The 72,089-nt window shown below is 40.0% G+C and overlaps 1 protein-coding gene across 2 annotated transcripts; it reads left to right on the forward strand.

The window, feature by feature from the left end:
* Positions 1-20,839: 20,839 nt before the first annotated feature.
* On the forward strand, positions 20,840-55,423 carry LYPLAL1 (lysophospholipase like 1; the record flags this gene model as incomplete). Of its 2 annotated transcripts, none has more annotated exons than XM_080917769.1 (5): positions 20,840-20,933; positions 24,384-24,483; positions 40,584-40,753; positions 53,993-54,108; positions 54,625-55,423. In XM_080917769.1, 5 exons carry the CDS (start codon positions 20,840-20,842, stop codon positions 54,862-54,864), a joined length of 720 nt encoding a protein of 239 aa, XP_080773895.1. In that variant the 3' UTR covers positions 54,865-55,423. The 2 variants fall into 2 exon arrangements, with proteins under 2 accessions (XP_080773895.1, XP_080773896.1); XM_080917770.1 differs by lacking the exons at positions 20,840-20,933; positions 24,384-24,483 and adding exons at positions 31,950-32,039; positions 32,642-32,667.
* Positions 55,424-72,089: the final 16,666 nt, after the last annotated feature.

Below are 72,089 nucleotides of genomic sequence, written 5' to 3' on the forward strand. Positions count from 1 at the left end.
AAAAGACCTGTGAGACTTAAAGTTTCTTTTTGCTTCTGCATTTTGTTTACTATTTGTATTCTCAACTCCACACATGCATGGAAATTTGACAGTAAAAAGCTTTACCATACTAGTGAATAATTAGGGACGCTCTGAAAATGGCAACTAATGTTAACCATAATATATTAAAAACTTTGGACACTTGAAATTTTATAGATTTATGTTATGGTTTATTTGATATTCATACCAAACCCTGTTCATTAACTACTATTATGTGATCCATTTTACAAGTAAGGAAAGCTTAGGAAGGGTAAATTGCTCGCTCCTATCTATACAATTTGTAAGTGGAAAAGTCCAAAGTTGAAATCAGAGCAACGGTAAGTCTAGGTGCCTGGCAATAAAGCTGACCTGCAGGCAGGAAAAAAAATGATGAGGAACGAAGTTCTAGTTTGGAGAGAAGATCTGTGGCTAAGAAGCTTGCTGCACATGCAGTAAGTGAGAACACAGGAGTTAGAGCTACAGGAAAGTGTGGGGTCCACACACCAGAAAAATCTATGAAGACCAGGAAAGTAGAGAGTAGGGAACCCTGATGCAAGATTTCCATCTGGACAAGCCACAACGATCATCTCTGGGTTCACTCAAGGGACCTCAATGAATAAGGTAAAAAGAAATCAAGGAAGACTTCTGGCATCAGCCTTGGGTTTACACATACACACTCACATCTGCAAACATGCATGTACATAATACCCCCATACAGATACAAAACACATACATAGTATTTACACACAGAAACAGATACAGGCATGCACATGCATATGTTCACCCATACATACACCAAACACATAAACACACACACACACACACACACACATACACACACACCATGAATAAAGACATGAGAAAAATAAAATAAGGGTCTCTAGACCGTTCAGTGGAGAAAAAGATCATTATTCTGTCATTAAGAAGATTTCTGAGAAATTCATGATGCTCTAAGAGACTCTGAACAACCGTTGCCCATCTCTAGTTTCCAGTCATAATGGCATCTCTTAACACTAGCAACCCTAGTAAATCTTAGCACAAACTAGCACTCACGTTTTAGTGTGTAAGTGAACAGAAATTGGAGTGTGCTGGAATTTGAACTTAAAGAATCATGAGAAATATTGAAAATTTTATGGAGACCTAAGAGAAAGGTTACAGTTGGTAAGAAATATCAACTGTTCTTCACTGTGGACGACTGGAGTGTCACGAGGAATTTCTTTTATATCTGGCTGCTGAATCGGGTTATGAAAGAGTTACTGAAACAGAAGGAAAATGAAAATAGTAACTCTATACTGTGTCATCTTGATGGGCCGAGAGTCAGGTCTTTGAGATTTCTGGGACAATAGGGCAACTCACTCTCTTAGGCTTGGGCTAGAAGGACAGCTGGGCTCATGGTCGACAGGTGCTTTTCTTCCTCTCCCTGGAACATGGACCATGTTCTATTCACTTGTTTTTCTCACATACACCAGGGTCTTATCTGTCTCCCAGAGTTCCATCTACCAGAGACGTAGTCCTTGTGGTGATGCTACTGAGACATATAACCTCAGTAGAAGTCTAAGCTGAGAGGCCTTGGGAGAGGAAACGAGGAACACAGCCCCTTTCATTTGCTGCTACTTTATCTTTTCTTGTGTTTGCTTGTTTTGATTTCTGGCAATGAGATGAGGCACTATGCTTCATCATGTTTCCCATAGGAAAGAGTCAAGCAACCATGGGCCAACCTTCCGAAACCGTGAGCCAAATAAACCTCTTTTTCTTCAAGATAATGACCTGAGATGTTTGTAAGCATGACAGAAAGTCTTACAATAACTATACTGGTGACAAATAGTTATCACTACATGGGACATGCCACATGTGTTTTTCAATCGGCTTGGTCTCAGCAATGCTTGAGGAATGCCTATCTATACAACCAAGAAAATGGAGCCCTGGAGAAAGAAGTTTTATTCATGTTACTGACATGGACCACACATTTCACATCTTCTGCAAGCACTTCCTGAAGTCCCATTTTATGCCACATATCAGGCTAATCCCTGATATGTAGTGTAGGTCTGTAAGACATGTGAAAAGAGTATAGAACTGGGCAAAAAGAATAGAAACAAGGCAGATCCTAGCCACGAGATATGGTGAACAAACTCTGGTTATAAAAATCCATCACTATTCTGAGGGACCTACTGAGGCCTGACTAAATCCCTGAGGCAAGCTTAAACCAAGCCTCTTTCCCTCAACTAAATAGGATGAGTTGTTTTCCAAAATAATTTCTGAAAATACAATTGATGGAAGTGAAAAACATGTAAACCAAATTCTGGTTCTACAGATGAATACTTCAGTACAACTCAGCATGTATTTCAAATGAAATGTGAAGTATTCCTATCAAGAAGGTTCAAAGCTCTACAAGTGAAATTGTTTGACCTGCTTGGCAGCAAAATAAATACAATGGGTGGTCTGTTTCAGGCCCCTGTCCAAGTCCAATCACGTTACATTTTCATAGTCTCAACATTGAAAAGCTGCATCACTGTTGTGTCAACAATCGCATATGGGGGAACATCTCCTAAACACATGGCACCCAGCACGTTATGCAAACACATTTGCTCCATGAGCCAGAGTCGGCTGATTTCCAGAAAATAAAATCTTACCAAGTGACAGGAGGAGCTGTGTGCTACAGCTCAGCACTCCTTTGTTTGAAACATGTTACTGAAGTGTGAAGAGTGAGGATCCATGCCATGAACAGTCAATCCACTTTCCAGAATCACCAGCATCCTTTTCCAGCTCCGCCTAGGGAGTAGGCGCTAAACTTCCAGGTCTCTGACTTTGAAATCAGTCTGCTTCCCATTGTACACGATGCTTAGCTCAATATTTTATACCACTCAAGTCTGAGACACAATTGGAATGTACCCACCAATGCTTTCCCCTTTATTTATAAAGCAAGTAGTGTAGGGCCAAAAGCTTACATTTGAGTCCACAAGCTGGCTTGCCACGGGATTAAATTAATCGCTTAATTTTCCTAAACCAATTTTATAGCCTAGAACTATCTGTGGTCTATTGAAAAGGTTTAAAAAGACATCCAAAAAGATTACAAATTATAAACAGTGTGCAAATATATTAGTATTATTAATAAGAACCACCCTTTCCCATTGGGATTAAGACTTAGTGGGGAGTGGTAGTTGCTGCTAAGCCAGATAACCTGAATTCTCTCTGTGGACTCAGGTGGTAAAAGGAAAAAACCAAATCCTGTGGGTTGTCCTCTCCTCTCCATGGTGTACTGGGATAAGATTGCATATGTGTAGGAACACACAGATAAACAAATAAAAGAATTTAAAGAATTATTTAGAACCAATTTTTCTTGGGAAGAATAGGACTAATAGAATAATGGACAGTGTGGCTTGGTTATGATTTTTGCACCAGTGATCAGCAAAGTTTTCTGTTTTCTGGTTCAGTGACTTCCTAGGCAGAGCCTGGAACCAAACAGATGTTGGCAAAATACTTCACTATACTCAGGTAGCCACGGATAACTGAGCTATGTATTTTCTATCAGTGTCCAGGTTCTCATGTACCTGCTGGCTCTGCTGGCACATGTGAGGCTTGGTGAGCAAAAGTGAACACTCGTGTTATGTGTTGCTCCCATGTTGGCTAGTGAATCACAACTTCTGAGTAGAAAGTTGAACACTCATTGTATCCTTTGTTTGGCCCAGTGTAGAGTATGAAAAGTTGTGCTTTAGCCTTCAGGGTGGGGCTTGCTTATTCTTTCCCATTTATCAAAAAGTCAGGGGACCATGAAGACTCACAAGGCCAAGGAGCTCGCTGCAAATTCATCTGGTAAATCCTCTCTGGGACACAAAGATCCTAAGGGAGGACTCCCCTGCCAGACCACTTCCTGTGTTATATCCTGAGGCCTCCACAGTTTTTTGGCCTCTTTCTCCAGCAAGCCCTTCCCTTTACAGATGGTCTGGCTGACAATTTGCAAACGAAACTAATACATGTCCAAGACATTTAATTACCACTTGTTTTGAGTTGAACACTGCCCATTTCCTCCAAATCAGTCATTGTTTGGAGAGATACAGTGTCTTTGCTGATTGAATCAAATTGGAAATCTCAAGTAGAAATGATCTAGGATTTAGAGTAGGGGTTACATCAGATGAATAGAGTCCTTATAAAAGGCTAGCAAGAGTTTGGTCATAGAGACATGGAGGAAGCAGAAATACAGAGAAGAACATAATATGAATACAGACACAGCCACTGCCACAACGTATAATCTCTGTAGCCTCATGGCCTGTGCAAAGAGCAAGCACAGATCTGTACATTTGGTTTTAGGGGACAAGAGGGCCCAGATGACACTCCGCTTTCAGAGTCCTAGTCCCGAGGTCTATGAACAAATGCATTTGCCTTTCTAAGCCACTGTGGCATCTTTCAGGGGTCATATCTTAAGGCAATTCAAAGAAAATAAGGCCTAACAAGATGGCTTATTCCATAAAAAATAAAGAGGAGCACTCACAGACTTTGGAATGCTCTGTGGAGATAAAAAGGGTCAGAGATAAAAATCTGGAGCCAAAATCAAATGTGCAAGTCACACTCTACATGGAGAAGACCTAGTGTGAATCACACTGTACACAAGGAAAACACCAGCTAGAGCTGCCCAACGTACATTCTTGCTTTTGATGGAAGATTGTCTACTAATTGGAGCAAAGTTATCTTAAAGCATAGCACGAATCCCCATAACATAGTTTCATATAATTATGAAGCAACTGTCACATTCTAGTTCTATAAAAAATAAAGGAAATATTTTAGGAAAAATATCACAAAAGTCTGTCCTATTTCCTCCATAAAGTAACCATTTCAGAAGTTGTCTTCCCTGCTCTTAGTGACCACTCATCTAGTTTGTCTGGTCCAGTTATAAATTGATTGCCTGGTAAATTTCATTTAAAATATTCATGAATCCACATTTTTTTCCACAACAAACTAAGCAGAAATCATTAACTAATTAAAAGTTTTCATCTAGCCCATTCGTTCCCTTTTGAGTATATTCTCCTGGATAAATGCAGAAAAAGACCCTTGTTTTTAACTTACTAGGAAGAATAAAAATGCCTCCAAACAGGTTATACTTGGCAATCAAGGGTAGTGTCCTCAGAGGAATGTCTGCTACTCATGCACAGCTGGGGCTGAAAACAACTCAAGGTGTGACTAAATTATCTCTTCCTATTATAGTCTCTTGAATGTGTTCAGTTGGAGCACGGCCATCATTCCAGAATTCTCTCACCAGAGGCCACTACTACAAAGAACCAACCCCTGTCTTCTACATGCCTTATGAAAATCAGCTACTGACACTCACTCCAAAGGCTAAGGGATTTCTACATATCATCTAGTAAAGGAAAACATGACAGAAACTCTGTTCTTGTGCATTTTCACATCCTGTGGCTTCCTATGAGATAGTTTTCCCCCACAACACAAACAAGCAGCATCAGAAGGAAGACCGTCCCTCCCTGGATCTTTCTTGCCTCTTCAGTCTTCAGTTGAAAGATCTGCTATCTTGTTGTGACCTCTGTAACTCTATTCTACTTTTCCCTTCTCTCTCTCTCTCTCTCTCTCTCTCTCTCTCTCTCTCTCTCTCTCTCTCTCTTTCTCCCTCCCTCCTTTCCTCCCCCCTCTGTGTATGTGTATGTGTAGTGTATATGTGTGTATAATATGTGTATGTATGCGTATGTGCTTGTGTGTTGTGTGTATGTCGGGGATGAAAGAGACAGATAGAGGCAAAGAATTCAGCTTCAGATGTTGCCTGCTTCCCTTATTTCTCCACTTCATGCCTTGGAGACAAGATCCCTTACTGAACCAGAAATTTGTTGTAGGCTGAAACAGCTGGCCAATTAGCTGTCGGCATTGTGTTGGGATGCAATGAGTTTGGGTTTACAAGCATTTTCCATTGCTGCAGAGAGTCAAAACCCAAATCCTTATGCTTGTTCAGAAAGCAGTGTAAAGACTGAGCCCTATAACCTCATGCTGCCTTATCTCACCTGAAGCTGTCTCCATTTCCTTGCTGCCTGGATCTTTTGATGAGTCTCACAGCAATGACTGCCAGGGTCTCTCTCCAAGTAGCTGTCAAAAGGACCAAGCACCTTGTGACATTCCCAGCTCAGTGTTCCCTCATGGTTCCTGGACTGGGTCATAGGGGAAGGCAGTCACTCCATGAGACCATTTCAAACTGTCTATTCTTAGTAAGATGCCTGCAGCACACAGCTTTCTAATTGGGTCAGTTCACTTGCTTTAGATCCAAGTGTCCTTTCTCCTGTTTCACGAAGACTCTATCAGTGTCTACTTCCTCTTTGGTCTGAAGCACAGATCTTTCTATCCCACTCTTATTAACCCAACCAGTTCTTGAGACCTAGCACATATAAATTCCCCGAGGAAGCCTTCAAATACTGCTCTGATGTTCCCATCTTTTATTCATACCTCACTTCTTGTCCTTGTGCCTCTCTCAATGTCTCCTCCACACCAAACTGTTTCAGAGACTGTTTTATCGAACGGTTGTAAAACTGTTTAGAAAGCCCTGCATATTTACCAGTTTTTGATTGAAACCTTTCCTTGTGTACAGTATGCAGCACAGTAACAGTACTCTTGCCCATCCAAACCAAGCACCTTGCCTCTTTCAGCATTCTTGTCTACAATCTCCAATACAAGAAAAACAAATCCTGTAATCTTTCTGGTTCTAGTTTCTCCTTTCATGATAAATTTGAAGACAATGTAGATTACCCTCACTGCAGTTTTCTATATACACTAATGATTAAGCAATAGCGGTTCCTTCTCTTGGCTCTTTTTCTTCAAGTTTTTGTTTTTCTTGGGTCATCAACCTCCTTTCTTCACAGACAACCTTTTCTTTCTAGACAAGACAATGGATAGATAGATGATAGATAGATAGATAGATAGATAGATAGATAGATAGATAGATGATAAGTAGGTAGGTATGTAGATAGATAAATAGATGGTAGTTAGACAGGTAGATTGATAGATGATGATAATAGATCAATAAATGATAGATAGATACATAGATATATAGAGCCATCTGACATCTATTTCTAATAGGGTCATACTATATATCCTAATTAGGCCTCAAACTCCCCAGATAGCCCAAGCTCAACTTGAACTCATTGCTCTTCAGATTCTGCTTCTTGAATGCTGGTCTCACATGAATGAGAGCTAGAACCTCCTTGTAACCTGTGCATCTTTAGATGATTCTGGTTGCTTTCTTGGCTCCTATGCTTCCTGCTCCATTTGTGAGCCCTTCCTTGTCACTGTTGTGTTTCTCTCTACCCCATGAACTCTCCTGAGAGTTTATTTGATGAAATAATATTTTTAAATAGCCATTTACCCCAGCCACAATTAGTGCTAATTGTCACCCTGACAAGATCTGGAGTTACCTAGGTGACAAGCCTCAAGTTGGCATCCTATGAGGCTTTAACCTTGATGAACATATGACCTAGACTTTTAAGTCTGACAACCCACTCTAAGGGAACTGTGGCATCAGTTCCTGGACTTGGCCCTACATGAAATCAAAAAGAGGAAGCTATTCAGCCACAAGCATTCATCTGTACTTCTCCTGACTGTAGATGCAAATTGTACTTCTCCTGACTGTAGATGCAATGTTGCCTCAAGCTCCCACCACCATGATCCTTCCTTGGTGGAATGTACCCTCAAATTGTGAGTCAGAATAAACCCTTTCTTACTTATCTGTGCTTCCTGTAGAGCATTTTGTCACAACAGCAAGACAAATAACAAATATATCAACCTCGTCACTTTTTTGGGTTTACATGTATTGAAGCCCCAAATTGTATCTGCTACATAAACTTGTTCTCTTGCAGATTTTAGCCAGGGCTGCAATCTGACTGTTGTGCTGAATCAGTTTTTCAAAGTCTCTAGGTCATCTTGCTTCCAGCTCCCAAATTCAATGGCCCCAGTTTTCCCCTTAAACTACCTGTTAGCTGTTCCCTACTTGTCAAGACAGCTGCCTACTTTTAAGGCAGCCCAACACCCCTGTCTTCATACACCTGTTACTGTTACTCTTTGGCAGCTTTTCTTCCTAGAAATGCCCTTTAGATGAGATTAATGACTGCTACATTTTATTTCCACCATTAATCTAAGGCCCATCTTTCATTTCTTACTTTTAGTTGCTTTTGGGAGTCTAGAGCAACCCACCAAAAATTGAATGCATTATACCCATACTGTTCTTTCCTTCTCTTTGTGCACCATGCCCTGTTGATTCCTTTCCAAAAACTTTTTGGATAGGCTTTTAGAGCTATTTTCTAAATTTCACCAAGTACACTGGGTCCTACCTCCTTAGCTTTTGCCATCTGCACCCTCTTTTCCCCTCTGGTCTACTGAAACAATTCTCACGAGTCTCCTAACAGCTTCTTTCAATACACCCACATATTGTCCTTAATATAATTTTATTTTCTACAAACTAGTTCATTGGATACATGAACATGTCACTCCCATATTAAAAACAAAAACAACCTGATTTGGTAGAAAATTTCAATGTTTAGCTGGCTTTTCTGTCTTCCAATGTAAGGAATATACCTAAAAACTAGTTAAGGAGACCATGAATGACTTTGGCCCATATGACTTTTGGTTGAGAAGTAGCTGTGATGGTTCCTTTATGCCAGGGAGTGGCACTATTAGGAAGTGTGGCTCTGTTGAATTAGGTGTGTCACCGTGGGCATACCCTAGTTCTAACTTTCTAGAAGTCAGTATTCTGCTAGCAGCTGTCAGATAAAGAAGTAGAACTCTCAGGTCCTGCACCATGCCAATCTGGATGCTGCTATGTTCCTTCCTTGATGTTAATGGACTGAAGCCCTGAACCTGTAAGCCAGCCCCAATTAAATGTTGTCATTATAGGAGTTGCCTTGGTCATGGTGTCTGTTCGCAGCAGTAAAACCCCAACTAAGACAGTAGCCTTTATTTGTTTCTATTGGCTAAGTGCTACATGTTACCTGGGAGCCTCTTTCTGATCTATCAACATTTAGTCTTTTGCTCAAACACAAATCTATGTCTCTCAGAGCTATAGACCATCTACTTTTGCCTCTGGTTACCCTTTCATATAACTACCAACCAAGCGAAGAGCTAGAACCCATAATTCTGTACATTTTATTAAACATTCTACATTTATTTATAGAAAATATTCTTTGCATTTGGCATTAAAATTAATTATGCTTTGGGAAATGTCTACTGAACCACCTTGTGCCTTGTCTTTCTGTCTAGACCAGCAGTTCTCAACCTGTGGGTCATTATCCTTCTTCAGGGGTTGCAAATCAGATATTTACATTATGATTCATAACAGTAGCAAAATTACAGTTATGAAGTATCAACAAAATAATTTTATGTTTGGGGGTCACCATAGCGTGAAGAACTGCTTTAAAAGGTCTTAAGCATTTGGGAGGTTGAGAGCCATTGCTCTAAACAAAGATTATGATTACCACAATTAAAACAATTACCTAACTAAATAGGACCTGGACTTTCAAGAGAACCTTGGAAGATTTCTAACTGTTAGTATGCATTACACATGTGCAAACCAGCACTCAAGGTAATTCAATTAATTCTGGCCAGACTGGAAGGTGCTTCCTGTCTTTCAGGGCCAGCCTGGGCTTTCTGCATGTCTGGACAAAGAGCTCTACCTTCCCACTCTATAAACATTTCACACAACACATAGCCACAGTGTTATCCAAACGTATCTGTCCTACCTCCCTCGAGATGAAAACCTGTTTTAGGATCCTCTTCCTTGTTTCCCACATTTTAGGGTGTGCTTAAAAACAGAAAAGAAGCCAAGGGATTCAATTTTCATCTTAAAATTGTGACCTTGTCATCAGTTATTGAAAGGTCTCACACCATGGTAACTGTTTAAACACCTTCTTTCTAGACAGGTCAGACTTTAGTGACATCAAACCTGTTTTGTCCTTTTGAACTTGTTCTTCCTGTTTGAAAACTGCCTTGGGATTCTGAAGCTATCATAGGGATGCATGAGTCAAAAAAAGTTCAGCGGAGTTTGACTCTTGCATTTTTATCTATTGGCTTACATCTTTAGTATTTCTTTTTATCAGGCAAGGTCCTCACTGACATATTCATGAATTGGAGTCTGTGAACTCACTTGATAGATAATTACTTAATTCTGTTCCTGCTCCAGTTCACCTCTCCTCGCTGTTAACGTTTCTCTAAAGGAGTCAGACATGATTATTATGCCAATGATTATTCCCTTGAGTTACTGTTCTGTGTTATACAGGCTAAAATGGCAAAGTCACAACATCACAATGTAATTAAAAAAGAAAAAAGAAAAAAAAAAAAACCCTTCCAAATAAAAGCTACGAATTTAAGCCAATATAAATGTGTCCCTCTCAATAGCTCCCCAGGGCGTGGTGCTGCACAGCTGTGGAGCTGAGCTAATCAGTGCTGAAAAGTGAAAGTTCTGCCTCACAGCATCTCAGAAACTGGCAAATGGGTCTTTTAACCCACCCCATGCTTACAGGCAGTGAAATGTAGCTGCTGTGAGAAGGAGGCGCCGCAGTAACAGACTTAAAAGGCACAGAGAGCTATGGTGTGGGATCTTCCGTTTAGTGGACTATATACTAGTTAAACTAGTAGTACAAGTAGTCAGAAGTGGTAAGGCCTTTATAAAATGAAATCACTCTTTCATTACTGTTTCATAGTCGAAGGGGTCATTCCTAGGGACGTGTTTGGAAACGCTCCACGACTTTCTATTCATCCATAAAGAACTAGGACTGTCCCTTCCACACTGTGACTGATCTCTCTCTAATTATCTAAATATTGGCACCCAAGTACGGGGCTTGAGACTTCCAAGGAACATTGAGTTCAGCTTCTCAACACTCAAATAACTGTGCTAAGAACACTCCTTAGCTGACCTGAAGTTGTACATTCAGAACCCTCTGTTTGACTTGGCTGATGTTTCCTAGCTGATGGCCACTCAACACATTCGGTCCCTCACGAGTCAACCCTTCAGCATCCAGTCATCTCATATGTAGGACAAGTGGACAATCTCTAAGCCACACATGCTTAATAAATCCAAAAGAACAATCCCATTATCACAGCGGGATGAAAATAGGATGGAACCAGAAGAAGGAAAAGAGGCCACAGAGTGCATTACGAGGCATATTGATTTGCCACAGAGAAAACACTACACTTTGGTGGAAAGAGGGGCTGTAGACAGCCCTGCTCTCTGAGACCTCACGGTCTGAGAACTTCTAGTCCAGCACTGAGTCTGAGAACTCTGGTGTTGCTGCATCAGACCCTTCTCTGATATTACATGGCTAGAAATTAAATGTTTCTACTAGAACCTCTAAAATCTGTCCTTTCTCCTCCTTAGGATTCATTATTCCCACCACATTGCTTTTCTTACAACTTATCTCCCTGTTAGGTATAAACTTCATAACTACCTGCCTCTCACCAATAGTCCTTAACACCAAGCACTGCGAGAGTGGAGATTTTCATTGAGTAAAGTTTTCAATGGATTCAAGCAGTGCATTATCAAATATCCATTGAACCATAACAATACTTATTACAGAGATGTGTAGTAAAAAAATTTAAAGACATGGCCAGCATTTGAGTAGAGGGCCATTTGGTAGAAGGGAATTTGGGTAGTCCAAATTCTGTGAGGATTCCTGTTCCATTCTAGGGATACTTCCCAAATGCACTCTAATAGCCATAGGTTTGAGTATAGCAAATTATGTCTAGAAGCTTCTGCACTGTGGCCATTGTTAAGTTCCCAGTGGTATCTGTGTGTGCAACTGCAGGTGACAGTGACAGGAACCGTGTGACACCGTCTCTCCTCTTATCTCTCTCCAATTCAATAACAGGCATTGCTGGACCACTTTCTCCACAAATTCAGATGCAAGTCCTGCAAGTGGTGGAAGCCTCTCCAGAACAAATCTATTCTCACTATCCATATTTTTAATGTTGCATACAGTATCCTAGACATGCTAACAATAACTATTTTGACTATTAGCTCCACTTTCCACATCTCATTCTGAACTTAACTCTACTATCATGGGAACTAGCCTGAGCTTTCCCTGGGCCCACAGCAAGGGCTCCTACACAGGTAACAGAGGACAGCTGCCCCAAGCTCTCTGCGTCCCTTGCCTGCCAGCCTGAGCCCAACCCCGGGGTTCCCTACAGGCCGAAAAGCTAGATCCTTCCTAGTGCTCTTGCACTGGTCAAAGGGCTGCTGCCCCTGGGGCTAGAAACACAGACAGAGCACAACTATGGGTACTGCCTCTCACTCCCTCTGACCCTGGTATCTAGCCTCTGTGCTTTTTCCTTTGAGCTTTTCTTCAAAGTTGGCCTTTCATCTCCTTCTCTACCCTACATTTAGGATATACCAGCCAAGAAAAAATTGAATGGGAAAACAAGGAGACCTGTCTGTTAGAGTTCACAGCCTCAACTTTGGGTGCCATTTATAGAGTTTTGAGGTCCCGTATCAGCTCTATTACAGGGCTCTGCCATCCGGGGAGGCAGGACTGAAACCCCACTTCATCCCTGGATGGGTGTTGGGCTGTTGGGAAGCCCCGGGATACTGCTTTGGTGGTGGGGAAGCACAGTCTGGGGGTATAGAACAGCCAGAGCCTGCTCCGGGGTCCCCGGGCCTGCAAGGAGATCAGGGTCGTCTGGTTCTCGGGCTCTCAGGCATCCGGGCACCAATGGATGCTGTGAAAGAGCTGAGAATAGAGTGGGGAATTTTCCTCTCCTGTTAGCGTGTTTGCTCTGAACACCACAGATTGCTGGTAGTTATGACCTCCTGTGACCTCCGGATGTTAGCCATGCAACTGGCAGACCACTCTCCAAGTAGAGCAACAAGGCGATTCTTCACATATATGATCATGTCAATAGCTATGGAAGTTGTTCTGCTGCTCAACTTCACCTGTGTGACATGGAACCCCCCATGTGAGCTGTGTGAGTAAGTTACCTCCCAACAGGAAAAGCTGGCTTCAAGCCTATAAAATGCTCAGTAACACTTTATTTTGCATAAAGAAGAGACAAAAAAGTGAATGAAAACTAATTATAATTTATCCTTTAATGTTTTAGGCATTTTGTTTTTCAAATTCTGTGTCTATGATCTAGACATGTGGATTTCAACGTGTGGATCATGACCCCTTTGGGAAGCCTATCAACCCTTTTATAGGGGCACATAAAACCATAGAAAAATACATTATGACTCATAGAGAAGAAAAATTATGGATATAAACTAGCAATGAAAATAATTTTATGTTGGGGGGTCATCACAATATGAGAAACTGTATTAAAGGGTCCCAGCATTAGGAAGGTTGAGAACCACTGATCTAGACAGAGGCAAAGGCAGGTGGAGCTCTGCCAGTTTAAGCCCAGCCTTGTCTATATAACAACTTTATATCTTATTGTCTCTACTAATTGATGGCGAGTTCTTTGGGTGTTCTTTTTATAATATAGTCAAAATAAACTGAAATTATATTCATCTACAATTAAATACAGATGCAGTTCATATGTGCTATTAAGAAAACTAAATTCTACATGCTCATGAAAATGAAGCTACTTTTTAAAATGAACTTCTCAACCTATTATTAAGAGCAGAAAATATTAGTCCAGAGATTGCATTTCTTGCAAGGAAGACCTGAGACAGCGTTTTTATTAGCATTAATCCACTGTCTTCTTAGGAAAGCATTGAACATTATGTGCATTTGGACCAGTCTTAATAAGATTATACACATTGTTAGAAGACAGAAATGATCATGGAATATTGTCCCATGCCTGCAATCCCAGCAACAGGGAGGTTTAGAGAAAAGGAGAGTAGGTCAGGCTGTACTATATAGTCACACACACACACACACACACACAGAGAGAGAGAGAGAGAGAGAGAGAGAGAGAGAGAGAGAGAGAGAGAGGGAGGGAGGGAGGGAGGGAGGGAGAGAGAGAGAGAGAGAGAGAGAGAGAGAAAGAGGGAGGGAGGGAGGGAGAGAGAGAGAGAGAGAGAGAGAGAGAGAGAGAGAGAGAGAGAGAGAGATGAGATACATACACAATACACACAGACACAGAGAGATGCAGAGTGAGACACACAGACACACAGACAGACAGAAACACACAGAGATACATACACATACACAGAGATATGCAGAGAGAGAGACACACACACACCAAAACACACACAGACACAAACACGCACACATACACAGAGACAGAGACACACAGAGAGTGAGACACACAAAGAAAAATACACACAGAGAATGAAAGAAAAGAGAAAATGAGGAAAAAGGGGGAAGGAGGGAAGGAAAGAGGAGTAAATAAAAAAGGAGAGAAAAGTGATAGGAAAGAGGAAGGTAGAGGAGAGGATGAGAGAGGTCAGAAAGAGAGAAGAGGTGGAGATGGGAGCTGAGGAGGGAAAGAGTTGGGAGGATCTAAGAGAAGAAGAGGATAGGACAGGGGAGGGGAAGGAAGGGGAGAAATGAGGATTGGGTGGAGATGAGAAGGAGGATCTCATTTTTCAAAGGCATCACTGATACAGACTGAAACAAGCAGTTGAGCTACTTAAGGTTCCAAAAGCTAGTGTTCAGATTTTTTACCAGGGTGTACCATATAAAATTCCCAAATAATTAATAAAAACACTATATTGGCTAAAAAATAATTTGGTAAAAACACACACACACATACAAACCTATTAGGTGGTGCAGTTCTTCTTATTTAATTTTATTTTTTATTTCTCATCTTGAAACAGCTGTAAGGACCAGAGGCTTTAGTAGCTGCTTGTGTCCTGCACATTCCATGATGCTTTCTCATAGCTACATTATGGATAAACAAGCAAAGAGGACCAATGCAGGTACAGAACTTAGACCATAAAGAAAATGAGCAAGGTTGGAAGCAACGCAACACACCCTCAATCCCAGCACCAGGGAGACAGAGGCTGGAGGAGCTCTGTGAGTTCAAGATCAGCCTGGTCTACAGAGCAAGTTTCAGCCAGGGGAAGCATAGTAAGATTCCTGTCTGAAGAAGCAGAGTGGGTGGTGCAGGCAAAGTGAGATGGGGCGGAGCGTGAGAGGCAGGCACCATGTCTGGCCCACTGTTGCTGTACAGTGTAGCAAGAGGAGCAGGAGGCAGGGCTGGAGACACAACAGGGAAGTTCAGCAGAGCCCTGTTCCTAAAGAACATTTGGAAAACTGGCCTCAGTTCCTAGCAGCAGAGGCACTGCCAAGGCTTACTTTAAAAATGTAATTCTGTACAGTTCTTTTCATATAAATTGGACACTAGCAATAAGCAAGGCAAAAAAGTCCCATATGTGTGTAGGAAAGTTACAGAAGTACATGAATAAAATTCATGTTATACCATAACTTGTGTCTTAAAATGTTAGACATTGGAGACAATATTATGTTTTCTTAAAAGAAGGCTTTCCTGCTCCTGTGACTTCAGAGCCTCTCTGTTCTGTGCTTGTACTTGAGAGCCTCTGTGTGTTTGATGAATTTCACTACTTCCAATACCCGAGAGATGGAGTCACACAGCATAAACTGTCCACTAGTGAATGACTTTATAAATCTGTCCCCATTAGAGTGTGTGACAAGACTTACTTCCTTTTTAAAAGCTAAACATCTAGTTCTTATTCTCCTTTATCCATTGGTAGACCTTTGGCTTCCTTTCAGCCTTTGGTTACTATGTATATGAATGCAAACGTATTTCTCATATAGCCTTACATTCATTTTCAATCTATACAAAGACTACTTGCTCTTTTGTTAAAGTATATTTTGTTTGTGTGGGTATGGATACATGCATTCCAGGGGTCACATGTGGGAAGTAAAGGAAAACTTGCAGAAGCCCCCCTTCTTTTTTTCTTTTGTTACCATGTGGGTTCCAGGAATTAAACATAAGTGAGCCACATTATGCACTTTTATGTGCTTAGCCATTTCACTGGCCCAAGAGTATCTACCTGCTTTTAAAGACTGAATTATACCATTTTACAAGAAAGCGAGTTATTTAAAGCATAGTATGAAAGAGAAACAATATTGATTTGCCTTCACAATGAGAACTGATCACAGCTTCCAAAGCTTCTTTATTATCCAAAGATACGGTTATATCTTCGGATCATAATTGAACAACAGGAAATCCACTGTCATATCCTCTCAGACACTGGATCACCAACCAGGCAGCATACACCAGCTGATATGAGGGTCCCAACACATACACAGTTGAGTGCTGCTGGGTCTGGATTCAGTCAGAGAAGATGCACCTAACCCTCAAGAGACTGGAAGCTCCAGGGAGTTTAGAGGTCTGGTAGGGTGGGGTGAGAAGGTAGGGGACATTCTCATGGAGACAGGGGTGCAGCGAGGAGGTATGGGATGTGGAATTGTTAGAGGGTGAACCAGGAGGGAAATATAACCTGGAGTGTAAAAAAAATAAAATAAAATAATTTAAATAACAAAAAATCAAGAAATAAGAGGGAAAAAACACAGCACAGGCAGAGAAGAAAGGAAGGAGAGAGAGAGAGAGAGAGAGAGAGAGAGAGAGAGAGAGAGAGAGAGAGAGAGAGAGAAACCAAAGCTCAGAAAGAACTAGAAGGGGAAAGCTTATTCAGTAGTGAGTCTCAGGCTAAAACCACAGATTAGATTGGGTGGCAGCTAGAAGCTTTCAGGTCTAGGGTCAGGTTAGCAGACTGAGGCAGGACCACTCTGAGACAACAATTAATACAGGAGAATAAAAGTTCCAATTACAATCATCCCCAAGAGTCTGGGCATTGCCTCAGCATTAAGCACCCTAACTGTTAATAATCAGAACAGCCCAGCAACATGCCAAGGCTTTACTTGAGCAACTTGTCTCTCCCCTTTACAAGTGCTTTCTAGCCCAGAGAGTGCCACCATGGTGAGGAAGAGAAGTCCACACACCTGCAGGTGGAAGGCCTAAACTCTAAATCTTAACCCTCCTAGAATGAAGCCGATGGTTACATTAAAGGCTCAGTCTCAGTCCAAAACGTTTTATTATTTGATAAGGAGAGGGACCTTTAGGTTTTTCCTAGTTTCCTTTATAAATATATAAAGGGAATTTGCTTTGCCAATTTTTAAAATGTATTATTTATAAAATGTATTTATTATGTCTATGTGTTTTTGCAAAATGCAGCAGTAGATAAATAACAAAGCAAGTTAGCAGGGTGGGTGAGCTGGTTAAGGCACTTCTGCCTGCCTGGCGACTCACTTGGAACCCACTTACAAGTGGAAAAAGGGAACTTATTTTCAAAAGTTGTCCCCTGACCTCCAGGTCTATACTGTGGCATACACACCAACATGCTATTCACATACATGCACTCAGTAATAAGAATACGTAAAAATTAATAATTAATTAATTAATTTAAAATCCTAACCAACAGAGAAAACAAATTCAGGCTCATAAATGAGAAAAGGGGTATTTGGCTGGATTTCATGTAACTGCCACCATCTAAAACAACAGATGCTGCACCTAAGAGCAGGACCTTCACATGCTCTGTAAAGATAATGCATTCACCTTAAAGAATTCCTAAACACAGCATAGGAAATTAAACCCTGACCTAGTATCTCCCATCAGTCCCAGAGGGTAGCTCTCAGAGATCTGTCTGGCTGTGCCTCCCCAGGGCTGGGATTAAAGGCAAGTCCCACCACACCCAGCTCAACCTTGTAAGTTTTTATGCTGATAGATATGAAATTCTTTTTTCAAAAAAAAATGGAAGACTGTTTTCTTATTCCTTTTCTTTGTTTTATTGTTTGCTCCATGCTGGCTGTTTTGGTCTCTCCTCAATGTTATCATATGGACAGACTGGATAAAAGCATATGAACAGCAACAAAGAAACAAGGAGTTGTAGGGAGAGAGAAAGAATGTAGCAATGAAAATCCTCCATGGATGTCCCCAATGCAACTGAGCAAAAGATCTGTCCTCAAAGAGGCAGCCAGACAGCCTGAAACCTAATTAGCGTTCAAAGTATGACAGGACCTGAAAGAAACACAGCCCCAACAGTGTGCCTACCAGATGGCATCTCTAAATACAGGAATAGAAACCCCACTGTTTGTTCTGTAACCATAGATGAAGGGGACTGGCAACCATAGCTCCCCATTCAAATCATGGGAAGATGAAAGAGCACAGTGATAGGTTTAAAAGAATCTGGCTCAGTCTAACAGTGATTGTGATTCCAGGAAGGGTCAAGTTGCAGTTGTAGGTGAGAAGCCAACCTCTACCCTGCAAGTAGGCATCTAGTCCCAACCTGTTGTGACTGATAGTTATCCATTTGGAGAAAGAGAGCAGGAACTAACACCGACACATCTGAGGAGAACTTAAGAAATGCTGAAAATTAGTGACATAGTTGGCGTTCTCCTTTGCTATCTGTCACTGTGATGAAGCACTCTGACCAAAAGCAAGTCTGAGAAACAAGACTTCAGTTTCACTTCCAGGTCATAGTTCATCCTCATGGAAGTCAGGGCAGGAACACAAGCTGGAATGGAAGCAGAAACCAGGAGGGTATGCTGTGTATGGGTCTGCTTCTGGGCTCATGTGTGGCCAGTTTTCCTACAGAGCTCAGCGTTACCTTCCCAGGGAATGGTGGCACACAGTGACCTGGGCCCCCAGACATCTATTAGCAATCAATACAATCTCCCACGGGCATGCTCACAGGCCAACAATATTTACACAATTTCTCAACTGAATTTCCCTTTTCCAGGTGACTCTCTAGCTTGCGTCAAGTTGACCATAAAAATTAAGGAAGACAATTAGGTCATTTCTTTGCTTACTTTTGTGGGCCAGTGTGAGATTGTGGGTAACGATTAAGAACCGAGACTCCAGTGTGGCACACATGTTAGCCCAGGTTCTACCAATGACTCTGGATTGTCTTGAGACAAGTTCCTTATCCAGTGAGCTAAGGTGTCATACATCGGTAGCCACAGCTCAGTTGTGGGAATCTACTTATGTCAGGGTTCAGCACCTTGTAAGGACTATGTATACAGGCCTTCTTATTAACAGGAATACGGATGATCATTACAACGATGATGATGATGATGATGACGATGACCATAACTACTAAATTGATCTGTTCTTGATTGACTACTTGTCTCAAAGTTACAAGGTAGGTTACAGCAAGGCTCTGCAGGAGTGAATGGAGTTGGGGTGTAGCAGACTGCTCTTCTAGCTTGCCTGCTGAGTGCTCTCTAGAACTCTTGAAAGGAGGGGAGGTCTAGAGATGGCTGTTCTCTTCCACCCAGCTCTCAGAGCAGAGCTGGGCCCGAACTCGAAGACTCCACTCCCAGTACTCCCAGTAGCATATCTATGGGATAAAGAAAACTGACTCGGGTTCTTTTTAATCTAGCTAATTCATAGCAATAATGGCATACAGGGCATTCCCACAACAGCACTGGTACAAAACCGTGAGAGCATCAAGTGTATCCTAGCAACCAGGAATTGCTAGTAAGCAGGCCTGTTACTCAGGAACAGGGCAAATACCTAAAAAAAGTAAGATATAATTTGTAATCGCTTAAATATGGTAGATACTACCATGTAATTTAGTCACATGAACTCCCTCCTGGGGTTGCTTTGTCCAGTTTTGCATGAAAAAAGAACCACTTGCTGGGGATACAGTCCTATTATTAAAATTTGGTTAAATTTATTTTTATTTTTAATATTTATGAAAGAGATAATTTCACCCTTTTGCCTATAATTAGACCTTTAGTGTGACACGGTACAATAAAATTAACCATTGTAGCCATTTTTAAAGGTAAAATCCCGTGGCATTAAGTAATTCAACAATTGAGGTAACAATCACCACTGACCATTTTCTCAAAGATGTCACTATGTCACTACCTTCAACAGAAACTTTGCAGCGCCCTGCCCCCTCCCCTAGCCTTTCCCGCTGCCCTTGTGGTCAACCCTGGTAAAGAAAACCTTCTTTTACTGCTTGTCTTTTATAAATGTGTCCACTCCAATAAGACAAACGGATGGAGTCGGTTAATTTCTCCTTTTCCACCTGGCTCTTCTAACCAACAGTGTTTTCAGTCTATTTGTACACGCACAGGAATTCTGTCGTGGTTAGGAGTGATGGGTACTTACTGGTAGACACATACCAGGTATCCTGTCCATCCTTATGTAGATGGGCACAGGGGCTGTTTATGCTTTGTGGACTGTGAATTCTGCGGATAGTGATGTCGGAGCCTCTTAAGTGTCCGATTTGATATCTTTAGGGAGGGGATGCATCCAGAAATTTAAGTGGTGGGTCATTTAATTCCACACTTATTTTCGTGTTCCTTCCTACTCCCATCAGCCAAGCAACAAACATCTCCAGCTTGCAATCATTCCCAACAATCAGTGCCCACATTTTTGCTAATTCCAATGCCAAGGAATGTCAAATCCTAGCTCATTAAATTATATCTGTCTGTTAACTACTAGGAGAAAAGAAAAAGAAAGTAACAAAAAGATACCCGAAAAAGAAATTATTATATAGCTGGGTCACCCTGTGTGCAGAAAGCTACTAACATCTGGTTGGGAGCCCAAAAGTGGATGGTTATATAAAATATGGTTATATCTGTACAAATTTAAAGGCAGTAATATTCTCCAAACAGGTTGACCCTGAGCTTTAGAATAGCAGTTTAAAACCAGCAAATTCTCGGCACAGTAGTTTATTTTAAGTCATTACCACGGAGGAACCTGACCAATGGAATGCATTCCCCAGCAGAACAAAGAGCAGCTCACCACTAAACCAGATTTGGGGCGGAACTCCTTTTGCTGCGCATGCGCACACCCATGCCCACGCTTCTCGCCGCCTGCGCGTACCCCTGACGCTAGGGGGCGTGGCCACGCACTTTGCTCTCGCTTCTCCGTCATGGCTGCAGCACACAGCACTGTGCCTCTGCGGAGTTGTGTGGTGTCCCCAACCGGGGGACACACTGCCTCGCTGATCTTCCTGCACGGCTCAGGTGCATTACAGTCTCGTGGTCTCCGCCTCGTTCGGTACAGCCAGGGAAGCCCCCTCTTCTCGGTCTCCCAGAGCTCCCCAATGCTCCAGGCCGCCACCTCCCTGAGGTTGTCCTCTTTCTTTATAGCAGTCACTTTTATCCTCTATCTTCCTTTGCTGCTGTCTTTGACCTCTCTCTCCACGCACAGCATGGTCTTCTGGGCAGTCTCTACCCCACCCCCAACTTCAGGCATACCAGCATATAGATGTAAGTCTCCAGGCATATGGATTAACCACTGTATTCAGGAGCGTACATCAGTGATCTGACGTAAATACCCCACCACACACAGTCATAAGCTGTTGCCTGTCTTTCCTGTGCCATAGGAAAATTAGACTTTCACGGTGAACTTGGATCGTATTTACACTGTGTCCTTTATGCTTGGCACCACCAGCGGGTTTCCCATTCGCCTCCTATCTATCTTTGATGGTCCTCCTCCCTGGTTTCCCCTTTTGCTTTCTCATGAAATCTCTGAGGTAAGTCTAAAGTCAGCTTCATTTAGGGAGTACCCTTAGAGAACAAACAAGAATCCCTGATTCTAATCCTTGGCGTTCACAGTGTTTGGTTGGCCCAGGGTTAGTTCCCAGGAAAGAAAAGAAAAAGAAAAAAAAAAAAAAAATGTTTTTAAAGAAATGAGATCCAGCTGGTGTCCTCAAGGGGCCTACCTAAATTTAAAAACAAAAACAATTCTGTTAATTGGAGTCAGCAGTGGATAGGAAATCACAAGATGGTGCATAAGCTACTGCCAAGTGAGTACAGTGGTAAGGAAAGAAAAAAAAATGGGGTTGGACATTAGTAGGGTGATTTTGAATGAAGGGCTTGTCAGAGCTTTTCAGGAACAGTGTATCTGAGCTGATGCATGTGTAGGCTTTAAGGGAATGGCAACTAGAACACGGGGGATTGGAGAGCGTTCCCAGCAACACTGAGCCGTTCTCTTCATTTTGAAAACAAAACAAAAACGGGACTAGAAGAGTTTACTTGCTGTTGCTGTGAGTGGTGGTGAAGCTGGATTTGAATCCCAATGTCTGACCTGGTATTAATATTCTAGGTGGGAGGAGGAGGGAAACCCTCAACTATGATGTATCATTTTAGAAATAGAGTAATAAAAGTTGTGTAAAGGGAAAGGCTTGGCCGGTGACTTACACCTTTATAGCTAGCTGCCTACTAATTCAGGACCCAAGAGCACTCAGTGATGAGCATCTAAAATTCTCACATTGTAATTCCTTCTCGGAATTCATTCAGTGTCTTTAGAAAGAACTAGAGTGTGTTCTCCCCACTCCCCCTCTGGGCCACTTAGTGCTTCCTGTTTTTCAGTTTCAAATGACTGATTTTTTATAACCTATAATGCATGTCTGAAATCAGTGCCATCCATTCTGTATGTATTTTACACGCGTGTGTGTGTGTGTGTGTGTGTGTGTGTGTGTGTGTGTGTGTGTAAAACTTGCCTTTGTACATTGGAAAAAATTCATCCAAATAATTCTTCCAGATGTTCAGGTATTTTATTCTTATATAATTGGATCTCCACTGGTGTATAAAAAGACTTTCTAGGAGTTGGCCTGTTCTGTTAATTTTTATTGTCACCTGGAATCAGCAGTCACCTGAGAAGAAAAAGTCACAGTTGAGAAATTGCACAGTTAAGATTGGCCTGTGGCTATGTCTGTAGTGAATGCTCTTAACTGATTAGGAGGCTCCAGTCCACTGTGGCCATTGCTTCCCGATACATATGGTTCTGGGTTGTATAAAACTGGTTGAGCATGAGCCACAGGGACAAGTCAGTATCGGCCAGCCAGGCTCTGTGTTTCCTGCCTCTGCTCCTGGCTTCCCTTGGTTATGGACTCTAAGCTAGAAGCATAACTTAAACCCTTTCCTTCCAATTTGGTCTAGGTCAGTGCTTTATAACAGCATCAGAAAGCAGACTAGAGTAAGGCTTTGGCTCTCCAGATTGGAGTGTAACAGTTTTGCATTGGACTTGACCATGTGTTTGTGTTACAGGAACAGGAAGTATTTGGCTTCTAGGTAATCCAAATATAAACAAACTAATTACACAGTTTTACCATGGTTTTGGAATAAGGTACTAACTCTTTTTCTTCTCATTTTAAAATTTATTTCTTGAGAATTTCCCACATGTGTATCATGTGTACAAGTTTTTAAGATAGATGAATGTTGTTTTCCAACATTCAGTTAGTTGTCCCTTCTCCTCCAAGCCTGAAAATGGAAAAGCAGGTCCTATTTACTAAAGAAAATTAATTTTAAAAGCTTTAGATTCTGCTGTAGATAAAAAAATATATGTATATATATGGGAATATGCCACCACATGTATTTGAACCTTTTTCTACTTCCAAAATTGGCAGGGGGGGGGGGTACATTCTAGGTAATGGATGTAAACTTTGCTGGCTTCAGCCTCCCATAGGTGATGGATGTAAACATTGCTGGTTCCAGCCTCCCATAAGGTGATGAATGTAAACTTGCTGGCTCCAGCCTCCCATAGGTGATAGATATAGACATTGCTGGCTCCAGCCTCCCATAGGTGATAGATATAAACATTGCTGGCTCCAGCCTCCCATAGGTGATGGATGTAAACGTTGCTGGCTCCAGCCTCCCACATGGGTCCCTTGGTTCCATTATTTCCTTCCCAGACATCCATCATACTTGTGGTCTCCTAAGTGAATGTCTGTGCCCATAATGACCTTAAAGGCTGATAAAGGTCATTCTGTGAGTGTCTTGGTCGTGTCTCCCTTTATAATGTCTTGGCAAGAGGGCTCAGTCAGATTTTGCTGAGGTTACAAGAAGCCCCAGAAGGTGAAAACCTTAGCTGGTAGAGACATCGCCTTCTCTGCCTCCAAGCTTAGATTCTTTCCCTGTCTCCACAAAGATAAGCATGCGTTAATTCTTACATTTTTTTTTAACTTGAATAATATAGAATCGTGAGAGGTTATGTAAATATGTCAGCACAGGTTTTTTTTTTTTTATTTCTTCTCATTTACATTTGAAGTAAAATGAGCGCTTTACCCACTCCTTGAAGATTTGCTTTCACTAAGAATATTGTATTAGGCCATGGCAACTACAACAGTGGAAACCACATTGGGAGCTTTTCAAGGGTAAGATGAGAAACGAACAATGTCAAGCAACCGCTCAAAAGAATTCCACTCTAGAAGAAGTTATTATAACTACTGTAAAGGGCAGAGAACTGAAATCCAGCATAAGGATGGCTTTCTAACCGATAAGCCGTTGCCTCCAGATGTGTAGTAATAAAGATCATGTGCTTAGTCAACTATTCAGCCATCTGAACCGCTCTTTTGAGTATGTGGGGACTTTTCATCTTCTCTGTCCCAGCCCTCAAGTGACAGGAGAGCACCTTCAAATGTGCTGTCTTGTGAAGATGTTTATCTGACGGGGATTTTGTCATTTTGTCAGGTCACTCTGGCCATGGACAGAGGCAGTGGATCAAGCAGGTGCTAAACCAAGACCTAACATTCCAGCACATAAAGATTATTTACCCAACGGCTCCCTCCAGGTATGCAAAGCTCAGTTTCACCTCTAAGTATAACTCCATGGGATGAAATTTATCTGAGTGCCAACTGGATGTTTTTAACTTTAACTCTGTATTTGACATTTTTTAAGTTCGGGTCCTCACCTTCTACCTGTAAAAATGCATGCTTCACTTTGAACTTTGCCCCTTGGCCAAGCTTTCCCCAGGTGGCCAGCTGCTCTGACTAAGCCTCCTTCCTGTGAGTCTGAATATCACTCATCTTTCAGACACCCCTCTCCACCTCACAACACCCCAAAAACAAACTTAGTGAATTCCGCCATCATAGTCTTTCTAACCTGGAACTTTATAACATTCCTTCCAAATACCAAAGGATGTTAAGTACTCAGAGGTTCTTTGAATCAGTAAAAGCAGGATAGACACGAGGCATGGAAACCTGTGGACTTAGTGGAATTCATACTGATAGGGGTGAAGTAGTTTTGAGCCCATAAACTGCTTTTTATTAATATCAAATAAGCATCCACATAGTTGTATTTTCCAATTTATTTTTTGCATTATCAAATATTTTTATTGGATATTTTCTTTATTTACATTTCAAATGTTATCCCCTTTCCCAGTTTCCCTTCTGGACCCCCCCATTCCATCCCCTCTTCTGCTTCTATGAGAGTGCTCCCCCTCCTACCTACCCACTCTCACCCACCTCCCTCCTCCCTGCCCTGGCATTCCCCTATACTGGGGCATCAATCCTTCACAGGACCAAGGGCCTCTCATCGATGTCCCACACAGCCATCCTCTGCTACACATGTGGCTGGAGCAATGGATCTCCCCATGTGTACTCTTTGGATAGTAGTTTAGTCCCTGGGAGCTCTGCGGGGTCTGATTGGTTGATATTGTTCAACAATTGCAAACCCCTCCAGCTCCTTCAGTCCTTTTACTAACTCCTCCATTGGGAAGCCAAGCTCAGTCCAATGGTTGACTGCAAGCATCCACTTCTGTATTTATCAAACTCTGGCAGAGCCTCTCAGTAGACAGCTATATCAGGCTCCTGCCAGCATGCACTTCCTGGCATCTGCCTTAGTGTCTGGGTTTGGTGTCTTTATGGGATGGGTCCCCAAGTGGGACAGTCTCTGGATGGCTTCTCTGCCCCACACTTTGTCTTTGTATTTCTTCCCTTGAGTATTTTGTTCTCACTTCTTAGAAGGACTGAAGCATCCACATTTTAGTCTTTCTTCTTGAGCTTCATGTGGTCTGAGAATTATATCTTGGGTTTTCCAGGCTTTGGGGTGAATATCCACTTATCAGTGAGTGCATACCATGTATGTACTTTTGTGACTAGGTTACCTCGCTGAGATAAGGAACCCAGTTCCATCCATTTGCCTAAGAGTTTCATGAAGTCATTGTTTTTAGTAGCTGAATAGTACTCCATTGTGTAAATGTACCACATTCTCTGAATCCATTCCTCTGTTGAAGGATATCTGGGTTCTTTCCAGCTTCTGACTATTATAAATGAAGCTGCTATGAACATGGTGAAGCATGTGTCCTTGTTATATTTTGGAGCATCTTTTGGGTATATGCCCAGTCCTCAGGTGTACTATGTCAAGTTTTCTGAGGAACTGCCAGACTGATTTCCAGAGTGGTTGTACCAGCTTACAATCTCACCAACAATGGAGGAGTGTTCCTCTTTCTCCACATCCTCACCAGCATCTGCTGTCACCTGAGGTTTGATCTTAGCCATTCTGATTGGTGTGAGGTGGAATCTCAGGTTGTTTTGATTTGCATTTCTCTGATGACTAAGAATGTTGAACATTTCTTTAGGTACTCAGCCATTAGCTATTCCTCAGTTGAGAATTTTTTTGTTTAGCTCAGTACCCCATTTTAAATAGGGTTATTTGGTTTTCTGGTGTCTAACTTCTTGAGTTCTTTATATAGGATATTAGCCCTCTATCAGATATAGGATTGCTGTTTTGTCCTATTGACATTGTTCTTGGCCTTATAGAAGCTTTGAAATTTTATGAGGTCCCATTTGTCAAGTGTTGATCTTAGAGCATAAGCCACTGACTGATGTTCTGTTCAGGAAATTTTTCCCTATGCCCATATGTTTGAGGCACTTTCCCACTTTCTCTTTTATTAGTTTCAGTGTAACTGGTTTTATGTGGAGGTCCTTGATCCACTTGGATTTGAGCTCTGTACAAGGGGATAAGAATGGATCAATTCACATTCTACATTCTGTCTGTCAGTTGAACCAGCACCATTTGTTGAAAATGCTGTCTTTTTTCCACTGGATGGCTTTAGCTTCTTTGTCAAAGATCAAATGACCATAGGTGTGTAAGTTCATTTCTGAGTCTTTAGTTTTACTACACTGATATACTTGCCTTTCTTTGTACCAATACAGTCTCTATTACTATTGCTTTGTGATACAGCTTGAGGTCAGGGATGGTGATTCCCCCAAGAAGTTCATTTATTGTTGATAATAGTTTTCACTATCCTGGGTTTTTTGTTATTCCAATGAATTTGCAAATTGCTCTTTCTAGCATTAATCCTTCCTTGATTTCTTTCTTCGGAGACTTGAAGTTTTTACCATACAGATCTTTCAATTGCTTGGTTAGAGTCACACCAAAGTATTTTATATTATTTGTGACTATTGTGAAGGGTGTCGATTCTCTAATTTCTTTCTCAACCTGCTTTTTCTTTGAGTAGAAGAAGGCTACAGATTTGTTTGAGTTAATTTTATATCCAGCCACATTGCTTAAGTTGTTTATTGGGTTTAGGAGTTTGCTGGTGGAATTTTTGGGGCCACTTAAGTACACTATCATATCATCTGCAAATAGTGATATTTTGACTTCTTCCTTTTCAATTTGTATCCCTTTGACATCCTTTTGTTGTCTAATTGTTCTGGCTAGGACTTCCAGTACTATATTGAATAGGTAGGAGAAAGTGGGGAGCCTTGTCTAGTCACTGATTTTAGTGGGATTGCTTCAAGTTTCTCTCTTTTTAGTTATCTGTTGTCTACTGTTTTGCTGTATGTTTACTCTGTTTAGATATGGGCCCTGAATTCCTGATCTTTCCAAGACTTTAAACATGAAGGGGTGTTGAATTTTGTCAAATGCTTTGTTAGCATTTAATGAGATGATCATGTGTCTTTTTTATTTTCCTTTCAGTTTGTTTAAATAGTGGAGTCTGTTGATGGATTTCAGTATATTGAACCATCCCTGCATCCCTGGGATGAAGCCTACTTGGTCATGGTTGATGACTGTTTTGTTGTGTTTTGGGTGTCTTGTATCATGCAACCAGTCTGATTTCTCATAATCTAGTCTTGTTTATTTTTTCATTGTTTATTCCTTTTTTTCTTTCATTCATTCATTCATTCATTCATTCATTCATTCATTCACATCCCAAATGCTGCCCTGTCCTAGTTGCATCCTCACAGAGTCCCTTTTTTTCCCCTTCTCCTCTGAGAGGGTTGTTTGTGGTGTTTGTGCTGGCTTCTTCAAATGTGTTTGGAAAGTTCATCCCTCCAGATCTTTAGAGGTCTGTATCCCTTCTGGTCTATACCCCATTGTCTTTGAATATTAGATAGAACTCAGCTGTACCTGAAGTTCTCTTGGGTGAGTTGCTGGCAATGAATGTTTTCCTTTGTAGAATCCATGTTTTCAGAGTTTCTGTGTATTTTCAAGCCAGTGTCAGTGATTTGTATCTGCTGGAATTTGTCTCTGACTTCAAGAGATTCATTTCTAATGTTTAAATTTCTGTTCATGGGGTTGGGGTTTTAGCTCAGTGGTGGAGTGCTTGTCTAGCAAGCACAGGGCCCTGGGTTTAGTCCTCATCTCCAGGGGGAAATTATTTCTGTCCATATATTTCATTTCAGTTCTTATAGTAATATTTTATGTTATTATTCTTATTTCATTATTATTATTATTATGTGTGTATGTGTGTGTGTGTGTGTGTGTGTGTGTGTGTGTGTGTGTGTGTGTGTGTGAGTGATTGTGCATCAGGGTTACCAATTCATGAATCTTTTTTTAGAGCCAGTTTAGGCTTAGTTCTTTTTTTTTCTGATTGTTCTTTTTTTCTTGGTTCTTGTTTGGACAGGAGTCTCATGTAGCCCAGGCCTTAGTGCCGGGATTGCCAATGGTCTCCGTATCATCCAGCACCATTTTCTCTTACTTTTCATTTTCTGTTTCATTTCTGCCTGCCCAGTTTCTTTTTCCCTCCTATTTATATTAGAGCAGTAATTTTTATCACGACTCCAGCCAAATCTCACAATGTTTTATTTTTCTGTTTTATTTATGTTGGAAGGTTTTCTATCACCTCCGTGTTCCCTGTGTAATTCTTGTGTAACAAATTACCCCCAGGCAACACTTTTATTATGGTCACAAATTTTGTGGTTTAGGAATTCAGAAAGGGTACAATAGTGGTGACTCAATTCCTTTCTGTTGTTCTTGGGGCTTCTCCTGGGAAAGCTTGAAGGTTGGGTGCGGCTCCTGATTTGTCTGCTGGGGACTGGATCTCTCATTTGACGGCTTAGTCACATGCCAACAGTTGATGCTGGATATTAGTTGGGGCTTTTCTGCAGGCTCTGCACTGTGACACCTACATTGGGCTTTGCCATTTGGAGTTCATTTTACTTTTACTGTTGAGTGTTTGTATGTGTGTGTGCATGTTGATATGTGTGTACATGGAGGCCAGAGGCTAAGGACAGTTACCTTTCTCTTGCTCTCTACCGTTTCTTTTGAGTCTCTCACCAAACCAGGAGCGCATCAGTTTGGCTAAACTGCCATGTCAGCAAGCTCCAGGGGTCTAGCAGCCCCTCTCCAACCTCTTTTCAACCCCCAGCACTGGAATTACAGACAAGTGCCAACACCTTTGGCCTCAGATTCACCTGCTTATATGGTACACATCTCCCCAGCTCACCATTTGTAGTAGCATGGAAGCATGTTCCCAGAGTAGATATTCTCAGGCAATAAGGAGGTTAGCACCTGCAGAGCTAATGCAGAAGGCACCAGGATGTAAAGGAAGAGTGTAGGCCTTTGCTTCTCAACCAGGGTCAGTCACTGTGTGTTAACCTCCCCCTCCTCCCAAAAATTTCCTGGACCCACTTAACCAGGAAGCTGTTTAGAAGTCTGTTGGTAATTTCATGCATCGAGGGTTGTTTCAATTGTCTTACAGTTGCTGATTTCTAATTTTATTTCATTGCTGTCAGACAAAATATCCTATTTAATCCCAGCCTTTGGCTTCTCACCAGGACTTTATGGCTTTTCATGAATTTTACCGTGGTGACTCTTCATGTATATTTTTATTTACAGCATTTAAAATACCAGGATAGTATAAGGTGACTGATAGTATATTTTTCTTTTGTTTATATTGGATATTCTCTGTATTTACATTTTGGATATTATCCCCTTTCTTCCAACTCCCATCCCCCTCCTTCTTTCCCTCTCTTTGCTTCCATGAACAAGATTCCTCTCCCAACCACCCTCTCCCACCTCAGCAGCTTGGCATTCTCCTACACTGGGAAAACTAGCCTTTGCTGGACCAAAGGCCTCTCCTTCCATTGATGCCAGAGAATGCTGTCTTCTGCTACATATGCAACTGGAGCCATGGTCTCTCCATTTGAACTCATTGGTTGGTGTTTGGTTAGTTGATAATTTTATTCTTCCCATGGGGTTGCAGACCTTTTCAGCTCCTTCATTGGGGTCCCCATGTTCAGTCTGATGGTTAGCTGCTAGCATCCTCCTCTGTATCAGTATGACTCTGGCAGAGCCTCTGAGGAGGCATCCATATCAAGTTCATGGCAGTAAGCACTACTTGGCATCAGCAATAGTGCTTGGGTTTAGTGGCTGCATATGGGGTGGATCCCCAGGTGAGGCAGTCTCTGAATGGTCTTTTCTCCAATCCCTGTTCCTCTATTTGTCCCTTTATTTCTTCCCATGAGTGTTTTGTTCTCCCTTCTAAGAAGGACTGATGCATCATCCACTTTCTGGCCTTCCTTCGTTTTGACCTTCATAAGTTCTGTGAATTGTTTCTTGGGTATTCTGAGTTTTTTGGGCTACTATCTGCTTATCAGTGAGTACACACCATGAGTGTTCTTTTGTGACTGGTTACCTCACTCCGGATGATAGCTCCAAGTTTAATCCATTTGCCTTTTTTGAAATTTGAAATTCATAAAGTCATTGTTTTTAATAGCTGAGTAGTACTCCATTGTGTAAATGTACCACAATTTATGTATCAATTTCTCTGTTGAAGGACATCTGGGTTGGTGGCTGGTAGTATTAACTTACACTTTATATAGGTCAGTAATTATTTTTAAGTGGTTCTGGGAGTCATGAGCAAAGGACTTTAATAATTATCTTTTTCTTACAACATGATCACTCATAACTTCTCATAACCCAAAGTATAATTTGTATAATAATTGTATACTGCACAGCATCTGTCCTACAGTTGTTTTATGTTTTTTTGTCACTTTATGTTACTTTGATTAGTGTTCATCGCAAACTTCCAGTCTTTTTATTATTAGCTTGTCTATGAATTGCATTTAGAATGTTTGTTATAGGCTTTGTTTATATCTTTATCCCATTTAACAATTTCTGTCTTTTAAATGATTTGTTTAGTCATTTATATTTAATGTAACATGGAACTTATAGGCTTGACTGCAAATCTGTTTTCTTTTCCCCTATGTTCTATTTTTCTCATTTTTGCACAACTTAAACTTTTAAATTATCTTGTTCCCTGATTGTGGTAAGGCTAATTACAAATCACAGTTTGTAATGGCGTATCATTGTGTTTCACTAACTCGTTAGTTACACTTGTTCATAGTGCTCCTTTTCCTCAACTATAAACTGGCTAGGCAGGAGTATATTAAATAAAAGTCAACAATAGTTTGTTGTATTAATTAAAATGGAAAACTAGAATATTATTTTTCATTACATTAACTTGACCTCTTTAATTGGAAGTACCCAATAAATGCTTTTGTTCTGTGGCATATTCTAACTGTGTTTTTCTTGGTTTGGTTTTAATAACAGAATTTCCATTAAAACTAACAATGTTTTATGCTTCATTTATAATTTTTATGATATAAATTCTGTTGATAATTTGAAAAATCCTAAAACCCATCAGACTTGCATGGGCCTCTCCATGTTGATTGTACATTTTCCCACCTAAAAATGAGTGTGTGTAATTTTCAGTAAATGTATACCCTAAAGCAGATTTAGATACTTTATATATATGTTTACAAGGGAATGCACATATAAGGGCATGCGCATGCATTTGTATTTACGTGCATGTGGAGGCCAGAGGTCCACTGTTCATGTACAGACTGAATTAAAAGAGGCAGCAATTACAATCTCCAGTAATGATGAATGCTGTGAAGAGTGCTGATGTTAGCAATACAGAGTCCTTGCAGAATAGAAGCAGCAATGAGGAGACAAAGGATCCTTTCAGAAGACAACCTTTCAGTTGATACCTAAAGAGTCAGTGGGAGCTCAGCCCACAGAATGATGGGGACCGCATGGCTAGGAGAGGACATCTGATGACATCATCCGACTGGAGCCTAGAGTCAGCACATGGGAAGTTGGGGAGCTCATGGCTGGGTAAGAACACTGATCTAATGCTCCTGAGTCACTGATGAGCTGCTCCAATGGCACTCGAGCCTAGAGCATGCTGGGGGAATTCTAAAATGAGGACAAAGAGACACTAGAACCAGATTGCTATTCTAAAGGCTGCAAGTGATCTTTTGGCTCTTATAACTTTAGGGGAATACACATTAAAACAGAAGTGGGTATTCAATAGAATGCCTTTTTATTAAAAAATAAAAAAAGCTTTGGTCATGTATTCTAGTCTAATACTTCACCAGTGTGTAACGGGTTGATTGATTGATTGGTTTAGGAGCTGCACAGATGTTCTTTGCTGAACATATTTGTTTATTGTGGTAATGTCTGAACTGTTTTTATACCAGCTAATAAAGGGATTTATTTGAGGAAGAAAGTGAATGGATATAACACATGTGCCAAGCCTTTTAGCTGTTTAAAAAACAATCTTTTATGCTTTACTTAAAGGTTATTCTAACATCTTTGGAGATTTATGTGCTCTTGATTGTTTTTTTAGCAAAAAGAGTTCTAAAGTCTTCTTTATCCCATTAAATTATCTTAATGATCTCATTTAAACAGAAAGTTTAATTTTTTTTTTTTCATAGACAAATGAGAGGCCCGAACAGTACGGGTGAGTATATGGGAATTTACACTGTCTACCTCAGTGGAGCATCTACCTAGATTAATCAAATAAGGCATTGTCAGAGGGGAAGACTTAGAGAGTATCATTTTTTCCCATTAATGGCCGAGTTCCCAGAATGATTCACATTTTAGCCTATGATATCATCCTTATTTAAGTGCTTAGACAGACAAATAAACAGTGAGAGAAATAGCAGGGAATGGAGTGGGAAGTCAGCAGAGCTCCAGAGGTTGACAGTCTGACAGGAACTCCAGAGTGAAGGCTGGGTATGGGCTCTAGAGTTGGGCTTCACTGGGACTTCAGTCTCAGTGAACTGGAGGCTTCACACTGTGTGACAATGAGGGAGAATGAAGCACCTGTTTTCCTGTGGGCAGGGGACTTAGAGTTAACCTTCAGGTCTCTGGGAGGAGGGAGGCCTGGATGCTTTCTACATTCTCATTGTACCCGAGCTGTCTCCTGAGTAGCTTCTGCAGTCAGGAGGCTTAGTGGGATGAGAGGAGAGCTGTGGGCTCTGTTGCACTGGAGAGAGAGTGGTCAGGGAGAAGCCTGAGGTCTCAGTCTGCAGAAGCCTGTCCCCGTTCCAAAGTCTTTCTCTTAAAACATTAACCTCTTATAATAATAATGCAGATTAATTAAAAATCTCCAAAGACATTTAAAAAGAATTATTTATGAGTGTTTTTAACTTTCTAAGTGTTTTGAATGACTTCTTGACTAAATAAAGAGCAATGACTGCCTAATGTAGTAAATATGACATCCAGTGTGATGCTGGTAAGAAGAGGAGGCAGGAAGGACCCACAGACAAACACAATCAGCAGAGGTGTCTGCCCTTGTGGAGTCACGGAATGCTGGGATTTATTTGAGAGATAGTTTCCTAGATTTTCCCGAACTCAGTACAGAATTTATACTTTCCTAGCAGATTAAACAAGAAGTCCATTCCCTATATAGAGAGTGAACCTTAAGTCTTAAGGTTCTGCTTCTCTAAGAATGGATCCTGCTTCCTTCCCTCCTTTCCCCTCCCTCTCTCTCCACACAGTTACATGTCCATACTGGATAAAATGAATTTGAATTTGAGTCATATCACATATGAAAAAGTTTCCCTAAGTTTAAGCTTTGAAATGTGAAAATGGAAACACAAGACTGTCAAGATAAGACTATGTTACAGGGCTGGTGAGATGGCTCAGTGGTTAAGAGCTGACACCGACTGCTCTTCCAGAGGTTCTGAGTTCAATTCCCAGCAACCACATGGTGGCTCACAACCATCTGTAATGGAATCTGATGCCCTCTTCTGGTGTGTCTGCAGACACCAACAGTGTACTCATGTATAATAAATAAATAAATCTTTTAAATAAAAGACTGTGTTAAATAAGGTGTAAAAACCTTTATACTTGGTAAAAGCATTTAAATTAGGAAAACAAGAACTTTTAAATGAAGACATTTCAAGTTCTTTCAAGTGTGATTTCTTTTATCTGATAAAAAGAATATGCTATAATGATGTAGTCATATTCTAATTAATTATGGAATAATTTAAAGGTTACTTTAAATGCATATAGGTATGCAAAATATATTTAGGAAAAAAAGACACACTTGAAACAGAAGGCATGTCTTTGCCAATAATAAAGAAGTGCTCTTCTGAATTAATGAGAAAAACTTTAAACCCTGCTAGAAAAAAAGAGCAAATGGTATAAGTCATTGTTTCCATTGATATGATGATTTAGGATAGGCAAGGTTAGCCAGCACTGATGGATGGGAACATTCTATTGTCTGAAAGGGTTTGTGGGCGGGAGGTGAGGGGCTCCTTAGGAAAGGGAGCAAGCACCCTGCCCCACATGATCCCAAGATGGTGGTTGCCATGTCAGAGCATTTGAAATTCTAAGTTAAAACTGAGCACAGTTTTCAGTGTTAAAACAATGAAGATTATTTTATAAATCAGTACATACACTCAAGCGAGAGCATTTTAGTACCTAGTACTTCCTCTGGTACCTGTTTGCACAAATGCTTTGGGGAAAAGTAGTGTTTCTTGTGTTAGAATGGTGGGTTTTTACCACCTCTACATAGGTAAGTTTGAAACATGTCCTAAAGGGAAAACTGTACCTTCCAGTCTAGCAATATGATTCTTAGACTCTGCTCCATAGGAATAATAGTCCCTCGGAATGAAAAACATACATATATATTAACTATACATGTTTAGTGTCACCCTGTCCACAGAGGCTGGAATCTATTTATGGGGAGAATGGGTAATTCAGTTGTAAAATAGCTTTATCTTTAAGCATAAAGAACATTTATTTCCATAAATATTTGATACATAGGGTAGGGGTCTGGTAGAGCTGTCAGGGACCAAAATGCCCAGTGACTGAGACGAAATTGTAGAAGACCAGCATTCACTACTGAGAAGGTGCATAGGGAGCACTGTCCGGATGGATAAAGGCTATAGCGCTCAGGGGAAAAGTGGCGTTGAAAGGTTATGTCTTAGTATATATGGGAAAGTACTGAGTATTTTGCTGCTTAGGTGAGAAAATGAGTTTGTCAGGGAATGGGCAGTTGGTTAAAACTGCTACTACAGGGTAAGAGTCTTGGAAGAGGTGAGGAAATGAGCAAAAATCAAGTTGGATCTGTTATCTCAGAAGCCAAAATCTTATATATAGGAACTGAAACAATATGCATGTCTATACTTAGTAATATACAATAACACACTACCATATCAGTAACATTTTTATATGCGCAGACGGCAGGGGAAATTTGGTGTTCAATGTGTGTATCATAATGCAAGATGGCTCATTCCAAAGAGGCATCTACTGCATGGTTCTATTAATAAACCAAAAGCAGAGAGTGGGTTTTTGTTACATTTAATGTTCATGGGCTTTTGTTACATTTAATCTGCACAGGCTTTTGTTACATTTATGGGATTTTGTTAAATTTTAGTAAGGGCATCTTCCTTTTTTTCTAGATTTCTTTCAGTTTTTCTGGGGAAAGTTCTAAATCCAACCAAGCTTCTAGGTTGAAAGTCCCTTTGTATGCTGTAGTGTTACCAGCAGGGGAAGTGGTGGCTTCTACCTGTCCCTCAGCACTACCCATGAGCTTCTAATGTAACAAAAGTCCTCAGGTAGTACTATGTCCAATTTTCTGAGGAACTGCCAGACTGATTTCCAGAGTGGTTGCACCAGCTTACAACCTCACCAACAATGGAGGAGTGTTCCTCTTTCTCTACATACTTGCCAGCATTTGCTGTCACCTGAGTTTTTGATCTTAGCTATTCTCACTGGTTTGAGGTGGAATTTGAGGGTTGTTTTGATTTGCATTTCCCTGATGACTAAGGATGTTGAATATTTCTTTAGGTGCTTCTCTGCCATTCAAGATTCCACAGTTGAGAATTCTTTGCGTAGCACAGTAACACATTTTTAATAGGGTAATTTGTTTCTCTGGAATCTAACTTCTTGAGTTTTTTTTTTTTTTAATTGGATATTAGCCCTCTATTGGATGGATGTAGGATTGGTAAAGATCTTTTCCAAATCTATAGGTTGCCATTTTGTCCTGAGGACAGTGTCCTTTTCAATTCTATGAGATCTCATTTGTTTAGAGTTGATCTTAGAGTGGTGGTCACTGGTTTTCTGTTCAGGAAATTTCCCCCTATGCTGATGTGTTCAAGGCTCGTTCCCAATTTCTCTTCAATAGATCCAGTATATCTGGTTTTATGTGGAGGTCTTTGATCCACTTAGACTTGAGATAAGAATGGGTTAATTTGCATTTTTCTATATGCTGACCACAACTTAAGCCAACAGCATGTTTTGAATAGGTAGTCTTTTTTTCTACTGGATGGTTTCAACTTCTTTGTCAAAAATCAAGTGACCATAGATGTGTTGGTTCATTTCTGGGTCTTCAGTTCTATTCCATTAATCTACCAATCTGTTTCGGTACCAATACTATGAGTTTTTTGTCTGCTTGTTTTGTTGTTGTTCTTTTTATCACTATTGCTCTGTAGTAGAGCTTGAGGTCAGGGATGTGATTACTCTAGAATTTCTTATTGTTGAGACTAGTTTTTGCTGTCCTGGGTTTTTGGTTATTTTAAATGATTTTGAGAATTGTTTTTTTCTAGCCATGTGAAGAATTGAGTTGGAATTTTGATGAAGATTGTATTGAATTTGTAGTTTGGTTTGGGTAAGATGGTCATTTTTACTATGTTAGTCCTGCCAATCCATGAGCATGGGAGATCTTTCCATCTTCTAAGGTCTTCTTAAGTTTCTTTTTTCAGAGACTTGGAAGTTATTATTATTATTATTTTTTTTTGTACATCTTTCACTTTCTTGCTTAGAGTCACATCAAGGTATTTTATATTATTTGTGAATATTGTGAAGGGTGTCATTTTTCTAATTTTTTTTCTTAGCCTGTTTAGCTTTTGAGGAGAGAAAGGCTACTCATTTGTTTGAGTTAATTTTATATCCAGCCACATTGCTTAAGTTTTTATCAGGTTTAGGAGTTCTCTGGAATTTTTGGGCTCATTATTATATCATCTGCAAATAGTGATATTTTGACTTCTTCCTTTTCAATTTGTATTCCTTTGATATCCTTTTGTTGTCTAATTATTCTGGCTAGGACTTCCAGTACTATATTGAATGGGTAGTAGAGAATGTGCAGCCTTGTCCAGTCACTGATTTTAGTGAGATTGCTTCAAGTTTCTTTCCATTTAGTTATCTGTTGTCTATTGTTTTGGTGTATGTTTACTCTGTTTAGGTATGGGCCCTGAATTCCTGATCTTTCCAAAACTAAACATGAAGGGGTGTTGAATTTTATCAAATGCTTTCTCAGCATCTAATGAGATGATCATGTGTTTTTCTTCGTTGAGTTTGTTTATGTAGTGGATTATGTTGATAGATTTCCATACATTGAATCATTCCTGCATCTCTGGGATAAAGTCTACTTGATCATGGTGAATGATTGTTTTGATGTGTTCTTGAATTCTGTTTGCAAAAATTTCATTGATTATTTTTGCATCAATATTCATAAGGGAAATTGGTCTGACTTCTCTTTCTTTGTTGGGTCTTTGTGTGGTTTGGGTATAGGTGAAATTGTGGCTCCATAGAATGAATTAGGTAGTGTTCCTTCTGTTTCTATTTTTTGGAATAGTTTGAAGATTATTGGTATTAGGTCTTCATTGAAGGCCTGATAGAATTCTACACTGACCTTCTGGACCTGGGCTTTTTTTGGTTGGGAGACTTTTAATGACTGTCCCTGTTTCATTAGGAGTTATGGGACTGTTTAGATGGTTTATCTGATCCTGATTTAGCTTTGGTTCTTGGTATCTGTCTAGAATATTATCCATTTCATCCAGATTTTTCAGTTTTGTTGAGGATAGCCTTTTGTAGTAAGATCTGATAATTTTTAAATTTCTTCATATTCTGTTGCTATGTCTCCATTTTCACTTCTGATTTTATTAATTTGGATACTGTCTCTGTGCCCTCTGCTTAGTCTGGGTAAGTGTTTATTTATCTTGTTGATTTTCTCTGAGAACCAGCTCCTGGTTTTGCTGATTCTTTGTATAGTTCTCTTTATTTCTACTTGGTTGATTTCATCCCCGAGTTTGGTTATTTCCTGCCATCTATTCCTCTTGGGTGTATTTGCTTCTTTTTGTTCCAGATCTTTCAGATGTGCTGTTAAGCTACTAGTCTATGCTCTCTCCTGTTTCTTTATGGAAGCACTCAGAGCTATGAGTTTTCCTCTTAGCACTCTTTTCATTGTATTCCATAAGTTTGGTTATGTTGTGCCCTCCTTTTTATTATATTCTAAAATACCTTTAATTTCTTTATTTCTTCCCTAAATTATTAGTGAGTAGAATGTTGTTCCGCTTCCATGCGTATGCAGGCTTTCTGTTATTTGCTATTGAATACCATCCTTAGTCTCTGGTGATCTGATAGGGTGCAGGGGATTACTTCAGTCTTCTTCTATCTGCTCAAGCTTGTTTTGTGACTGTTCCTATGGTCAATTTTGGAGAAGGTACCATGAGGTTCTGAGAAGAAGGTATATTCTTTTGTTTTAGGATGAAATGTTCTATAGATATCTGTTCAATCCATTTGGTTCATAACTTCCATTAGTTTTACTGTGACTCTGTTTAGTTTCTGCTTCCATGATCTGTCCTTTGATGAGAGTGGGATGTTGAACTCTCCACTATTATTATGTGAAGTTCAGTGTGTGCTTTTAGCTTTATTAAAGTTTCTTTATGAGTGTGGGCTCCCTAGAATTTCATGCATAGATGTTTAGAATTGAGAGTTCATCTTAGTAGGTTTTTTTCTTTGATGAGTATTAAGTGTCCTTCCTTATCTTTTTTGATAACTTTTGGTTGAAAGCCAATTTTATTTGATATTAGAATGACTACTCCTACTTTTTTCTTGGAACTATTTGCTTGGAAATTTTTTTCAGCATTTTATTTTGAGATAGTGTCTATCTTTGTCCCTGAGGTATGTTTTCTGTATGCAGCAAAATGCTGGGTCCTGTTTACATATCCAGTCTGTTAGTGATTCTAAGCCTACACATATGTCTACCTGAGGAATGGCACACAGCTTTAGTTAAATTACAGAATAAATTTCCTTTTTTTCTAATAAAAATCCATTCAGCCCACAACTAGGATTCCTGAAATGCTTCCCTATGCTAATGAGAAATTTTAGTACCCTAAACCTTCAACCAATGACTTTGGCCCAGCTTGGATATTTTTATTCTTAGTCCCCCAAAACTTTATGAGCCCCGAATCACCCTAAGTAATGTTGATCTGCTGCCTGATAACTGCTCACATTGCACGTACTCACAGTACTCCTTAAACCCCTCTAGTCCTCTCTGCTCTCACTGCCCTTGTGGACCTTATTGGCCAAGGAGCATATAGACCCACAACAAAGCATCTCCAAAATTGTCTTCATTATACACACACTTTTTAAACCTCTGCTAACACAGACCTTAGACCTTAAACCTTTAACCACATTATAATTGGAAAATTTGCTATGTGCACTGTATGTATATAGGACATGAAGCTCATTGTGTAGCATTAATGTTCATGAATGGGCAAAGATTCATAACACCTTAATTTTCCTCTCCCCTAAAAATAAATAATTGACAGGCTTGTGAGGTGTATGTCTCAAAGGTAAGGGCACTTTCACCATGACTGAAGACCTGTGTTTTACCACTGGAATCGTCATGGTGGATGGAGAGAACTGGCACTTGCCAATTGTGCTCTGACCTCCACATAGACCATGGCATACCTACCCCAAGTCAATAAGCACACCAGTCAGACAGTTAAGATGGCGAACCAGCTTTAGAAAATGTTAATGGATACGCTCATTGTAACTATTAGGTTTTCAATGCATACTGTCAAGCCTTTGAAAAAATCAAGTACTGACTAAAAAATATATTCATATAGTTTTATGTAAAAATTATTTTAAAATCTGAAAAAAAGTACTGACCAAAATGTATAATTTTAAGCAAAAAATGTTTAAAATCTGTACATTTATCTTTGTTTTGTAAAATAAAGTTGTTTTTAAAAAATAAAGTCTTAAAACTATTACAAATACAATTTTAAATGTTCTGACTTATGTTGACGATTTCTAGAAACAAAACTGGTTTAAATCTGTACCATTAAACAGGGCTATGGTAGTATATGCTCAAGATTTCTAAAATGTGATTATTCCCTTAATGTAAAGACAAGAAATTTTAACTAATAAATTAGGTTAATGGGTATAGAAACAAACAAACAAAAAAAAGAAAATGTTAATGGAATAAACATAAGAAAGTTAATGTAGCATATATAGGGTATTTTCCATATAAATACTTTATATAAGATTAAGCAAAAAAAAAATATAGTACACCCATCCTTCAGAAATTAAAGCAACTGTTTTAAAATTGCTATTGTTGTTTTTCTTTGTTTTAAACAGGCCGTATACTCCTATGAAGGGAGAGCTCTCCAATGTGTGGTTTGACAGACTTAAAATATCTAATGACTGCCCAGAACACCTTGAATCAATCGATAGAATGTGTCAAGTGCTCACTGGATTGATTGATGATGAAGTAAAAACTGGCATCCAGAAGAGCAGGATTTTAATAGGTGAGGACTTTATGACATTGGTAATATGTTTTACTGTTGTCCAGTTATATTTTCTGAGTTGTATTTGTAACATTGTTTACAAGTATGTGAATATTGCCTGACCCATTCACAGTTTTGGATAAGCTACATGTGCTGCTTTCAAAAATATTAGAGTCATAAACAACAGCTCATGAAACTTTCATTGATTTTCATTTTTAATAATAATTCTCATTTGACTTGTTTATTTGTTTTAGACAAGGCACTACTATATAACCAAGACTACATCAAAATTCCAATTCTTTCACACTCAGCTCGCAAGTGCTAGGCTATGGGACTATACCACAGTACCCCAGCTATTTCACCATTGTTTTATTGATAAATATTTTTACTTCAATTTTTAGCTGAGATTATCCATTGCAATTAAAAATTTTCTTTTCCTGTAGGTGGGATCTCATGAATATAAGATTAAACTTCTCTTCCCATGGTATAAATAGGGTATATGGTGAGAATATACTGTCAAATTCATAAGCACAAAGTCTTTCAAGTAGGTGTCAGAGACATTGATAACCTTGTGTTAAATATGTCACAGTGAATCCTATTCCCAAGGGTGTTTAAAGCTTCACATAAACTGTATTGAATACTTTCTTGTCTGAACTCATCAAATATACAGACCTGCAAAATTTCCTGCTTCTCTAACGTATACAAATGCAAGATGAGAGGTGTAGAATGTCAGTTGTACAAATGGATTGGTTGCAATGTGTACAAACTTGTAACAACTGCATTTCCTGATGAAATCATCATATAATTTAAACTTCATCTTGTGCTAAACAGCATCAAAATACTTTAGTTTAAGAACTGGTATAGCATCCAGCCCAGCATCACCATCTTTCTAATCCTCAGGCTCCTTGTCTGTGTTCTTCTGTTTCTGCGCTTGGCACTGAGTATAGCGACCTCTGACAGATAAACATGGAAGAGTGGGAGGCTTGGGGAGGGTACTGGGAGGAGATTCAGCTCAACCTTCAACCTTGGGAAACAGCATGGAAAAGTCACATATCCTACAACCCAGTCACCAGCTTAGTCTCCCTAAGTCCCTACCATTATGGCAGGAAATTTTCTGGGTACCTCAAGGGACAAACAGATAAATAAAGCAAGCTCTGTACCACAGATTTCTTCCTCTAAGTTACTTCAAGAAGTAGCTAGTCCTACTGGGTTGGTATGAGCACCCTCTCATGGTGTAATCCACAGGTATCCATACAGAATGGTCTTGGATTATGCCCCATCACATTCCTGTCCCCTGAGCATCCATCAGAAGGCCTGGCACCAAGTACATGCTGAGCAAATGAACACTCTGTCCATGACTAATGAGCAAACTCGTGACTGGAATATTTATACTTCTAGGAATTCAGATGAAGCAAAGGTTATGTGCACTTGGGGATATCAGGTGAGGATCAGAGGACAATGCCAGTGACACTGGAGGTGTGCCAGTTGTTAAAATGTAACTGTTACACTGTGCAGTCCAGGCATAGTCCAGAGAGCTGGTGAACAGGAAGTAGAAAAGTCAGGCTTACTGTTTTGGTCTTGGAAACAAGCTACTATAACAAAGTTAGCTGCCCAACTCTTTGCCAAGCTAAGAGTCTGAAGTGGTATCGTTGGATAGCGATGACACAGATGTGTCTGAGACTGAATTCTGACATGCCTGACTAGCCCAGCCCATAAGTAATGTAAATACCTGTGGTATCAGTAAAGTGGAGACAATACAGCCATTTGGTAAGGAAATGGATGTATTACGAAGTGTCTGGCTCATTCTTGACTCCTAGTAGGTCCTCTTAGGACTATTCTGTGCATTAGGGAATAATCTGTCCAGAGCAGTGACAAGCTAGGTATGGAGCTGGGGGGATGGCTCATTGGTTTAAGAGCACTGGTTGCTTTTCCACCCACATGGCAGCTCCCAACCATCTGTTATTCCAACTCCAGGGGATTGGGTGCCATCTTCTGGCCTCCATGGGCTCCAGGCACGAACATAGTAATAGACATACATGTAGGCAAAGCACCTATACATGCAGAGTTAAATGATACTAGATACATGTTCTACACTAAGTCCTTGAGTTTATCAGTATTAGGTAATGGAATCTGAGGAAAATATTAGGTTGAGAATCTGTTGTAAAATAAGGCCACAGAGCCTCTGGAAGTTTAAAAATGCCCTGCACGCTTCGGGAGGAAGCCATCAGCTGAAGAGTTTGTTACATCAAACACTCGCCTCTGCCTGTTTATCACTTGCCGCCCTTCCTACACATCATTAAGCCTAGTAATCTGTTTGTGGCACTTTTCAGTACCATGGAGACAGTGGATTTTGTTAAGGTCAGAGAAGTAAAGAAGATTTTGAATTTAGGTCTACTATTCAATGTAATGCCCCATGATAAAAGTAAGTTAGAAGAACATTTAAAGGCCATAATTCTTCAATTAAACTCATTTTTTAAAAAGGTCATAATAGTTGTCAAAATCCTGTCTCAAAATATTATACCTTTCAGTTCTGCTTTAGTTTAACAGAAAGGCTTTTCTCTTAACAAAATTTATTAGCTTATCAATCTTATAACTTTTTTCTCTTTTGTTCTCTACAACTTAGTGAACATTCATTCAAATTGATTTTATTTTTCTATAATTTTTTTTACATTTAATACTTGAGTTACCTGGATTTAGTTTTTTTTTCCTCCATAGAATGAATTTTTTATTATTTCCTGAAGCAGAAAAAGAAATTTGTTAAAATGTTAATTTGTACATAATTATAAGACAGTCTGTGATTAAATTAGGACTCCATGGAATTTATAAGAAAAGAAAAAAATGTTTATGGAAGAGTTGCAGATATCATATATATATGCATTTATAAAATTAGAAGTTGATAATGAAGTCATAACATTTGTAGAATAATATAACTTATGAAAATCTAAGAGTACATTGTTAGAATTTGTAGCATGAGTCAACTTCAGTGAAACCGCTTTCCTAAGAGTGCAGATAGGACTCTGTTTGTCCTTCTTAGTCACCTAGTACACTGTTTAACTGGTCAGTGGTAGTAGTAGCATTTCCATAGTGGGGCATCATAGAACACACATGATGTGTGGCCACATGTGCATGAGAAACAAATGGTACCAGCCACCGCTCACACAGGAAGCACACAGTATTATTCTCCCCCTTGCCTTTGCTGAGGCTTTTCCAGTCACTGAGCTGGCTCCAGTCTCCGTGTATTTACAGTGAGTGTGGCATGGGGTGACTCCAAGTCATTTGTCCCTGTCTTAGTCAGGGTTTCTATTCCTGCATAAACATCATGACCAAGAAGCAAATTGGGGAGGAAAGGGTTTATTCAGCTTACACTTCCATATCCCTGTTCATCATCGGAGGAAGTTAGGACTGGAACTCAAGCAGGTCAGGAAGCAGGAACTGATGCAGAGGCCATGGAGGGATGTCACTTACTGGCTTGCTTCCCTTGGCTTGCTCAGCCTGCTTTTTTATAGAACCCAGGTCTACCAGCCCAGGGATGGCACCACCCACAATGGGCTGGACCTTCCCCCCCTTGATCACTAGTTGAGAAAATCCCTTATTGCTGGAGGCATTTCCCCAACTGAGGCTCCTTTCTCTGTGATAACTCCAACTTGTGTCAAGTTGACACAAAACCAGCCAGTACAGTCCCCATATCCTACTCATTGTAGGCACTGTAGCCCTGGCCTCTTGATTGTGGACTTGAACGCTAAAGGGTACCAGCCCAACTGACAGCACTGGACAGGGAAGAAGGAGCGGGGCACTTGACTTTGAACTGCTAACCCTTGACTTAGCACTTTGTAGGTGCTCTAGCCTCCCCGAGATCTGTGTCATGAGTGACCGCTGCCCCTACAGCGTGGAGTTCGCTGTGCCAATGTCAGTGAGGTACTTACAGGTAGGAATGTATCTGGCATTTGCTGCTGAGATCCTCTGCTCTCCGTCTCCTCCACTCTGATGGTCACCAGATGCCTGAGTGGCCATTCTGGCATGGCACTGCCGTTCAGCATCCATGAGATGGCTCACCATTTCTTCCTTTTTGATGTTTGCTTGTCTCTCAGTGTATACATGCTTCTCCACCCTGTACTGTTGGCACTGTTCAGTGATTCTGCTAGCTTTAATGTGTCTGTTAGACTGTATACCAACTATTGAAATCTCAGTGCTGTTTATAACATTGTGGTAGAGGGATTTAGTGGGCACTTTGATTCCAAAGAATTTTCATTAAATATGCTCAAGTGAACATGCCTTCACTTGTGTCTAAGTGTGGCAGGCACACTCCATATTGAAAAAATGAAAGTTATGTTGTCAAAGCAAGTAATTGTAAAGTAGGAAATATCTTGGCTTTAAAGGGAATAAAAGGGAAGTATTAACTATAAAAGAGTTGTCTTATTCTTTCTGTGTAACAGTGGCCGGGGTTCTGACTCATGAGATGATGTGTATAATGGGACCATCTCTCTGAGGTTATAGCTTCAACCTTTGACACTTTGTAAATAATACTGCTTTGGGTCTGATGCAGGTTAGGAAAGGTCCATCCTTGCCTTGTGTGTCATTCTGATTGATGCTATTGGGTTGAAGTTAGAAACAGGTCTTTGGGCTGTATGTGGTCTGTCACCTCTCCCAGGGAGTCATCCAACTTGTACCGGAATGGTATCTAGACTAACCTTTATGCCCAAGTTGTTCATAAAACCTAAGTATTTGAGTAGTAACATTCCTCAGAAACTCTAATGGGATAGGAATGGAAGTTAAACACTCTAATGTAGAAGTCTTGTTGGAGAAAGAAATGGAAGATGTGGGGCAGGTAGTGTGGAGGCAGCAAATAGACCTTAGTGGTTACATGTGTCTTCTTTCCAAGAAAACAACCCTCTACCTGATCATAAAGCATGGGAAGAATTTGGTAAACGAGAGAAACCTGTTTGTGGAAGAAAGGAAGGGGTACATGTTCTAATCCTAGGAAAGTGTGCCATGCACCCCAGGTATTAGCATCACCTAGTGATACACAGAGAATGGGTGGTATGATAGGATGTTGATTACAGAGGGATGTCAGCCATGATAGGGTGTTCACTACAGAGGGATGTCAGCCATGATAGGGTGTTCACTACAGAGGGATGTCAGCCATGATAGGGTGTTCACTACAGAGGGATGTCAGCCATGATAGGGTGTTCACTACAGAGGGATGTCAGCCATGATAGGGTGTTCACTACAGAGGGATGTCAGCCATGATAGTGTGTTCACTACAGAGGGATGTCAGCCATGATAGTGTGTTCACTACAGAGGGATGTCAGCCATGATAGTGTGTTCACTACAGAGGGATGTCAGCCATGATAGGGTGTTCACTACAGAGGGATGTCAGCCATGATAGGGTGTTCACTACAGAGGGATGTCAGCCATGATAGTGTGTTTACTACAGAGGGATGTCAGCCATGATGGGATGTTCACTACAGAGGGATACCAACCATAATGTGGAGGTGTCATATGCAGGTTATTTGGACAGCTGGAAGGAAACAACCAGATAAGGAGATTCATGGAGCAGTGAACTGATACCAGGACACTGAGAAGATAGAAATACAGTGGTTCCAAAGAAGGTTACAGCTGACTGTGGAATGAGCTATGAGGAGTGAATTTTCCAAGTTTTATGCAAAGACACACATTACTGTCTTAATAGGAAACAGTAAGCCTCTGTTGTAAAGGAATAGCTTTAACTAGGTAAAGCTTTGCACATCTGGATACACAGGTAAGTCAATACAAGAGTGGTCTCTGGAGACAGTCACAAATCCTCATCAGGTGAATTAAGAATGTAAGACAGTGTTTAGTTTGCTTGTTTTTAGCATACCGATGTATCACATGAGTCTATAAAGGTTATGACAAAACCTGGAAGAAACACTAACATGCAATTATGAACTTTCCACTACCTTTCTAAAAAATGACCAGATGTGTTCAAGAGAAGCATCTGTAACTCCTGTACTGTGAGGCAGCTCAACAACGTGAGAACTGCCTTGTGGAGTTCTCACACATTCACCATGAGTGCCTATGTGTAAAATAGAAGCACATTTCATAGCCGGGCCATACTTCTCGGGTTTACATTATGGATTTCTGTATGTTTTTATGTAAGAACAGAAATCAGAGTAGAGAGTGAGAGGCTCCAGTGTGCACTGTTATGTTGGAAAGTCTGGAGATGATGGTAAGTCTTCAGCTTAGCACATAGCAGCCATCCTACACCGCTCTTGTTTGTATGGAAAGTGCTCCTAAGCTTCTCCTCCATATATAGCTGTCCCACTTGAGCCTTGCAGTGAGGAAATTAGGATATAACTGTTTTCATTCCACCAGTGAATGGATTGAAATTCAGAGATTATGATCAGCACTGAGGGAACCTAGAACCCAAGCCCCTTAATTTAGTCAAGCACCTTCTACCATGATCAGAATCTGTTTATGGCCACTAAGTGGTGATAACTTGTTAAAGATATTGATGTAATTTCAGTTCAATTTTGATCCAGGATGTATAGAATCTGACTCTAACCAGTATTTTGATACTCTTAAGTATATGATCAAAATTTCACAGTTCCATGGAGGATGTTCTTAAAGAACCACACATATGTCACATGGATAACCTATATACTCAACATGAATGGCACAGTGAAATAATTTATGGGCCAATCATAAAATTGCATATTATGTAGCCATTAAATTCACTATCTACACATAGAAGTCACTCAACAAATGTTCATTAAATTATGAATTTAGATCTTAACTTTCATAGGTTTCATAATCTCATGCAATGACTTCTCACAGTATGGATCCACAGGAGAGAAAGCAGGGTACAATGTAGAGGGTGTTCAACTGTTAAAACAAAGTTTGAAAACCTACTAGGTACTAAAAATCTCAAGATTGGTTTCTTTTATTTGCTTTATCTATGGAGGGAACACATTCCAGAATGACTTATAATTACTATATTAACATTATAATAGGATTTAAAATATAGGATTTTAAATAAAATCAAGACAAAGGGGCGTCTGGAATCCACAAGATGCAGCCTAGCAACACTGTTCTCTGAACCCCCAAACCCTGCCCGAGGCAAACGTGAAATGATAATATTGTTCACTCTACATAAGTGCATATAAATGTATTTTTACTAATTAAAAACAACTCAGAATCTTTAGCAACACTTACCAGACCTCCAAAGGCTTGGGTGGGACTGTTGCCCTAGCACTTGTCTGTAGAGCATGGAAGTAATAATGTGAGCTTTCTAGAAGAGGAAGTACAGAAATGGACACGGTAGCGTGAGTTGTCTGTTCCCAGAATGTTTGAACCTTTTCTGACACTTGCAGAGTGCCATGTAAATGAAATAGAGGGACTGAGAGTTTTATTACCTTAAAAGAAGTCTGTCCCCTGCATAGCAAACTTAATGCTTTGTCCTTAGGATTTGTTTTGGGATAGAACAATGTTAATTCTCCCAGTATAGAGATTTTTATATATTGTTTCTAATTTATTTTATACAAAAAGTTCATAAAGCCACGTTTATTATTTTTAACATGTTTTATTCAGCTTGTTAATCTTAAGTCTATGTTAAATTGTTACCTCTTACTACTTTAAGTACTTCACCAGCAACTATAAATGCCCACCATAACCGTTACCTACAATGAATTTACTATTTTCTATTTACTTACTAAGTAGTATATTATGGGCTGGAGTTTAGACCCTTAGATGGAAAATTGACTCACACAACTGGTCCTTTGTGTTCAGTTTTCTTCTCTGAGAGAAAACATACAAAGTTTCTTTTCACAGTGCCCCATGCCATAGCTGACAGTGTTGCCAAAGCCAGCAAGTGGGGAGCTATGATTACCTCACTGGACTGTAAATGGGTTAGGGACATAAAAGGACATTTCACTATGCACATGTTCTCCATTGTGATATATAGAAACATGGGTTAAAAGCTTAGAGGAAAGCCATATGTGCTTTCTTTTTTCTCTCTCTTTTCTTCTCCCCTCTTGCCCCTACCCCAGCCCTAGCCTTTTCTCTTTACTTTGTTTCTTTTTTTTTCTCAGCCTAGTCTTATCAAAGGACACTAAAGCCACACAAACTCACCAGACTTCCCACTTAATACAAATGAAATGTCAAAGGTGCCTAGTATTTTGGCCTATTTGTTTGATTCATTATACCTCATTCTTTTTTATGATCTTTATTTTAGGCTTGGAGTTATTGTTTAATGGATTAACGAGTTGGATTTTAAAAAGTTGTTTTCTCTGGTACAGTTAGATGTTTCTCCCTTTTGTAAGTCCAGCTGCCACCAATGACCATGGATCTTAAATTCACATTTAGGCTACCTAATAGTTAAACACAAAAATGTGGTTTCCTCATCACACTAGCTGTCTTTGAAATGATCATGAACAGTTTTGGGGGAAAATGTAACTTAAGGTCTTGGCTTTCTCAGAAAAGCATAGCTGTGAAGCCCTGGTGTAGGCATGCCATTCACAGCAGATGGATCCATCTTCAATCACCGCCATGTTTGTACTTAACCCATAATTCTTAGTATGGAATTACTCACCAGAAACAGTGGAGGTTTCCAAATATCCAATTCATGGTTAAAGGGTGTTTTACATCAGCCATGTGACGAGATTTTTCTACTGGTCAAGGACTGGGTTTTTTTTTTTTTTTCCATTTTTTTAATCTTTTTATTTATTTTTACCGTCCAGTCATTATTCTCTACTCCAGATTTCCCTATCTTTAGTGAGCATTGCTCAGGTTGCTGTGAAGCTCACGGTTCCCCTGCCTTCTCCTCCCGAGTGCTTCACTTCTACCTGAGCACCCCCATTCCTAGCTTCAACCATACATAGTTCTAAAAGCTTTATTATCATATCAAATTAAATTGCCAGAAAATGACATTTCCTGACAATAAATCTGCCTCCTTCCAGAAGTATCTTTTTCAAACTTCAGTTTACACTAGAGTCATGTATCCAGTGAATATTTATGAAGCTCCTGCTGTGCCCAGCCCTGTTCTAAGCATAGGGAGATCTTTCTTCTCGCTGACTGCTAAGTCCTTATACTCTTTACTGAAGACCTTATTAAAGTGTCAGTAGCAGAAGTGGCCGTGTGCACAATGTCTGGCTTTTGAGTTTTATGTTTAATAAAGATCCACTTAATAAATTCCAGCAAGAAATTAAATGCTAGGAACAGTTTCTAGTATGATTTATTATGATTCCTCCCATGAAAGCATATTGCCTTGCTAGAAAGGAGCTGTTAAACCTCCAGCTATGGCTGCATTACCAGTGTGGCTGAATTACCACTGAGTCAGTATGATGGCGCATTTGCCTCTTCCAAGCCTCATGTCATGTGCCCACAGATTCCTCTCTGTCTCTGTGTCTCTGTCTCTGTCTCTCTCTCTCTGTCTGTCTGTCTGTCTCTCTCTCTCTCTCTCTCTCTCTCTGTGTGTGTGTGTGTGTGTGTGTGTGTGTGTGTGTATACATCTGTGCGTGTCTCTCCCCTTGACTACCCCACCAGGCACTCCACAGAATCCATTTTAGAGGCATAGCTTGGGCTAGCAGTGTGTTTGCCTTTACAGTTTATATAAAGGGATAAGAAAAGCAAGGAAGAGCAAGAAGAAATGGGCATTCCAGGCATCAGTCCATGAGAGTAGGATAGGTGTAATTCTCTCCTGAGAGATATTGATTCTTACTACCCAGCAAAGACTTGATTGGTGTAGTTATAATAAAGGTACAGTTTGAAAGGCTTTGAAGATTCCAGTTTTCATATTGCTGGTTTGAAAGCTGATGGAAATTGTTAAGGCCATCTACTCCAGCTCTCTGGTTTCCCTGGAAATTAAGTCCTAGATCTTAATGAACTTATCTAGACATTTAGGTAGTATCTCAGGCAGACTAGAAGTAAGTTTCACGTATTTTCAATCTAATCCTTATTAAGAGACACATGCACTACTGCTAATATATCAATTTCTCAAAAAATTAAATTGTCCTATTTGTGGTTGGTTCTTTCTGAGACAAGATCTCCTATAGACTAGATTGGCCTTGAATTCCTGTTCATTCTGCCTCCATCTCCTCTGTGATGGCATTATATCCCCTAAAGTGGATTGGGTTATACAGACTTAAGTATTCATGTGTCAGGTACTGTACTGGGCTGGGTGGCTAAAGATAAACTCACTAATAATTATATGCAAAGGAGGACAGAGACGCCACTCAGTGGGTTGTAGAAACTGAGCCAGTTTTTGACACTTGAAAAAAGAGCTGCCTTATTCTCTTGAGGTATGTAACCTTCAGTGAACTAGTCTGTTTCCAGCAAATCCAGTGAGAATTGTGCTTAGCTACTGGGTAGCTACTGTGTAGAGACTTCAGAAGAAAGTGGCCTGAAGCTAGAACCACAGCAAAGTCATATGAAATAATAAGTGAGATTCTATGCTTCATACAACTGTTCAACTGCTGAGGATGCTGATCTTGTCTGTACCAAGTCCTGTATGTCCAAAGGATACACGAGACACGTGGAGGATGCATCACTGTACAGACACACAGCTAGAGCCCACCAGCTCTCCCAACAGAGGAAGCTCACACATCGAGGCAAGCTACACTTAGTGTCTTGAGATGTGCATGTTCCCTCTTCCTGCACTAATCTGTTCCACAACCTTCCTTTGTTGTCTTGTACCCGGGGACAGTACTGGGTCTGTCATCCTTTAAGATGTCTCTTGTCCACATTGGTCTAGTCACTAAATCACTAGATTGTAGTGCTACCAGTGAGCTCCTTTAATTTTTGTCTAGAGAAATAAAATTACAGGCATAATATTCTTATTATATATGATTGTTACTTACAAATTATGCCTTTTAGGAAAAATCTAAACTTTGCAATTTGCTAGCCCTCTTTTATATATTTGAATCCTGGGCCCTCACTAATAGCATTTGCCTTTCCCAGAGGAAGAAATTATTCAAAGGCTGACAGAAAGCACATTAGTTCTGTCACAGTGATATGCATCCCAGAAGTCTTTATTTTATACCTAGAATTAAAAACATACCTTTAACCACACCAACTGTGATATAGGATGTTTGATTACATCATGAACTCTAAGACTGTGAACTGGAAAAACTTGTTTCTAGTTGTGCTGTGGCTCAGCCCTTTAGCATATAGCTTTAATCACAAACAAGGTAAAGTTAATTTGTAGTAGGATGCACTATGTTTGGAAGTGATGTCCAATTGAGTGGCAGACAAAGTGTTGAATCAGAGAAAGATTTGAAAGAATAGGATATGCCCAACTCTCACAAGACAAGAGAAGAAAGGGAAACTACTTAGGAAGTAGTACAGAGAGAGGAAGAGGCGGTTTTACTGGGAGAGTTGTAGAGACCAGTTGCAGAGAGAGAACAAGCTAGACACAAGTGAAGACAGAATGAGCCAGAGAGTAAGAAGTTGGAAGATCAGATTGGATTGCCAGAATTAGTTGTTAGCCAAACAGAGCAAAAACTCAGAGGTCAAAGAGAATCTAGACTGAATAAGTTAGCTTAGAGAGGAGTTTGAACCAGAATGGCTGAGTTGAATCAGCCAGCCAGAGATCAGAAAGAACAAAAAAGGGTGAGCTAATTCAGCAATACGTCTCAGAGGCTGAAAACATTCTAGGCCTAAATAAGATTGTACAGAGGCTTCCAGGACTAGGCATAGGTTATAAGATAGAGGCAGTAAGCCTCAGAGACAACAGTTGCTTCAGGCAAATAAAGTATGATTTTACATACCTGCTTCCTCAGGCCTCACTCCTCTTGATGTAGAGAGGGAGCATCTTATAAATTCACACGATGGCCTCTGATGGATTCCAGATAGTACTTCATTATGTGAAGCAGGGCAGTAGGCTGAAAATTAGGAGACCAAAACGTGTGCCAGAGTGTAATTTTAAAGCCTGTAAATGTGCAGTTTACCTTCATTTATTTCTCATAGAGCACAAGTAAGATGGCTTCAGTTCTCATCTAAGGCTAGCACCCTTTGTGGAGCTCTGAGCTCTGGCCATGTATGGCATCACCAGCCCTGTCCCAAAACCCCATCCCTAATCTGTGATGCACTTGTTTTCTCATCTGTGCCCCTAAATAGCAAGGTCACTATGTGTCTTAAATTGCCCAGTTCTAGTCACGAGTGCAGTATTCTGCACTAAAAAAGACTAAGGCAGGAGAAGCGTGGATCACACAGTAAGACTCTGTTCCAAACACCAAGGGCACTGGCTAAACCTTCACAGCCCTCAGATCACTTAAAATTATTAAGAAAATGATTTTTTTCTTCCATAAGTGAGATTATATTATTCCACCTTGTCCGTTTGTGAAATAATACCTTATTCCAAAAATGCTTTACCTAGCTCACCATTGTTTTTAACCGTCATTCCTAATGCAGACGTTACCAGACTCTGTCATGGGGAAGGTAACAGAAACATGAGGCTATTGATGGAGCCCATGGCACAACAAGGGTTACAGAGAGGAACACGGTGTTAACTGCAGGTGTGGCGTGAAAGCTCCTATAACTAAGACCCGAACTTAAGTAGACACAGGAAGCATAGCTAAGTTAGATTCATGCTATGGCTCACATTTTGAATTATGATAAGTACATTTCTTGATGTATGTGATTGCTCTCCAATGTCTGTCTCTTTGTATCCTGTATCTCTTTACCACCAATATCTTGACATTATTCACACACAACAGAATTGTTCTGAAACCTGCAGAAAACCTGTGGTTTGACTAAGAATCAACCCCTAAAGGCTCATATGTTTGAAGGCTTAGTCACCAAGGAATAGAACTCTTTGAAAGCATTAAGAGCTCAGGCCATGTTAGAAGAACTGTATCCCTGGGCTGGTGGTAGGATTTGAGGTTTCAAGTGTCCACACCAGGCCCAGACATGCTCCCCTACACCCTGTCCCCATCTCTCCTCTTGAAGATCAAAGTGTAGCTCTTAGCTGCTTCTCCAGCTCCGTGTTTGTCTGCCTGCCACCATTTTCTCCACCTTGATGATAACGGACTAACCTCGTGAAACCCTAAGCAAGCCCCAATTAAATGTTTTCTTTTATAAGAGCTGCTGTGGTCATGGGGTCTCTTCAGCCATAGAACAGTGCTTAAAGATGGAGACTGAAGTCCTCTTAGAAATACATTTCCTTTACATCTTCAGAGTCCGAGAATGCTTGTGAAAGATTGCTACTGACCTGTTTTATTCTGAAGTAGCTTGGGACCATGTGTGTGCTCCTCCTCTTCTGATGAGCACCTGTGTTGCTTCCTTTAGGGGGATTCTCTATGGGAGGATGCATGGCGATGCATTTAGCGTACAGAAGTCACCCAGATGTGGCAGGGGTGTTTGCTCTTTCCAGCTTTCTGAATAAAGGCTCTGCTGTTTACCAGGTAAGTTCCAGATTTACAAAACAAACAAGCAAACATAACATGCAACATAAACTTAGTGAAACAAGTAAAGTTGATAATTGAGCGATAAAATGTGGTGCCTAGTCAAAACAGATTAATAGTGCCTGGAGGTCATGCCAGATGAATCAGGTTGAGTTCAGGTGGCCTCTGTGTTCAGCAGGTAGCCCAGGAAAAGGACAGTCAGAGAGGAAGGGCATGCTTAAGTATTATATGAATCTTCTATACCAAACTAAAAGGTAGAAGACTATAGTCAGATTGATTAGTATGAGTCTACTCAAAAATCATTTATAAAGGTAGTACTTCGGGGCGTGACAGCATCATGACCAAAAGTCGGAAAGTAGTAGAATGTGGCTTTTTCTTCAGCTCTGTACTTCTTCCTCTTAGTCGCCCCACGAAGAAGTCTGTCCTTGCTCTATACCCCACCTCCACACCCTCTTCCTCTGCGTGTGGTTTTCTTTGATTGATTGCCTAACTGGGTTGTCTCCCATCTTCCTGTAGGATCTTCAGCAAGGTGGCCGCATGCTCCCTGAGCTCTTCCAGTGCCATGGCACTGCAGACGAGCTAGTTCTTCATTCCTGGGGCGAGGAGACAAACTCAAAACTGAAATCTCTAGGAGTGAGCACAACATTTCACAGTCTTCCAAACGTTTACCATGAGCTCAGCAAATCTGAGCTAGAGAGGCTAAAGTCATGGATTCTCACGAAGCTGCCGGGACAGACAGATGGACGGGCAGAGTGAATGACTCATGACCAGTATATTGATTGTTTATCTTATATTTAACATGATTTCATTTGAACCTCACAAAAATGAATATACAAATGAAATCGCACATCTATTGTTATTCAACAAAATCGTCTTGAAAAATCATCATGTAGCGAATGTCAACTGTGTGTTTTGTCGCTGGCTGCACAGGAGCCATTGAGAGGGTACACTGAACTTTCCTTGTCCATTCACCACAGATTTTGGTGACTTACTGTGTGAGGCTATCATAAATAGGGCAGTTGTGAAGTGTGAACAGACCTGTTGTAGCATCTCCAGAAGCCATCCAGCTGTTCCTCAATGTGGCTTCAGCATCTTCCATTCCAGTCAGCAGTGTGGCGGCCCCTGTTGCCCAGTTGTGCACCAGACTTTCATCTTGTCTATTCTAGTGGGTGTGCAGGGTTCACACCGTGTTTGATTTTCATTTTCTTGGTGCCAGTGATGTGATACAGAACCCTATACTAGAGGGTTTTCCAAGATTTGTGAAAATCAGTTTGCCTTCCTCAACCTGTTTCTAGATTATCTTTGTGAAAGTGAATTACTGCCAAGTTATAATGACAAATAAAATATGAATAAATAATGTACTGACTTGCCGACTTTCTCATTAAAATGTCTAGTTCCATAATGAGTAATTTAATCTTATTGCAGGTAGAACTCATGTAGATCAATAGCTGTGCATTATGCTTTAGGTACCTGCTTATTAAAGATCTTTTAAGTGTTTTAAAATAAGTGTGTAATAATAGGTCTATTGTGGTTTTCACACGTGTTTTGTTCATTTCTTATATACCTCCCTATACCTCTTCCTACTGGTCTTCTTACCCTTCTGCTTCCATTTTATGTGTGTGTGTGTGTGTGTGTGTGTGTGTATGTACATTGTGCATTTGTGTGTGTTCATTGTGTATGTGTTTGTGCATTGTGTGTGCTTTGCATATGAGAGAACCCACAACAATGGGATACTGATTTTTCCCCCTTTCATTCTCCTCTCATGTCCTCCTCCTCCCTTCCCTCTGGATCTTCCTTTTTCCCCACAAACTCTCATTCTGCTCTCACATTGGTCTGTATATAAATAAACCTAGATTCTTCATATGAGAGACCATGTGGTAGTTCTTCACATGTCGTCCCTGTGACATTTAACATGCTCACAATTTTCAGTCACTTTACTGAAAATAAAATTTCTTTTTTAACATTTGTATAATACTCTAAATTCTTCTTAGCCTTTATCCATCAAGGCTTTGCACAGCCTCATCTCTGAACTGCTGTGCACAGTGTGCACGGATATGCTGCTGTCTCTGGCAGTGACTTAGATTCCCTGAGGCATGTGCCTAGGAATGGCTTCGCTGGAGCATATTGCAGCTGTATGATCTTCAGGAGGCTCTGTATTGATCTCCATAGTGGCTGAAGTAGTCAGTGTTCCATCCAGGAGTGTTTACATCCTACCTGCCTTGATTCTCATTCTTCTCTCAATGGCAGATGCCCTTACTTGGGTGAGATGGAATCTCGGTATTATGGTGGTTGTGGTGTAGTGTCTGCATCCAGAAGGGCTGGTGATGGGGGCGTCAAGGGTTATGTTTTTACTAGTTCTATTTGATAAACAGGCCCTTTGAAGTCTCTCTTCACCAGTCAATGAATGTGAGCTGGATTTTTCAAGTTGGACAATAGGATAGAGTTGCAATTCTTCTGGGGTCAGGTACTCTAATTCAGCATGAGCCCAACAGTACGTAAGTAAGTAAGTAAGTAAGTAAGTAAATAAATAAATAAATATGACTTCGGGATCAGGTACTCTAATTCAGCATGAGCCCAACAGTACGTAAGTAAGTAAGTAAATAAATAAATAAATAAATAAATAAATAAATAAATAAATAAATATGACTTCGTTTTAAAAAATTGAAATAACTACTACCAGAGAAAATTAGTGTCCAAACGCGATGGGATACCTCTTCCCTTTGCCAGGTTGATAACTTTCTCAGTTGCAGAATTCTATGACTTCGGGATCAGGTACTCTAATTCAGCATGAGCCCAACAGTACGTAAGTAAGTAAGTAAGTAAATAAATAAATAAATAAATAAATAAATAAATAAATATGACTTCGTTTTAAAAAATTGAAATAACTACTACCAGAGAAAATTAGTGTCCAAACGCGATGGGATACCTCTTCCCTTTGCCAGGTTGATAACTTTCTCAGTTGCAGAATTCTGTACAGAATTCTGTGATTCAAGGACTCATTGAAGATGTGAAGACCCAGAGGTCTCAACACTTTGCTCTGCCTAGGTCTTCTCAAGTAGCATCATTTGGTTGCTTATAACACATTTTTGATAGAAGTTTGTAAAACCACGGTAGCATTTCTAGCTTTAGTTGTAGAAGCCAAAACAATAGCAGAAAAGCCACACAGGTATATTTATCCTCTCCCTGACCGTGAAGCCTACCTCCTCCCTAGCAATTAAATATGGGTATACATTCACTCCATGGAACTATGGAGCAAATACTTGTACCCAGCAAGACCTCAAAATGAGCTTCCCTCCTGCCCACCATTCCCTCAGTTATTAACACACGTAAGTTGTTTCTGTCCCTTGTGATCCCCAATAATCTCTCCTTCAGGGAACTAAGTTCTGAGAGAGGAGAGGGACAGATTAGGAGCACAGAGCACCAGAGCAGTTCCATGCAGGAAGCAAACCACATTTCCATTCTGAGCTTGGTTAAGCTTCTTAGAAGAACTATTCAACTCTGAGATATGAGTTTCTTAATTTTCAGAGGATCAGCTTCATTCCCATTATAAACTTGGCAGAAGGTAATGGCAGTAAGGTGGTTTAAATAAAAATTGACCTCAGGCTCATGGGGAGGGAAACTGTTAGGAGGTGGAGCCTTGTTGGAGTAGAGGTGACCTTGTTGGAAGAAGTGTGTTTCAGTCACTTCCTGCTGCCTCTTGGCTCCTTCTCCAGCACCTTGTCTGCCTGCATGCTGCCATGTTTTCTACCATGAGGATAATGGACTGAACCTCTGAAACTAAGCCGGCCCCAATTAAATGTTTTCCTAAGAGTGACTATGGTAATGGTGTCTCTTCACAGCATTAAAACCCAAACTAAGACACTGACCAGTGCTGTCCTCTGGAGGACAGTCATATCATTGGTGCTTTCTCATGACAGTCCATCTCAGATACTTCTCTGGAAAGACCAAAGTGCTTAGGAAACAGTCAAGGCTGTTATCTGTTATAACAGAAACGTGACAAAGTACAGCTGTTAAGTGTTCAAAGCTGTACCATCTTTGAACATGACAGGTGACAGGAGGGACATGGTTGGTGACTCTCTTCCTTTGGAAGCATTGTGTACTGTGCTTGCTCTCATTTATCCGGTAAACCAGCTGGCTTTCCATTGCTGTTCCTGGTCTAGATAACAAGAGTGTGAATTCTCCTTTGCACATGAAGTATTAGGCATGTGCCGGTAGTCCATTTCTACTCGATAAAGAAATATCCCAGGCTGTAAAGTTATAGAGAACTGAATTTACATTCATAGGTAGAGACTGAGAAGTTCAAGATCAAAACACAGGCAGATTAAATGTCTGATAGAAACCTGAGTCTTAGTTCAAGATGCACCTTGATGCATCAAAGAAGTGGGGGAGACAACAGGCACCAGAAGTTGTATTTGGTAGCCATTTCTTTACCGGATTGGACAAGAAGCAACTTAATGGATGAAAGATTTATTGTGGCTCACAGCTTTAGGAGAATAGGAGATGGCATGGTGGCTTTCTACACAGGACAGTGCTGCCTGCTCACATCTGGGCAGATTAGGAAGAGAGCCAGCATAAGACACTGAGCTGGGCTGGGCTGGGCTGGGCTGGGCTGGGCTGGGCTGGGCTGGGCTGGGCTGGCCTAGCCTATATACCCCAGTGTCCTTCCTATAGTGACTTATTTCCTCAGCTGTCAGAAGCCATCTAGGAAGGGCTGAAGGCACTTAAGTTTACTGGAGATGCCCCACTTTTGCATGGCCCTGCGATAGGTGAGTTCTAAGAATGCAGGACCTTAGAGACTTCATCACAGGATTTCTTCTGGCTACTGATATGCCTTTCCTGTCGCTATGTAATAGCCTAATAGGTGGGCATTAGCCCACCCTATTGGACAGATTTCCTGCAGATTAACATAAAGATAAGCTTTTGTAAATTAATGCTATTTGGATGAATTAATGATTTTATACAGTTCCTGATTTGATTCAGGTAATTTTAGGAGGAATTGTTGAAGAGATAATTTTAGTTGTTTTGCCAGAAAATATAATAAAGTTAGGGAAAAAAAGTAGAATGTTCCCCCTCTTCATAGAAGAGTAAGTAAAGGCTACATAATAAGAAATACAACAAGTTTCCACAATTACACAACAAAGAGAAACAGACTTGGGACAGATTTGTGATGAAGGAAAAAATTCATTCTAGGTCAGATCCGAGGATGAAGCCCCAGGTGTGCACCATGATAAAGCAAGGCCTTGTGAAACTGTTGCTTTGAACTTATAATGCATTTATAGAATGAAACACTGCTTTGAACTTAATATCAACATCCTTCTGTAACTCCCCTTTTATATAATATTTTATCTATGAGGTAATCTACAGAAGTTTTGTCTAAGAAGATCTAAAAAGGCCACAGAGAAGAAATGAAGTGGTGGTGGTGGGGACTGCCTCGTTCATCCAAATGCTTATGAATGTTTCTGTCTGTCTGACTGTTCCTGTGTACAGTAAGAGTCTGTCTGTCTATTCGTATGTACACATTAGAGTTAAAGAGTTCAGAGTCTCTCACTGGGCATCCTTGCCAACCTCAGAGAGTTAAGCTTTGTTCCTTCAGTAGTACTGACCCTGTAAATCACCCCTGGCTGTCAGTGGTCCCTCCATCCTCTATCAGCAGGACTCTAATCACCAATGCCCTACCCCTTTCTCTGCCTGCTTAGTTAACCCTCTGGTGTCCAGTCTGGCCTTTGATATCCATCCAAAGGTTCCAGAAGCTCTCACCACAGCACCTCCAGCTGGGGACCCAGTGTCCAAACATGTGATCCTGTGAAAGACAGTTTACATCCATGCCATAACAGTATTACATTCTACCTCTTTTATATTACCAAATCATCACCATGGAATTTACTGCCTAAAACAAAAACTTTAAAGGGATTTATATAAAAAAATTGCAAAAAGAGAGTCAGGCACGTGTGCTCGTGAGCACACACACACCCACACACACACACTGATAGAGAGACAGACAGACAAACTCTGGCCAGGCCTGACCTCTTGTTTCATCAATTTCATAAGTGCACATGCATACTTACATACATATAGATATACCTTGATATGTATGTACATACATTCATATGGACAGTCAGACATATATACCTATATATTTAGTGGATGAAGCAGGGGCCTGAAAGCCACATTTTATTTCTTGTCTCTGGTGATTTATACCTTCTTAGACAAAAGTTCTTTATAAAATTATCTCATAACATTACACAAAAGCGGAGGTACAGAAAGATGCTGATAGTGAGTTCATCAGTGCTTCATTCTATTAACTTATAAGTTCAGAGCAATTGTTTCACATAGCCTTGCTAATCGTAATACATACCTTTGCCTTTATACTTGGACATGACCTAAAATGAATATTTTCCCCTGATCACAAAATTTTCCAAGCCTATCTCTCCATAGTGAAATTTATGAAAGCTGATTATATTTCTTATTCTGCAGCCTTTGCTTGCTATTCTATGAGGAGGGGGCACATCTTTTTCTTGATTCTAACTTTATTATACCTTTCTGGCAAAACAACTAAAACCATCTGCTTAAAATTTCTTTCTAAAATCATTTGAATCAAACCAGGACTCCTATCAGGTCATTCTTCTATCTAAACAGCTTTAATTTATAAATGTTCGTCTTTATGTTAATTCTTAGGAAAGAATGTGAAATGGTTGGTCATCTCCAGAAAACTCACTTGCCATGGCCTTTCCTAGATGGCTTCTGACAGCAGCTCCCCATGAAGCTCAGAGATCATGTTAGAAAAGGAAGAGGAAAGAGTAATATCCAGAAGTGAGGCTCTGCAGTATTTGCTTGACACGAAAGGACCATTGTACACACACTCATAGCCATGTGTTTATAAAACCAAGCCAGCAAAATTTCCAGCAAGAATGGGGAGGAGTTTACAGAGCTCCATCCCTAGATGGGGAGATATTAGCAAATGATGGTTGCTGGAAATGAAACTTTCTTCAGGGATGCAGCCCCTGAGAAGAACCACCTATGCTCTGGATACATCCTACATCCATATACATGCAGGATGCACCTGTGCCAGTACCTACATTTAAAATAATAGTACATGCTATTAGGAGAGGAAAGTAGTAGAGGGAATACACAGGAAGATGTGGGGGGGGACATATTTGATCAAAACATATTCCATACATGTATAAAATTGTAAAGCATTAAAAAATTGTGTTTTCATTTTCAGTCTCTCCAATCCAAACCCCAAGTTTCCTAGTCAGTTGTACACATGTCCAACTGAGAAGAAAAAATATAGTTGATGTTGTAGCTACCTGGTATGTCTAAAAGTTTCTAGCATGCTTTCTTTTACTGTGGACTTGTTGAAATTTTGGGCTGGACATTTTAGGAGACATGGAGCCCTCTCAGGTGTTAGGTATCATTCCATATTCTCTCCATGTGTCAAGAATAGTAGGAGTGTGCAGAGAAAGCTGCACCAGACAAAAGCAGGTGAACAGCCCTCTTTAATACTTTTGAGAGAAATGAACCTGTAGTAAGTCAAAAAAGAATGTTTTAGACAGCAAATGGAAAATCTATCAACTTCAAATAGTAGCCGACATGAATGTTTTAGCATCTTAATTATGCCGTGAAATGTCAAGTGTGTTTTAGGCCAACTGTTTAAGAATGCCTTGCTTCTGCCATAGAAGCCAAGAGTATTTTATTGCTGGAGGGGAATTCAGAGATTATCATTTTACACATGTGGAAACTTGAGGTACAAAGGAGCATAGTGGATGCTCCTGGTCCTGAATATGCAGGACCCGCACATAGTTCCCCCAGCGGGTCTGTTCTGGCTGTGTACCTGCCATGATGGAAAGTATCGCTGAAATTCACAGCAAATCAACACTTGCTACAGGAGGAGCTATTTTATTTCCTTTGTTTTATTTTACACTCAGGGTTTGGGGGATCCATGATTTTTACTGGCTTGCCAGAGAGGTAAATTGGGTTATTCTCCATGTACCCCAGTGTAATTTAGAGTCCTGGTAGATATGCGTGTATATGAAGGGACTCTTAAATCTCAATTCCTCATTTCTCTTAGAGTTGTCATTTCGGAACTCCAGTGGGTGGGCAGTGACCGAACTGAAATGTTCCAGCAGTCTAGATTTATCGCTTTAATGGATTGCTCCTAAGCATCTTTCTCTTTTATGTTTTCACCACCTTTACATGATCACATCTCTATATCCCCTGTTATCCCTCCACTCTTGCTTTCTTTGTGTCAGCTAACAGGCAATTCTAGTGTTAAGTGAGATCTTTTCTTGTGACCTCTTCGCTCTACTCATTGTCTCCACTATTTTGGTTCTTATAACCTGGGTCCAGTGGTCCCTCTGCCTCTGCTCTCTCATCCCCTCCTTTTATTTGGTCTACAGCATGCCATCAAAGCTAGTGGCCTATGCCACTACCTAAAAAGTTCTGGGAGCTTCCAGTCTGTTCCGCTTTGGAACAACATCCATATTCTCAGTAGAAACCTGTCACCGTCTGACCCTTGTCCATTTCAGCTTCTCTCTTGTCACAACACATGCACACAGTAACTCTCCTCTTCCTTTCTGGCACCCCCTTCTCTCCTTCCCTTTCCCTCCCTCCCTCCCCTCCCTCCTTCCTTCCCTTTTCCTCCCTCCCCTCTCTCCCTCCCTCCCCCCCCCCTCTCTCTCACACACACACACACACACACATACTCCTGAGAAATGTCAACCTCATTTACAGCTTTGCCTGTAGCACATTATACCTTCTGACTGGAATGCTGTTATCTTGTCCAAATGACAAAACTCATATACTTCAGACACAGATATCGGTACCCATTTGTTTTGAGCAGAAACAACAAGTCCTTTTTTGTATTCTGTATTTGTCTTTTGCATATAAATCTGCATTCACTCCAAATTGAGTTGAAGGGAAAGAATTAGAGTTCTCAGAGCCTGCATAGTGACTATCACACACTAGACATGCATTACCATTTCTTTCTGGATTACTTAAGCATTGGATTTATTTGATTATCCATTATACTCTTTTATAAGAACTAGGCTACAGTCCTCATTTTTTGGTTACGGTTTATTTTTGTGGAAGCCTCATTGCACAACTAAGTATAGAATTCATAACTCTGCTTCTACGTTATTGCAGGGAAACACAGATTATCAGTCAAAATGTTTTCTTTGGAGGATGCTGATGAGTGTAACCTCCTTTTCAGTAGCTACTACCAATCAAATGCAGTTTGAAGCTGTTGTGAAAGTGTGGGGGATCACATGCTATCATAAGTGAGAGTGAACATTGAATCACCCCAAACTTTTGTCCAGAATTGCTGTTGAAAACCGTGAGATGCATGCAATGGCATTTTGAAAAATGCCTGTGTACATCAATAATTAACAGCCAATTGCTGTAATCGTTTATTAGTAATTTAGCTATAATTCCTAAGTTATTTTCTTAAATAATTAGTTAAAAGTTAATTCATATGTCGACTGTTGTTTATTATTCAATGTCCATTGTTCATTTTTCCCGATTCAGATTATATTCTTATTCATCTCCATTTCAATTTTCATAGTTGCTGTAAGAATAAATAGAATGAGACCATCTAGTTCAGGGAATTACCATAGTAGGAACTGCTGTTGCATTCATTGCCAGGACTGTTCTGTATATCTGTTCTGGGCCTGGGTCCCCAGTAGGTGTCTAAGACACTAATCATGGCAACCAAACATGACTACCACTTTCATGGAACTCAGTCCTGGTTGGAGAAGCCAAAACCAAACAATGTAACAATATGTGAAATGGAGTTTTTCCTGTTCTCTTAGTGTTCTTCCAAATGTTTTCATTCAGAGAAAATGTGAAAAGAAACCACATATTCCTAGATATCCTTCACTCACTTTTCTAAATAAGAATGTGTAGGATTCCTCACAGATAATGAACACAATTTGAGAGAGCTATCGAATGGAATCCATGATGAGTATATACAAAAGAATCCAGCAAACCAAGTAACAAGTAAACTTTTTTTGAAGTCCCAGGTACTGTCTCTATACCTGACTGTCCTTGACATTATTATACTCAAGTTTAAATCTCCTTAATGCTAGAATTGTAGGTTTAGATCACCACACTCAGATAAGTGAGATAGTTATTGATTACAAGGAGTTCAAGTTACATAGTTGAGAAATATTAACCCTAAAAGACTATGTATTTCAAGTCTTTATATAGTTTAATATGTGGACAGTAATATCAATAGTATTCACTGAGAAAAATGTGCACAAAACTAGCCCATGACTAGTAATGCTGTTGGGTCTCAATAAAGTAAAAAGAAAGATAGAAAAAAGAAGTTGAGAGAAGAGAAGCATATGTATGTGGTAACGACATATAAAGGAGAGACCGGGTATTATCTTAGTTAGGGTTTCATTACAATGAAGAGATACCATGACCAAGACAACTCTTATATTTTTGGTTGTGAGCCTAGCCTTTAATGGCTGAGCCATCTCTCCAGCCTAGACAACTCTTAATAAGGACAATATTTAATTGAGGCTGGCTTACAGTTTCAAAGGTTTAGTCCATTTTCAAAGGTTTAGCCCACTATCATTATGGTAGGAAACATGGCAGCATACAAGCAGACATGGTGCTGGAGGAGCCGAGAGCTCCACATCTTGATCCCAAGGCAGCAGGGAGATCTGCACTTGCAGAGCTTGAGCATAGGAGACCTGAAAGCCTACCTCCACAGTGACATTTCCTCCATTAAGGCTACACCTCCTAATAGTGCCACTCCCTAATGGCTAAGCATTTAAGCATATGACTCTATGGGGATCATACCTGTTCATACCACCACAGATATTAAAAAGGTAAAACCATTCTCCTTTAAAAAGTCATATAGCCTAACACTTTAAAGCCAAAGCACAGGTTTTAAAAATTGTTCCATAGAGTTGTATAAGTAAATACCAACAGTAGTAGTTACTTTCCTGTTGCTGTGATTAAACTCTGTGACTAAAAGTGTCTTATGGAAGAAACACTTTATTTTGGCTTATGACCCTAGGGGACTAAAAGTCTGTCTTAGGAGGTGACATGGCAGCAACTGGCAGGCATGGCCCAAGAGTAGGAAGTTGAGAGACCATATCTTCAACAGCAAACATGAAGCAGACAGCTAGCTGCAAATGGGGTGAGCCCATTGTGCTTCCTCCAGTAGGTCTACAAGTCCTAAGACTCTCCCAAGAGTGCTGCCAACTGTGGACCACACACTCAAATACTTGAGCCTATGGGGGACGTTTCTCATGCAAACCACCATATCAAATCATGAATATGATAGGCAAACTTCAGAGCACCAGTATCTTCCATAGTGACCATTTTAACACTAAAATTTAAATTTCACACTTACTTAATACATTGTTTTATACATTATTAAATGTAAAGATACATTTAACTAAAATGCAGTTAAGTTGCATGTGAGAGCATTTTGTGGTTGCTAAGATACAAGAATCACATCAGTAAAGTCACTGGAATACCATATGTCAGTTATGCTTCATTGTTCCAGAGAAATCTGTTACATGTGTGGTGGCATTTACTTCTGGTTTATAATTTTAACTGTGCCTCTAGTCAATCTTTCAGGTTTACCATTATAGACTACCCTGAACCATTTTGTACACAGTACATTTTTAAACACTTCATTTGAAAGATATGACTCAATCACTCCCTTACTCAACTGTCTAAAAGGTTCCAATTGCTATTGACTGACTTGGTGAAACTAATTCACTAATCAAAAATATTGGTTCAACTAGGCTTATATTCCCACAACTCATAATGCTTCCAATCATATCTAAAAGTAAGATACAAATAATTATGTATGAGTTTTGTTCATGACCTCAGTAACTGTAATTATAACTAAAGTGTAGCAGAAACCCTTTAGTTGCCAAATGTAATAGTGCTCCTTTGAATGGACCTTCTTCAGCTCTATCCCATGCCTCAGTTTTTCTGGGACCTGACATGTTGTTAAGTGCACATTTGCTTAGTTTAAGTACTCATGAGTTTTCATAATTATGGTAGAAAGGTATTTTCATGAACTGAAGTTCTAACTGTAAAACTGAACTCTATAGGTGAATGCATCCACCGTGAAGCCAGACTCAGCCACCCCAGAGGATATTCTCTGCGTCAAAAGTCAGTTTCAGGTGGATTTGAAAAATATTTGTCAGAATTTAAGTACATAAATCTTTGGAAATAACTAATAAAATTGCTGACAATGATAACTTACTGTATAGGGAATGTTGAAGGAAATATAACTCTACTTTTAGAGAGTCCCTCTTGCCGGTATGTTGAAATGCTTGGAATTTTAAATAAATCATCCTTTTAAGACCCTTAATGGTCCTTCGTGGGTTGGGGCTAGGTGGGTGAATATCTTGAATGCCTAGGAATGATATCTGTCTGTGGAGAGTGAAATTATTTGAAATACAAAAAAAAGGGAACACTGGGCACATCAATCACTTTTGATTGTGACAAGGAACATGAATAATCAGAGTGCAGGGCAAGCGAGATACCAACATATACAGTATTTTGGGTCAGCCATTTAAAAATGAAATTATCTGTATATTACACCAACAAGAGATAGCCTGAAATCATGAATGCATCCATACAAATAATCATGTTAATATAATACACATATTACAGGCCTTGTACATACACACATGTATATTTATACATCCACAAGTTTGTAGGGACAGATGTGGTCAGTTAATAGTAAAAGAAAAAAAAATGTCCACCAAACCTGTGTGTCCTAATTTTCTTGACAATAGTCTCAAGGTTGTAATATATAAAATTGGAAATGATCACTATTTTTTTAAACATATGGCAAAATGCTTTCTGGGGAAGTACAACCAGCCTGAAGCTTTGTCTGCATCAATCAGTTTTTCTGTGGACCATCTGCCATGCCTTGACAAGCCTGGTACACTTCCCTTATATGATGAAAAAAAATATATATAAAATCTTCCGAGAAGGACAAGTGTTACATCAAACAATTACTAATTTGAGTCTGTAATTACTGTCTATCAAGCATGTAACTATCTTGTTTTTATTAAATATTTAGTCTTTCCAGATCTGGATATTTTTCTCTATCTACCCAGGCTCTCCATAGCATATACCTTGCAAAGTTGCAGAGCAGTTGGAATCCTGTGCTGTTGATCAAGATGCAATTAAGGTAGTCACTGTGGAAAGCAGTCTGACAGTTCTGCAAAAACTAGAACTAGACTTTACTATCTGATGGTTCTTCCAGGTGTGTGTTTGAGTAAATTAAATAGTGGGATGTCTGAGAAATATCTGTATATGCATGTTTATAGCCGTATCATTCACGCTGACCCAAATATTTATTCAGTAGTTGCAAAATATGAATTTTAGGTATACATACATATTTTTCAACATTGAACAGGAAGCAAATCTGACAAATCTCCCAACATGAATAAAAATTGATTAAGGTAAGTAGTGAATGAGTCCAATTACAAAGAGACAACCACTGTGGGAAACAACTAAAGTAGCCAAACTCGTAAGTACCGGTAATAAAATGATAGGGGTGCAGAGGGTCAGAGACAAAGACATAGAATGGGAACAAATGAGGGAAGAAGAGGAGGGGGAAGGGGGAGGAAACAGGGAAAGAGGGGAGGAGATACCTATGGTCAACAACATACCTGTCAAAGAACCCCCCCCGCCCCGTTACCTGCTTCCTCCAACTAGGACCTGACTTTAGCCCCACCTCCCAATGGCCCACTACATTATGAATTCATTTTACAAATTTCCTCTTTTGACCCATCAAAAAGCAATTAAATGGAATAGAGGTTTGCTTCAGTCATGGTTTGAGGGGTTATGGCTCATCACAGTCGGGAAGGAAGCATGTCGGGGATGTTGAGCAGCTCCTTGCTCATTGTAGCAGGAAGCAGAGAAAGGGGATGTTGGTATCCTTTCTCCTGCCAGGTTCCTTCAGTCTCAGTCATCAGCCCATAGGTTGGCGCCCCACACCGTGGGAAGGTGGTTCTTCCCACCACTGTTAAGCCTCTCTAGAAACATTACTGTAGACACGTCTCGAGGTGTGCCTCATGTGTGATTCCAAATGAAGATTAACCATAAAACCCAATTAGAGCTCTCATGATTCAGTCTCTTCCTGGAAAACCTGTCATTTTACTTTTATTGGGGACCAACCTTCATATTGGGGAACCACCTTCAACAGACAAGCTTTGGGGGGGGAGGTTCAAGTACAAAGATAACAGATACTGAGTTTTGATTTTCCAGTATGAAAAGTATGCACTACACATATAGTTACAACTGCTGAACTGTACACCTAAATGTTTAAAATGCTTAGTTTTATGCTGTGTGTTATTTTAACACTCAAAAAGAAATAGAGGAATACAGCACTGCTGTCTTTCAAGAGTGAAGAAATGCTTTTCCTGGAATGATGATCTTTTCCTGAATGTCCCTCCACATAGGACAAGAAAAGTTAGGGTGGACATCCCTGAGGCAGCAAACAGAACAGTAGCAGCAGATGGTACAGTAAGAAGATAGAAATGTTTGGGTAAACATTCACACTAGTCAGACCCTCTCTTATATGAAGACAATATATTAACTTTTAAGATTCGTTTGAGTGGGGCTGGAGTGATGGCTCAGTCAGTCAATAGGTTGCCTTGCGAGTAATAGGGCTTATGTTCAATTCTCCAGAACATATATTTAAAATGAACTAAGCCCACTGTCATGGTTGCTGTTTGTAATTCAAGTGATTGGGAGCAGAGATAAGCGGATCCCTGAAGCTCACTGGCCAACCAGCCCAGCCTATTTGGCACTACTGGCTTCAGGCCAATGAGACACTCCCATCTCAAAAGAACAAGGTAGATTTTACCTGAGGAGTAAGAGCTGAGATTGTCCTTTGTCCATCACATACATGTTGTCATTTGTACACACATGTATCCCCCAAACACAGAAATACACAAAACCACATTCACAAACACACACACAAACACACACACACACAAGATAATTTTAAAGCAAAACTGAATAAATAAATGTGTTTATTGTGTATATAATATTCAGCCTAGAACAAGGCATGTGCTAACATATCATTATTAATAATAAAGCTTTGTTGTAAGCCAGAATACAAAGTCTGAATTGTTTCTTTCTCACTGAGGAAAACTCATAGAATGGTCCCTGAGGTAAGTTACTACTGCAAACAGACAGTGCATAATGTATGTGAAACTCCTAGGTGGAGGGAAGATTGAGGTTTATCTTTGCTTTAGATGATTAAGGTTACTCATTTCTTCACTGCTGCTGTATTATATGAATATAAGAATGTAACAAAAATCAGTCACTTAAAATGATTTAGAAACAAGACATTCTCACACTGTCTTTGGACATGTGTCTTAGATAACACGTGATCTTTCACTTGCAAGCATCGTAACTCACTTTGACAGTGATGCTCCAAGGAGAAGATTAATTAGATGTTACTGGGCTTGACTGCAAACATATGGTTTCAGATTGCTGACAGGACACTTTGCAGAGGCCGAAATAACCACACCATGAAATCCCATGCTAACCCATGTATTTGCTTATGGCTACATCTGTAAGCAAAAATGTAAACATTTGAAACACTGAGGTGACATTCCTGAAACAAAAAACTCCTTTCACTCCAAGCATAAACCTTCTAAAGTTAATATTGAGGCATCTTTGATTACTACCAGACCCCACTGAATTTTGAAGCAAGGCCATGAATCCAGCCTATTGTTTATGAAACATAATCTAATTACCTATAGATCAATGTGGGGAAATAGTCCAGCATTTAATGCAAAATCTGAATTCTTAATACTTCAGAAGATGTATTTTATATATAATCTTTTAGTATATGTTGTTTTGCAGTCATAGGGAAAACAAGATTGCCATTTTACATATATGCTGGATATCTAGCATTGTGTTTTAAAAGAATATTGCTCACTTCCTGGATAATTTCTAAGATATATTTATTCTGTAAGTGAGTCCCTGAATTCAAGTATAATTTTATATTGGAAAGACTTCTCATTGCCAATATGGGGATCAAGTACATTTCTCTTGTTTTGTATAGGAATCTTTGCTATTTCATAATGTTTCTATGTACCTTTCACATTTGGGTAAAGAGCCAAGAGAAAAGCTTGATGATGTGCAGTTACCTTATTGGAGAAGCGAACAGAGGCATAGTTCTCATGTTCAGCAATTGTTTGGCGTGCCAGCAATATTGCTTTTATTATATTAAGCTTAAATCAGAATTAGCAGCTTTTCTATCATAGAAATTAGTTTCTATGTAAAGAAATGGCCAATAAATAAAATTGCTATAAAGTGGAAAAATAGAAGCATGTAATAAATTTGACTTCCTGCCAAACAAGCATATGGATATTATTTTTTTAAAAAAATAAAAATGCTTTATATGATTTACATGGGTCCCATGAGGGATGGTGGAAGTCGTTCACCTATGGGTATCTGGATTCTGTCCACGTAGGAGTACTGGGTTCTTTTAGGCAGGAGACAGTTCGTATTGTCAAGGGCTGTTGGATGTGAGAAGACGTGGTATCCTGTGGAGTCAGGGAGAAGGGAAGGCACAGTTTTCAACAGTTACCAGGTTTTATGGAAGGTATTTTACTGTATAGTGTGATTCTAAGCTTCATGACATACTCCTTAATATAATTTCAGCATTTGCTACTACCTCAAAGTAAGCAAGAAAGACATGTTAACCATGCCTAAATGAGACCTCACGTTTTGTTCACTTAACTTCATGGAGTTTGACTAAAGCAGCCTCTCTGTTTTTTTTGTTTTTTTTTTTTTTCTTTCGTTTTTTGTTTTCTGTTTTTTGTTTTTCTTTTTGTTTTGTTGTTGTTTTTTATTTTGTCATTTTTTTTTTTTGAAATTTTAAGAAGTCCTTGAACTTTTTTGACCCTCTAAATACTCAATTATAAGTGTCAAAAGCAGCAGGAAACCACATGAATCCAGAGGAATATGTGGTTTCATCTTGTGATGATAGCACCTAAATGTATCTCTAGATTCTAAGGAAATACTAAAGAAAAGGTAGGATTGTTACCTCCTGCCTACTGGCTGAATAGTGCGATTCCAGGAAATGATGATTTCAAATGACATAAAAAGTCCAGCCAGTACTAAGGAATACTCATAGTCTTTGGAAATTCTCTGCAATTCACATGACATTCAGGAAATGTCCAGTGAGCTATTAGCTAAACAAATCATTCAAATAGAATACAAATAAATCACTACAAGTTTCAAATGTCATCATTTAAACATTTGTTGTTTTGAAGTACAACAGTGTTACAAATAACATTATCATTGTCTACCAATCTGAGGCTCTCAGCAAAAACTCTGACTCTGGGGAAAAAAAACCAAAAGAAATGGTGCAGGGAAGTTTCAACAGCTACTGTCACTGAGGCACGGGGTAAGATCTCAGCGTTGTCGCTGGAAATGGTTTAGATAAAGAGACCTATTCCCTGTGACTGCATCCACTTCTGTCTTGAAGTCTTTACTCTTCTACCTCAGGTCTGTTTGTTGGGGTTTGGTGGGGATGTCCCTGTTCCTTTCTTGACCTGATAGTCACTTGTTTGTGTTTGGTTGGTTTGAATTTCATCTCGGATTCTCATCTTTCTAAAAGGTTTTGAAGGCATGGAGACTGAGCTGAGCTCCCAGGCCTTCTCATACATTTCTCCTCCTTCAAGACTTAGTTTATAATCCCTTCTTGATTATTACCTCGCCTATTGGCCTTCTACCTCATAGTGTGCTCTCCCCTGGGGTAGAACAGTAGCATCTGGTACTTTGTCCTCCGGATCTGACAATTATGGGAGGCTTGGTATACTAATAATTAATAAAACTGTAAGTATATGAACATGAAGGGATGAGCTCTGCACACCTGGTTATCTGGACCTCGTCATCGCACACAGAATGTTTGGGAAAAACAGAACAAAACTCAGCCTTCATCTTCTCAAGTTCAAATGAGAGGGTGGGGA

Source organism: Micromys minutus, assembly GCF_963924665.1.
Source record: "Micromys minutus genome assembly, chromosome: 1".
NCBI classification, from domain to species: domain Eukaryota; kingdom Metazoa; phylum Chordata; class Mammalia; order Rodentia; family Muridae; genus Micromys; species Micromys minutus.